Source organism: Saccostrea echinata, unplaced genomic scaffold (assembly GCF_033153115.1).
Source record: "Saccostrea echinata isolate AGI-Se365-2 ecotype Australia unplaced genomic scaffold, CSIRO_AGI_Sech_v1 ptg000012l, whole genome shotgun sequence".
Classification (NCBI taxonomy): Eukaryota; Metazoa; Mollusca; class Bivalvia; order Ostreida; family Ostreidae; genus Saccostrea; species Saccostrea echinata.
In genome coordinates this window covers 15,358,681-15,414,350 of record NW_026889761.1, presented here as the reverse complement: position 1 = coordinate 15,414,350, position 55,670 = coordinate 15,358,681, and the positions used below count along the sequence as shown (strand labels likewise).

Genomic DNA, 55,670 nt, shown 5'->3' with positions numbered 1-55,670 from the left:
AACCTGACATCGACCGTTTCAAATTTCAAATCAGTTTGAAAATTTGATATTTTGGATATTTGAAGTAAAATTCTAAAAACTCAAAATGTAAAGAGTGTTTTTTTTTGGTTATTTATTAATTATCTCGTGTGGGGTGGGGGGAGGGGGTTGATGAAGGGCCATATAGTTTACATGTAAACAGATGATTATCATGTAAAAAATTGTTGCAAAACACGTGTACTTACCATAAGTATAAACGACCCATATTACTCGACCTGATTCTATTTTTGAAAACGGGAGAAACTTTTCTATTTTTAGAAAGATATACCAATTTACTTACATAGAGTGTTTACGGATAAAGGTTCTCGTTAAGAAGCATTCATTAACAATGTGAATATGAATAAATAAGCAATGTTAAGTTGGTATTTTATTTCAAATCTATAAAGGATTGGTATGAATATAAAGGGAAAGTTTTAAAGAAAGCTGAAATTATTTGTCCAATGCTAGTATTGTAAGTAATTGAATTCTCAAGCGTGGCGGTGTACTGACCTTTTTTACGAGCTAGAAAGCTGACTGCATGTATAATATACCATCAAATCTATTAAGGAAATGATGAAATGATGACCAAGATGATCTTAAAGCTAAAAAAAAAATAGCCACTTTGTTTGAAATAAAGTTAAACTAAAACGTCTAAAATTATTAAATAGTAATATTCATGTTTCAGCTATTATATGCTAGATCATTCATGCAGACAACAATTGATTTCAGTTGATCATATTTGATTTCCCTTTAACAAAATTTTCCAGTCCCACTACACCCCCCCCCCAATATATATATATATATATATATATATAGAGAGAGAGAGAGAGAGAGAGAGAGAGAGCTCTGTTTATGACAGCAGACTCTGATAACAGCATACCTCCCAGTAACCTAAACTTTCCATTGCGTATTATAAATAGAAATCTACAAAAAGGTGGCTTTCCCCACATTTATTTCTGTCATGGCTGTGTAGTTCCACTCCTTTTTTTTAATTACCCTGGTATAAGAATGATATTCGTGAACGTCAATTTTTACTGAGAAATTGTTAATTCGCAAGATTCGAATCTTTCAAATATTTTAAGACAACCCAAATCACTAAACACTTTAATGCAAATCAAGCCGATTCCATGAGGATAAAGTCCTTAGACTTGTTACATGTATAGTAGACCTACTCCAGCATGATCATGATGATAGATGTTCACTGCAAGATACTTTTGACTTAGCGGCGCGTATTAAGCTAGGAGCGGTCACAGGTACTTGTGGACAGGACCCCCCCCCCCCCCCAATGTACCCCCTGGATCAAAAAATATTTTTATGTCTTTTTTCCATAAATTATTCTTCTAGTACACATTTACAATGTATTCCATAAGAAAAATTAAAAAAAAATAACACAGAATTAACGTTTTACTAAAAAAAAAAATCATACCCGTTGTATTATAAAATAGAGTATGATTTTTTAGTAAAACATTAATGTCCACAAGAAGCTGTGGGAGCGGTAGGAACGTTAACCGAGACTAGGAGTAGTGGTTTTTATCATGCATAAAGATATTAGATCTGGTATACTTTTTTGTGAGCAAAGATAATTATGGATATATATATATATATATATATATATATATATATATATATATATATATATATATATATATATATATATCAGTCTTTATTTTTATATATATACAACCTGACATCGACCGTTTCAAATTTCAAATCAGTTTGAAAATTTGATATTTTGGATATTTGAAGTAAAATTCTAAAAACTCAAAATGTAAAGAGTGTTTTTTTGGTTATTTATTAATTATCTCGTGTGGGGTGGGGGGAGGGGGTTGATGAAGGGCCATATAGTTTACATGTAAACAGATGATTATCATGTAAAAAATTGTTGCAAAACACGTGTACTTACCATAAGTATAAACGACCCATATTACTCGACCTGATTCTATTTTTGAAAACGGGAGAAACTTTTCTATTTTTAGAAAGATATACCAATTTACTTACATAGAGTGTTTACGGATAAAGGTTCTCGTTAAGAAGCATTCATTAACAATGTGAATATGAATAAATAAGCAATGTTAAGTTGGTATTTTATTTCAAATCTATAAAGGATTGGTATGAATATAAAGGGAAAGTTTTAAAGAAAGCTGAAATTATTTGTCCAATGCTAGTATTGTAAGTAATTGAATTCTCAAGCGTGGCGGTGTACTGACTTTTTTACGAGCTAGAAAGCTGACTGCATGTATAATATACCATCAAATCTATTAAGGAAATGATGAAATGATGACCAAGATGATCTTAAAGCTAAAAAAAAAATAGCCACTTTGTTTGAAATAAAGTTAAACTAAAACGTCTAAAATTATTAAATAGTAATATTCATGTTTCAGCTATTATATGCTAGATCATTCATGCAGACAACAATTGATTTCAGTTGATCATATTTGATTTCCCTTTAACAAAATTTTCCAGTCCCACTACACCCCCCCCCCCCCAATATATATATATATATAGAGAGAGAGAGAGAGAGAGAGAGAGAGAGAGAGAGAGAGCTCTGTTTATGACAGCAGACTCTGATAACAGCATACCTCCCAGTAACCTAAACTTTCCATTGCGTATTATAAATAGAAATCTACAAAAAGGTGGCTTTCCCCACATTTATTTCTGTCATGGCTGTGTAGTTCCACTCCTTTTTTTTAATTACCCTGGTATAAGAATGATATTCGTGAACGTCAATTTTTACTGAGAAATTGTTAATTCGCAAGATTCGAATCTTTCAAATATTTTAAGACAACCCAAATCACTAAACACTTTAATGCAAATCAAGCCGATTCCATGAGGATAAAGTCCTTAGACTTGTTACATGTATAGTAGACCTACTCCAGCATGATCATGATGATAGATGTTCACTGCAAGATACTTTTGACTTAGCGGCGCGTATTAAGCTAGGAGCGGTCACAGGTACTTGTGGACAGGACCCCCCCCCCCCCAATGTACCCCCTGGATCAAAAAATATTTTTATGTCTTTTTTCCATAAATTATTCTTCTAGTACACATTTACAATGTATTCCATAAGAAAAATTAAAAAAAAATAACACAGAATTAACGTTTTACTAAAAAAAAAAAATCATACCCGTTGTATTATAAAATAGAGTATGATTTTTTAGTAAAACATTAATGTCCACAAGAAGCTGTGGGAGCGGTAGGAACGTTAACCGAGACTAGGAGTAGTGGTTTTTATCATGCATAAAGATATTAGATCTGGTATACTTTTTTGTGAGCAAAGATAATTATGGATATATATATATATATATATATATATATATATATATATATATATATATATATATATATATATATATCAGTCTTTATTTTTATATATATACAACCTGACATCGACCGTTTCAAATTTCAAATCAGTTTGAAAATTTGATATTTTGGATATTTGAAGTAAAATTCTAAAAACTCAAAATGTAAAGAGTGTTTTTTTGGTTATTTATTAATTATCTCGTGTGGGGTGGGGGGAGGGGGTTGATGAAGGGCCATATAGTTTACATGTAAACAGATGATTATCATGTAAAAAATTGTTGCAAAACACGTGTACTTACCATAAGTATAAACGACCCATATTACTCGACCTGATTCTATTTTTGAAAACGGGAGAAACTTTTCTATTTTTAGAAAGATATACCAATTTACTTACATAGAGTGTTTACGGATAAAGGTTCTCGTTAAGAAGCATTCATTAACAATGTGAATATGAATAAATAAGCAATGTTAAGTTGGTATTTTATTTCAAATCTATAAAGGATTGGTATGAATATAAAGGGAAAGTTTTAAAGAAAGCTGAAATTATTTGTCCAATGCTAGTATTGTAAGTAATTGAATTCTCAAGCGTGGCGGTGTACTGACTTTTTTACGAGCTAGAAAGCTGACTGCATGTATAATATACCATCAAATCTATTAAGGAAATGATGAAATGATGACCAAGATGATCTTAAAGCTAAAAAAAAAATAGCCACTTTGTTTGAAATAAAGTTAAACTAAAACGTCTAAAATTATTAAATAGTAATATTCATGTTTCAGCTATTATATGCTAGATCATTCATGCAGACAACAATTGATTTCAGTTGATCATATTTGATTTCCCTTTAACAAAATTTTCCAGTCCCACTACACCCCCCCCCCAATATATATATATATATATATATATATATATAGAGAGAGAGAGAGAGAGAGAGAGAGAGAGAGAGAGAGAGAGCTCTGTTTATGACAGCAGACTCTGATAACAGCATACCTCCCAGTAACCTAAACTTTCCATTGCGTATTATAAATAGAAATCTACAAAAAGGTGGCTTTCCCCACATTTATTTCTGTCATGGCTGTGTAGTTCCACTCCTTTTTTTTAATTACCCTGGTATAAGAATGATATTCGTGAACGTCAATTTTTACTGAGAAATTGTTAATTCGCAAGATTCGAATCTTTCAAATATTTTAAGACAACCCAAATCACTAAACACTTTAATGCAAATCAAGCCGATTCCATGAGGATAAAGTCCTTAGACTTGTTACATGTATAGTAGACCTACTCCAGCATGATCATGATGATAGATGTTCACTGCAAGATACTTTTGACTTAGCGGCGCGTATTAAGCTAGGAGCGGTCACAGGTACTTGTGGACAGGACCCCCCCCCCCCCCAATGTACCCCCTGGATCAAAAAATATTTTTATGTCTTTTTTCCATAAATTATTCTTCTAGTACACATTTACAATGTATTCCATAAGAAAAATTAAAAAAAAATAACACAGAATTAACGTTTTACTAAAAAAAAAAAATCATACCCGTTGTATTATAAAATAGAGTATGATTTTTTAGTAAAACATTAATGTCCACAAGAAGCTGTGGGAGCGGTAGGAACGTTAACCGAGACTAGGAGTAGTGGTTTTTATCATGCATAAAGATATTAGATCTGGTATACTTTTTTGTGAGCAAAGATAATTATGGATATATATATATATATATATATATATATATATATATATATATATATATATATATATATATATATATATATATATATATATATTACTTTAATATGTCTAAATAACTCAAATAAATAAATACCTGAAACCCGAGAGCTCAGTTACAGGGACTTCGCGCCCTAAATCCCCACTATGGTTTTGCCCTGGACCCGAGGGGCTAGGTCCCCCAGATGCTGGGTCTTCTATAAAGGAAGAGTGAATAAAAAGACAACTTCTGAATAGTAATTAATATGCATGGGTACAATTAAACATGCATTTTAGCACATCAATGCATACATTATACGTAACGTACAACATCCCTGCTATTCAAAATTCATGATTAAAAATATTCACTTTCCTTAATGAGATTCTTTTTAAGTGACCTCTTCGTACTTATACATGTGTGACCTGGTTTTACGGCAGTCATATCGCAAGTGCCTACCACGAAGCAGGGACAATTATTTATTGCAGCTTTGTAGATGGGTCGATCTGGCTGGGGTTTTCCTCAAGTGTTCGCTATAAATATAAATCTTGACAGAGCAAGGTGGAATTAACTTCGCATTGAAATCGACAATTTTGGTAAGTTTTCCTCTCTCTCTCTCTCTCTCTCTCTCTCTCTCTTGATTTCTGCTCCTGCTGCTTGCTCCAGATGAGACTAAGCAATGCTTCATCAGGCTTGCGCCATTGTTGTACAACATGGGTAAGGGAGCTGAAGGTTTTGCCCAGATCGACACCCTGTGTCTGCAAAACTTCATCATGATGTGATGTGGTTTAATTCAATGCATGTAAAATGCTATACTTGGGTATGTTAATGCTGAAAGAGGGTGGATGGGGTTACACCTGTTTTAAAGGAAGAAGGGATCTTCTCCGTATACAGGTATAGAGCTCTGAACAGAATTTACACGTCAGAAAACACATTTTTTAAAAAAAAAAAAACCTCATTTGACTCTGAAAGTAGATATTTATCTTCTATAATCAATATATACCTAAGATATAAGTAATATATATATATATATATATATATATATATATATATATATATATATATATATATATATATATATATATATATATATATATATATATATATAATGGAACTTTTAGTTTTTATTAACTATCATGCAAAATTTTGTTTACGATTGAAGAGTATATTTTCTGGTATGTCAGATCACATCTGTAGACTAGTAAAAATCTTGGTAATGGATTTTAAGTAATACATGTATTCATAACCAGTAGCAAATTTAGACCAGGACAAGGCTCCACGCCCTTTTGTCATAAAAAAGAGTCATGATTTAAAAGCAAACCTGTATAAAGTATTGATGTAGATAATTACAATAGCTTACCTTAAATAATGTACTTTCTTTGTTAATAAGGAAAATTTTCCTGTAATAAATATCAACTGTCATATAAAAGTTTCGGTAGTCGTGAATGCTACTATACTAGCACGTACAGCTGTTCAGCTGTTCTTTTAAACACGCAAAGGTGTATACACAATACTAGACTTCGTTGGTGTTCCTCTCTTTGTTACATAATAAATCATTCATCTTTATGTTAACCTCAACAGAAAAGTCACATCTAGATGTAGTGCATTTTTCGATTATCAACTAACTGGTACCCTATCTTCGTTTTCATTTAGATACATGTGAATTTATAAAGCGGGGTTCTTAGTTATATGAATCAGGATAAGAACACAACCGACAGCACTGTGCACAACAAACAGTTCCATGACAAAATAAACAGTATCTCACAATATAGTGTAATATATACAAATTCACATGCTTTTAAAATGAATGTTCCAAATCAGCCATGGGCTGATCCCTACTCCGGAATGAAGGTCAGAATCTAGTCCTAGTGTTCCAATCTTCTCTGAAGCGTCTGTGAAATGAGGGCATGTATCTCAAGGTTTTGGGGTCAATAAATGTAAGGACTGCACGTCCTCGCGAGTTATGTTTGGAAAGTGGTTATGCGATATTTATGGCTTGTCGCAGTGGAAAATAATTGTTCAAAGTATGAGTCCTGATTTATCGTAGGTAAAATTTTAAACAGTAAAATGTAGAAAAGAATTAAATATTTGATGCATGTAGTAAACGTCAAGAAGATGAGCACAAGAGAGGGCGTAAAGGCGACAATATGTACCTACCCTTACTGCACATATTGTTGTTCATTGTGTACATATTAACACCGGCGACAAGATATGCCGAGAATTTTTTCTTCCTGCAGAATGGGCGACAAAATGTATCTTACATATCGGCACATATTGTCGCCAGCGTCAATACGTTCTGCAAACATTTGCACATTTTGTTGCCAAAAACATCGTTTTGAAGAATATTTTATTGGAATTGGAGAGGGGGGGGGGGAAGAAAGGGAGCTTTTCTTTTTTTTTTTTTTTTTAAGTAAATTAATATCAATCATGTCAATCGCACTAATCTATTCATCTCCTCAGAGTAACTTGTATATATTAAATAAGCATATTTTAGCTGATTCACTGGACTTATTGTGCGTAACCAACCCACCCACCCCACCCACCCCAAAAAAATGATTTGTCGTTTACAAAACAATTTTATGAAAACTGAAGATATAATTTTCGATTTTATATATACACACGAATATTGTTATACTCCGAGAACAGCTGACTGTAAGTATTATAAGAATTGACTAGTTAGCGCGCTTCATAGGGCTACGTGAAAAATCTGAGTGATTAGAAAGTTTAGAGGGAAAAAGATAGCCTGCCCTGAAATAAATAATTGTGAGTAGACCAGATTGCTACTGCATATGTTATGCTTTTCATTGGTAGACATATCACCGTTCCTTGTTGCATTGTGACAAAATCTCATCTAATCCGATATAAGAGGAGCAACTCATTTTAGCTTAAAATTCTGAAATACATATAATACAACAACGTATACATATATTAGAACATGAGTCACAGATGTTGAAATTAGTGAAATGTAAGAAGAAAAACAGTACAATCTAGATAAATGTAGATACCATATGAACAAATGAACAGATGAATACTTAGTTTAAATATTATCTCACCATCCACGGTGCTTACAACTTAATTTAAGCAAATGAAAGTCAGAGAAATCATTTTATGTCATTGTAGCTCGGCTATTTTTAAATTTCTTCAAAGCTCTGATCATTAATGAGCACCTGTATTGCTGATTTCATTAACTGTATGACTTAAAACATTAACAATAATTCTAGTTGACTAGAGAGTGAGCATGGCAAAGGCAGCCAATGATATCAAAGATTCTGACGAGTTTAGAGGAAACCCTTCGCTGTGGAGGAATGATGGCAGTTTGAAAGTTACCAAGAAAAGGTAATCCTCCATGTCATTTCCTTCGAATAAATCTGCAAAATCAGAAGTAGATTTGAATGAATAATTTATGTAAAACTTTCATTTCAGTGGAACAGTTGGAAATATAAAGGTATGTACTGAATTTTATAGATTCAAAGTTCAAAGTTTTATTCTTATTTAGTTTTTATTTTAGCTCACCTGAGCCGTAAGCTTAAGTGAGCTTTTCTGATAACCTGGCGTCTAGCTGTCTGTTCGTCCGTTTGTCTGTAAGCCTTTCACATTTTCGGCATCTTCTCAAGAACCACTGGGCCAATTTTAACCAAAGTCAATACAATCCTTGGTTTAAGGCGATTTTACATTGGCCAAATGAAGGACCAACCCCCTTCCATGAGGAGATAATCGAGAAAAGGGCAAAAATAGGGTGGTGTCTTTGAAAAATCTTCTCAAGACCCGACGGGCCAGAAAAGATGATACTTTTGAGAAAACTTCTCGAGGTAGTATAAATTCTAAATTATTCAAACTATAGCCACAAGGAGAGTGGGGCAAAAATTGGCGATCAAAGTTTTACATTCAAATTATAGAGAAAATCTTTGAAAATCTTATGAACAACGGGACCAGAGAAGGCTAAACTTGTGTGAAAGCATCCCCTACATGTGTAATCACAGGCCCGTAGGAAGCAATTTCAGTTGGGGGGGGGGGGGCACAGCCATACATTTTTCAATTGACAGTTGAGGGGGCACTATTAAAAATTTCCTGACAAGCAAAAAAAAAAAAAGGTCATCAGACGTTTTTATTGAGGGGGCACAAGCATATAGTATCTATGTTTACTATAGTAATCTATATATCGGCAAAATTATTGGGGGGGGGGCACGGCCCCCCTGCCCCCCCCCCCCGGTTCCTACAGCCATGAATCATAAGGTTGTGTAGATTCTAAATGCTTCAAATCATAACCCGAGAGGTGGTGTGGAGCTAGTATAGAAGATCAAAGTTTTACACAGGAATATTTAGGAAAAGTCTTCTTCTCTTAAGCCACTAGACCAGAAAAGATGAAACTTAATGGGGCAGGGGGGGCCCATAGGACTCTTGTTTATCTAGTCATATCCATATATATTGAAAATCAAATGCTTGCAATCGATTTTTTTTTTCGATCAGGCAATGCTTATCCTCTTGACGAACCTCAAGTGGAAATAGTGTAAACTGTTTACAAGCATTGCATCTTGTTAAACGAAGCTAAATAGTAGATTGATGAATTCTTGTCTTTACTACTGCAAAAGATATTATTTCTTTAAAACACATTACCATATAACAGTAATTCAACAGTGCAGTTTTTGGCTCATCTGAGCCGAAGGTTGAAGTGAGCTCTTCTGATCACATTTTGTCCTAAGTCCCTCTCAAAACTTTTTACATTTTCGACTTGACATCCAGAACCACAGGGTCAATTTCAACCAAATTTGTCACAAAGCATCCTTGGGTGAAGGGAATTCAAGTTTACCAAATGAAAGGCCATGCCTGCCCTCTTTCAAGGTAGATTTAAAGTTAGTGAAAATTCGGTGGCACCAATCAAAATCTTCTCCTAAAGGAACCACATCAAAATCTACATAGGAATATATTGGAAAAAATCTTTAAAAACGTTCTTCTCAAGAACGGCAAAACCATGTTTAGTCATACTGATATGAAAGCATCCTCAGGTAGTGTAGATTCAAGTTTGTTCAAGGTAAGGTCCTCAGGGGGTAGGATGGGGCCACAACAGGGGATAAAAAATTACAATGGAATACATGGGGAAAAACCTTTAAAAATCTTCTTAAAGGTGCTTAGACACAGATTTGAACCTAATTTTTTTCTCAAATTTTCTGTATAATATCACGACTTATATATTGCTATAGCATTTCACACGAAAATATAATTAAAAACTTATTATATCTGGAAATTATTGGAACTACGAATTCCGGGACGCGTTTGATTAACACATCTTTGCACTTACACAAATTTTAACTTTATCCTTAATATTTAAGAAAAGAAGCGATTTTGTTACGTATTAATGAAAAATATTACATCTATAATCCAGAAAAATTCAGAGAAAAATGTTCGAAAGCAAAACCAGCTCACCAATATTGTCAGTCCGTGCTCTGTAATGTGTATAGAGTTTAACAAATTGAACACACCCGTGAAGCGTAAAACTGTTTTTGTAAACAGGGCACGAGCTCTGTTATTGTTAATGTTTACGATTCACCGGGTGAGTTCAATTGTTAAACTCTGCACTCACCACTGAGCACGGACTTACAATACTGTGAGTGGGTTTTGCTTTCGAACATTTCTACTCTGAATTTTTTGGGTTATACTTTTAATATTTTTCATTAACACACAACAAAATTGCCACTTTTCTTAAGTATTAAGAATAAAATTAAAATATGTGAAAGAGCAAGGATGTGTCAATCCAACGCGTCCAGAAATTCGAAGTTTTAATAACTTCGAGATGAAATAAGATTTGTATTATATTTTAGTATGAAATGCTATAGCAACATACAAGTCATGAAATTATACAGAAAATTTGAGAAAATATTAACTTCAAATCTGTGTCCAAGCACCTTTAAAGCTGAACACGACTCTTAAGCACCCAATTTTATGTTAACGCCCTCAAAATTTACCTACTTCAAGATCAATAATGAACCGCCTGTCAATCATTTAAAAAACAATAGCTTCTGATTTGATTGACGGGCCAGCTACGTGGGCTACCTGATAATCTGAGTTTGCATGTTTTGAAAACAATTACCTGGTCACGCGTCAAACGCTTTCATGTACCGCGTGAATGGTCGCTTTGTATACACTCTGGTTAAAAAAAATCATGTCGCTGTTATATTGGTTGATAATTTTATTGTTAAAAGTTATTGAGAGTAGATAATTAAACAATGACTGCGTGATTTTTTTTTCAATCTCCACTGCTGTTTTGTACTTGTCAGCGATATGACGTCCAAGATAACTGTAGATATTTTTAAAGAAAAATTAGCGGATATTCAAGCCCTCTCTTCCTTCAATAACTGAGATCCGGAGAGAGAAGTTTCCGTAGCCGCACAGACAGATAATTCTTCCGATCCCCTTACTCAACCTGTGCCTTGATTTTAAGAATGTAATGCCCTTGTCGACCTTGCACTTGGATACACACAAACTCAAATCGCCATAATTGGAAACAATCAACCCTCTCCCCCACCATTGAAAATTAAAACAAAATGCAATGGATTAAATAAGAAAAGATATTTATACTAATATAAATAAAGTATCTTGTATCTAGCGCCGTGAATTACGAAAGATTCCTTTTATATCGAAATCTGTAAACAGGGCATAAGAACACGGACCCTCGGAAATGGCGAATATTTGTTCACCATTGTTCGTCAGAAAAATAAATAATATTCCGATCGTGGTAAACATCCACACAATAAGTGGAATCTTTTTATTTCAATTTTCACACTTAATATTTTATAATTTCTTTTATTGGCGATTAAAATATTGATGATTGCTTTGTAGTTTTCACCCGTTTATTTTAATTTTACGATTTAAAAAAAAGAGATGTCTTTTTAATTTTTTCTTCTTCAAAAGATATCGACGAAAACGCTAAGTCTACAAATTTTATATTCAGTACATAATTTATTTTAAATATTTTCACTCAAAATTATGCACGAAACGCGTAATGTTGACCCTGATTACCAAAAGCCAGACTTCCTGTGTAATGCAGCGTGTATAGGGATTTTTGACATCTTGAGTATTGGGACTCTCCAGGTGAATAACACCAGTACTACCAAGACCACTCCCCCTCCTCAGGTAACCGTACGGTAAAAAAATTGGGTCTTTAAATAGGCAGAGCCATTTTCGTTATTACTATCTTCGATATCAGCACCGGGGTATACTCTTTGCATTCGTTACACCTGACTGCTATATTGTCAAGGGTCAGGCCCGTAGGAAGCAATTTCAGTTTGGGGAGAAAAAGAAAAAGGTCATCAGACGTTTTTATTGAGGGGGCATAAGCATATAGTATCTATGTTTTCTATAGTAATCTATATATCGGCAAAATTATTGGGGGGCACGGCCCCCCGTGCCCCCCCCCCTCGGTTCCTATGGCCATGCGGGTGTGGAATGGCGACCCGTGTTCGTGCTGGTTATCTTGCATGACCTTTGTTTACATTTTATTGCAGTCACGTGTATTTGTGTTTGCTTATACTGCATTGACCTGTGCAGCTGTTGTAAGTCTCTTTGGTATCTTACTCGCCTGCTTTAGAAGAAGAACACAGTTATTTTTTGTTGCTACGAGTACTGTATAGCACACCGTCTACACCGGTGACGATTGATTACACTGAACAGTGACTAAGTGAGCGGCTCTATATATAAGGGCACTCAGATATAGCGAGAGTCCAATCGAATATGGCGGACACATTCATTTTACGAATTGTGTTCAGCTTTAAGAAAAGCAAAGTTATGATTAGTCATATTAATATATATATATATATATATATATATATATATATATATATATATATATATATATATATATATATATATATATATATATATATATATATATATATATCCCCAGGTAATGTAGATTCAAATTTGTTCAAATCAGGACCCTAGGGGGTTTGGTAGGGTCTAAATAGGGAATCAAATTTTACATAAGAATATATATAGAAGGGAAAAAACTGCCGATGAAGAACAACAGGGCCATATCGAGCGTTGCGGCCCATGGATCTCTTTTTATCGTTATACTGCAATTTTTTTCGTTGTCTAAAGAAATTTATCATTTATCAACTTGACATTTAGGGAGATCAGAAAGTTGTGTGCACAATATGTTCAGAAATTGGAGAAGAGGCAGAGGCAATTATGGTTTGCAAGGAGCCCGATTGCAAGGAAAAGTTATGCAATGGTTGTGCCAAACGACACCAAAAGCAAAGGGCAACGAAAGATCATGAAGTTATCAAACTGGAGGATGACGTATCTAGTGAAGATGGTGTCTTCTGTGAGTTGTGCGAAGATGAAGATGTCCCTGGCTTTGGATATTGTACAGATTGCGATGACCCGGAAGTTCTTTGTAACAAATGCTGCAAGCGTCACACTGCATCCAGAAAATTCCAGAATCATAAAATTTCACAAGATTTGAAATTACTTCAAAATTTGTAAGGCGATTTTATTGAAATATTTTAGTGAAATTATGATTACTAGTACATGAAAGCTTAAGAAAACATAAATAAGTTAAATAAAAAGTTAATGAACCCAAAATACTCATTTTGTCTTTATAGGCGAAAACTACCGCAAAGTCTTTCATCGCAAGCAGTTGTAAATAAAAGTAACAATCCAGCCAGATCCCACCTAAGAAATGGCACCCAAACTAGAATTGCAGTACCAGAAATTTCATCTAGCTTTCAATGTGAACCTTGCCGTTTTGAAAAAAATACGGTTTCTGCAACTCAATTCTGTCTTGATTGTGCAGAACCAGAGCCAATGTGTACGCCTTGTGCTCAGCAACATCTAAGACAGAAGGTTGGTCGAGGTCATAACTTGTCAAAGGGTATGCTGCAATTTCGGACACGACAAGGAGCGTTTTCTTCCAGACAAGAAAATAGGTATGGATTTGATGAAAACAAAATACAAACATAGCTTTACCATTCGTATGATTGACAATTTAATCAAAAATAATTTTTTTTCTGAAAAGTGGAACAGTTTCATCCCAGGGACATATTGACAAAGAGGACTGCGTGAGTTTATCTAAATTATAAATTGCCAATGCCAATGAACAAAGTTAAAAAAACGAAATAAACATTGTCAATGATGTTGATATATCGGATTCTCATTTTTCAATGAGATTCTCGTTATTTTTCATTTGAGAGTTAACGGTAACTGTTAAGATTTTTACTACTCTGTTGAATGTTAAATCTCAAGTTTGAAATGATTTTTTTTTCTTTTTTCCCCTTTAATTACACAGTCACAAAAAGATATTAGTTAAATTTTTGTACAAGTACACAAAACATATCACATCAATTAAAAGTGACATAATTATCCAGAACCTATCATAATGACAGTAATTATTACTTTGAATATGTTGTTTTTTCTCATCACATTCTGAAGATGCCTGGAAAACCAGTGCCTGGCATTGTAAAATCGGATTCTGTCAAACTGCACTGGCGGAGATGCGATGGTGTGGACAGCTATCAAATACGATATAAAAGTAAATCTGGGAAGGAAAACTGGAAAATAATCCAGACTGATGATAACAAAAGTGAAATTACCATTGAAGGTCTAATGGCTGATACTACGTACATTTTCCAAGTCCGGGGAGTCAAGGGGGACATTGAAGGTTCCTACAGTCAGGCTAACGAAGAAATAAGAACACAAGCATCTCTAGCTTCTTATTTTCTGTCTTACTCAGTTCAGCTTAGCAACGGTAATCCTTCCAAGTTTGAGCTGCCATTCACGGAAAATTCTAGGGCAAGAAATCAGCACCACAAGATACGTCAAATATGCTTAGGTAAATCTCTTTTTGTCATTAATGCATGTATTTTTATCTATTGATATGTTGCTAAACAATGTCTTCATTTCGTGTAATTTGTTTTAATGAAGGTGACATGACAAACAGAGGAAATCGGGAGGTGGAGAAAACTATTATGTTGGTTGGTTCCACTGGATCAGGCAAGAGCACACTGGTGGATGGCATTGTAAACTATGTAATGGGTGTGAGTTTTGAAGATCCATTTCGATTTACGCTTGTGAAACTAGAGGATGAAGAACGACGTAAAACAGGAAATCAAGTAATTTTTTTTTATTTAATAAATAATGTGATTCAAATCTTGTCACCAAAGAGTTGCAAAATTCAATGATTATCGTCAATTTGATATAATATCTACATTAATATTTTATAGGCAGTTTCTCAGACAGAATGGATTACCGTTTACAAAATCGTTCCTCAAAGAGGAGGAAGACTGGACTACACCCTGAATATCATTGATACCCCAGGCTTTGGAGACACCAGGGGACCAGAGAGAGACGACGCCATAGTAGACCAAGTCCGATATCTTTTCTCTGCAAAGGGAGAAGAGGGTGTCCTTTTCCTAGATTCTGTTTGTTTCATTGTTAAGGCACCTGATGCTCGCCTCACTCCTGTTCAGAAATATATATTTCATGCAATCATGTCCCTTTTTGGAAAAGATATTGAATCAAACATTTGTACGTTGATAACTTTTGCTGATGGAGCAGATCCACCTGTTTTGGCATGTCTAAGAGAAGCCAAACTTCCTTTTGGAAATACATTTCAGTTCAACAACTCAGCACTGTTTGCCACGAACAAAAATCTTCAAAGCAACTCTCTCTCCCCGTTTTTCTGGGAAATGGGTTGCAAAAGTTTTGAAGCATTTTTCAGACATATGAAGAGATTCGAGACAAGAAGCTTGTCACAGACACAAGATGTCTTACACGAAAGAGAACAGTTGAAAACAATCATATGCAGCATTAGACCTCAGATAACAGCAGGGTTATCAAAACTGAGTGAGTTAAGAGAACAGTTGGAGCTTTTCAACCGGCACAAAAATGATATTGAAAGCAATAAAGATTTTACCTATGATGTGGAGGAGACGAGACAGATCAAAACAGATTTGCCTAGAGGACAGGCTGTTACAAACTGCCTACAGTGTCACGTGACCTGTCACGAAGACTGCCATATTAGAGATGATGACCAAAAGAGGAAATGCTCTTCCATGACCGATGGCTATTGTAGAGTCTGCTTTGACAATTGCTACTGGGATCAACATAAAAACACACCATACATATTTTCGTACGTAACGGAAACTGTCACTAAAACCTACCAAGAAATGAAGGATCGGTACGAGAAAGCAATTGGTGAAAAGCTAACACATGAGAAGTATATAAAAGAATTGACGATGGACGTTGACGACCTAATGGACAACATTATGGATATGATGAATGAAATGAATCGCTGCAAGACCAGACTGAAAGAGATTGCATTAAGGCCAGAGGCACTCACTACTGTTGAGCACATAGATCTGATGATCCAAGCAGAAGAATCTGAGAGACAGCCAGGGTATACAAAAAGGATCAAAATGCTTCAAGAAATGAAAAGAATGGCATTGGTTGATAAGGACTATCAAAATTTGGATGCCAACTTCCGTAACACTTGTAATGACATAACTAGCGCCGTCGGTAAAGAGTTTCGAGGAAGACGTAGAATTAAGACGCGTCGTCAGCCTAAAGGAAGAAACCAAGGTGTTGTTGCTCGAGGAATTAATATGGTGAAAAAGTTGTTCGGAGAAGTAGCCTGAAATTATCAGCCAATGTTGCTTGGATTAGAATAATCTTTATTTATCTTAGTTGCATTTTATATGAATTGCTATTATTGTGGTATTATTTGCAATAAAAAGTGTGCTGTACAGTCCTTTTTTTAACTTTTAAATGATTTTCAATGCAACGAAATTAATACATGGTATAAAAGTATTGCTTAAACACTCAGGTATTCTATTAAAGAAAGGAGTGATCAATATTTCTTCTAGAACTCTAAGCGAACATTTTATTGCTGGACATTCGAATTTTGTAATGGGAGGAAAAGGTTTTGTAGCGCTTGCCTTTAATCATGATTATTCTCCAACTTTACGTATTATTCTTATATGTCAAGAAACACTGGCAAGGCTCGTGTCTTTCGACAATAAAAAAAATTAAGGAAGTTGAATTGGAAAAGAAGAGAACCAGAAATTAAAGTCTTACGAGTTTGAAACCTGCAATTATGTATTATTAAATGTTCCTTTTAGTGTATTATTCATTATCTGTGAAAAAATATCTATGTAAGGTTTGTCATTCGTTAGATAGGCATGCGGCAACTTAAACACTTAAAAGGTAAAGAGAATTCTGATTACAAACTTCCATCATTTATCAGTTGACCATTTTACCGATGGTCAGTTAATAAAAATGGAATTGCTTCTCGTAAAAATACAAGAGAAGAATGAAAAAAGTGAAGGCAACGAGAGTTGATCGATCTTAACAAGAGGCCTATGGGTAGAAAATCAGAAATCAGTTTATTATTGAAAAAATTAAGTATATAAGTGGTCCCGATCTATTGCCCCAGGTGGGTGGAGGGGAGAGAGGGGAATGATTTGAACAAACTTGAATCTAACAGAAAATGTTTCCATATTTCTTTGACAAATGGCTTTAGAATAAACATTTTTCCCTATCAGTTTTATCTTTTATTGTGGCCCGACCCTACTACATTGTACCTTTAATTTTAACAACTTGAATCTAAACTTCCTGCGGATGCTTCTTTATTAATATGACATCATGGCGTAGCTGTTCTTGAGAAGAATATTTTAAGGTGTTTTCCTATGTACGTGTGTATTTCTATGTTAAACTTTGATTGCCTATTGAGGCCCCATCCTAGTCCTGGGGTCATGATTTGAACAATTTAAAATAACATTACCTGAGGATGCTTAAATATAGATATATGACCAATCGTGGCTTTGCTGTTCTTGAGAAGATTTTCCCATGTATTCCTATGTAAAACTTTGATCATCCATTATGGCCCACCATATCCCAGACCGACACGCAAGAAAAAAAAAAGATCGGAGAAACTCACTTGAGCATTCGGCTCAGGTGAGCTAAAAATCAACAAATAAAAAAATACCTATTTGTAAACAAGGATAACACATGGACCCCAAGAAATTCCAAAGGGTGAGGTCAGGTGCCTAGAAGGAGTGAACATCCCCCGTTAACCGGACACACCGGCCGTGTGCCCTATGTATTGATCGGGTAGACGGAGCTTTAATCCGTAGTTATATTCAGTATAAAACAAAGGCTTAACAATTTGTATGAAATAAGTCAGCCAAAATATGATAGGCTATATTTGCTAACAAGGTCATTATAACGACCAAAGACATTACGAAATACCGACTTTTAACGAGGTTGATGAAATCTCCGTAACATCAACTTATCTGTCAGTAGCGTGTCTGGGTTTAAAAATTGATCGTAATCGAAGCATGTTATTGAGTTTAAAAGAAATGGAAGATGTAAATACCATATGCAGGTTAAATGCAGGGATATTACTAAATAACTAAATAAGAAAATTGACGATGGAAAAGCTTAAGTCATCTCGAATGCAATTCAATACATTTAGTTGTTAGTTGGCCCTTATCGTCTATAGTCAGTAAAACATGTGATAGACTATATGGCTTTTTTTTTTATTTTAAGTTCACTGAGATAATTGCAGTAACTATTAACAATTGACAAAAAGAAGCGATGATAAGAGAATGACGTCAAGATAGACGGAGATGACATAAATGTTCGACTTTCTTTAGAAAATGCGGGTATTTAAAGGGAAATAAATAAAACTGTATTATTGGTTTATTATAGAAGCGATTGCTTTATATACGCCCCCTGCTCCTCCTATATACTCTACTGCATGGTTAGTTATGCAATGCATTATTGATCTCGCTCTGCAGAAAGTTCTTTCAAATAAGATCCTGTAAAGCCTTTAAATTCAAATTTTGCAGTTTTATAAAGCTTAAAAGGCTTGAGAACAGATCGATAAAATTATGAATAAATGGGTTTGCAAAGGTCTGTTGCAGCATCCTTATTTCATAACTTTATGTGTCTAATTCCTTAGTTTATAAACTTATGGATTGAATCCAACATAAATCGACGTTTTTCTCATTTATCTGATGATTATTATCTGACTCTATTTTACCACTTTCGTTTTTTATGAAGTGTATTCTATTAATAGTAATACCTATTCGTTGTTGTGTCGGTAACCTGTTGGGATATGGCGTGTTTAACACAAAGGAATAGGAATTTTGAAAGTTCTTCCATTTTTGGATTCCAGTCCTCATCTTTGTTTAACTTATGTAAATGAGTAAACATGTAAGTATATAATTATGTAAATGAATAAAAAAAAAGACATTTATTTTTTTTTTATGTAAAATTAATCGTATCATTCAAAATTTTGGTAATTTTATACAAAATAAATATGAATCTGAAAAGCAAGTAAAATAGAGAATACCTTGATAATTATATACTAGTATAATAGAACTACTAATTTACAATCAAATTTGCACGTCTCAGGGTACACACCTGAAGACAATGGCTTGATGTAAATTGTTGATGATGGTGGCTTTTAGACGGAGACTCAAATGATACAAGGGGTCGAGTACTTTGTGTCAATTACAAGCCTTTCAATCTGTCATTTAAACTAACGACATAAAATAATTCCATTTTAAGTGTCTGAATGAATATCATAAACATGTTGATAAAAATAAAGAAAAGACACGACGAAACAGAATGGTTGGAATGAGAAAATGGCGAAGTCATGACCAGAATATGTCGAAAATGGAGCAGCCCCTACCTTTGCTTTTGATATCATTTTTTTCTCATAGTAAACAAAATAATTGTAAATAAACATCTTGTCCCAAAACAGTCCTAGACAATGTTTACAATCTTCCATAGTAATTGTATTTTGATGATTTATAAGCCGATATACTTTGTCGGCGCACGCTGATAATCGGGGGTTATTTACGGTATGTTACAACTGTAGTTTCATCTGTTTCTCTTATAAAAATGTAAACATCAAATTCTTGTTTATGTCAATTAAAATCAAAAACAAACCTTTATATTATGTTTAATTTTCAAGTAAATGACATCGGAAACAGGGGTTTGGAAAAGGAATTTTCAAAGCGTACTCTGAATTGAGTTTGCTGCAAATGACATCGTCAAACGCAATTTTACCCCGGCGCACAGGAATTTGGTAAAATTTTGTTTTAATAGATACCCTCCAAACACAAAAAGATAAGAAGTAGTATAACACACTATAACGTTAGCATTAAAATTATTGCATAAGAAATTCAGGACAATTTCACTTCAGAACTGAAAATAGGAAGTTCTACAATGCAGACAAATGAACTCAGTGGATGAAGAATTTATAGATCAAGGTTGACGTAAACCTCTCTACAGAATTCTTCGCCTCTTATGGATTCCTTGCAAGGAATTAAATTTGAATCTGATCAAGAAATAAAAAAAAAGATAGTCGTGACTTTTAATACATCTTTCACTCAAGAATTGTTTTCCAGTGTATTTGAAAATTCAATAAGATGCCATGAGATACATGTAGCGTACAAAGGCAAGTATTTTGAAAAAGATGGCCATGACGTTGCAAGAGGCAAAATTAACTTTTGCTTTCGTGCAGCGACGTTCATTATTATGTTCTCTTTATTTTTACATTATTTTCTTATTATATAAATAGGTTATTCATCTGAAGGTTGAAATTCAAAATCATTTAATTTTACTTTTTTACTATGACATTAAAAGAAAGTCACGTAAGTGAAGAGAAACTAAATTATTTAAACCTATCAACGACTTTTTGGTACAAACCTCGTAGTTTTAAAGAAATATTTAGGGAGGATTCTTCCAGTAATATTTTTTCTACTGTTTTACTTCCAAAGGGGGAGGGGGTTCTTTGTACCCGGCTAGGCCAGAAAGGTCAAATATTATTATGTTGTCAAATTTTCCCATTAAAAAACGTTTATCAGAATTAAACCTGTTATAGAACCTAGATGAGGACAGTACTAAATATTTTCTCAGGTATTTTTATTTATTTACAATTGCTATAAAAAAATTAACAATGAAGAACATTTGAAATTTTTGCATTTCATCTAGCAAAAAGACGATATGATCAATTTTAGATGTACGTATTTCAGATAAAACTGATGCTACATCAAAGGATTTTAAACAGGAAGCCTTTTAAATAATACATGTATATACTCTATGAATTCTTTTCTTTTTTTGAAAAATAATACATATACGCTTAATATTTCATATAAATCTTACATTTTTCCAGCAATTATGGAAAAAGGAGCCAGTGGTGTAAAGGACTCAGATGAATACTTTTCCATTCTCTCGCTAGATGAAGTATATACTATTATTTAATTCCAATAAATGAATTTGTTCAGTGAGGACTGGCATGGTTAAATAGCAATGCAAAATATGCATACGTTCTAGATCTGAATGTATGTTAAAGAATCCATACAAACCCGTCTTTTTATCTTTTAATGGATTGCGATTGTAAGAAATTTATCTTTATACATGTATATATGTTACAATTATCAAAAACTAATGCTTTAATCCTTTCTTCCTATATTACAAATAGGGAAGACAAAATACTTTGTGCACAATATGTTCTGAAGTAGGAGAAAATGAAAAGGCTGTTATGGTTTGCAAGGAACCCGACTGCGGAGAAATGTTATGTGAAGCGTGCTGTAAAAGACATCGGAAACAAAGAGCCACAAGGGATCATAACGTCATCAAACTGGAGGATGATGTATCAGGTGTTGACGTCTTCTACTGCGAGCTTTGCACAGATGAAGCCGTCCCTGGTTATGGATACTGTATTGAATGTATTGATCCAGAGATACTCTGTGAGAAATGCTGCAGGCGACATACTGCATCTAGAAGATTTCAATACCACCACCTTTCCCAAGATCTCCAATTGCTTAAAAAGATGTAAGACATTAACATTTTAAGATAAAAGATCATTTATCTTTGTCCATTTTTTTTTAATTTCGCCACATTACATTTTCCTTTATATATTGGGTCAAGTCGCCGTCGTGTAGCATTTGTTAGAGCTTTTTTTCTTTGAGTCGCGGAGTTAGGAGTTGATCCTTACGTAGCTGGTTCGAATCCCACTGTAGAGACCGCTCTTTCGGAGGAGATAGTATAAACGGATGTCCCGTGTCGCACCATGTGCTGGCACCAAAAAGATCCCTTACTGCTCAATGGCCCTAAGTAACGAGTAAATGTCTAAATTTTGCAGCCCTCCACCGATGGCGTCTCGATATGAGTTAAAACATCTGGAAAGGGACGTTAAGCAAACAAACAAACAAACAATTTCTAATGAGTCCTTTTTATAATTTTTTTTTTTGACCTCGTTTCAATGAATTCCGCATTTCAAATTTCATCGATGTTAAATCCTTCATTGCCATTGAGACATGTACACAGTGAGAAAAATAGTTATTGTATGCGATTGCTATCCCAGGAGAAAAAAGGTTTCTAAAAACATAACATTTACTGCACCGGTCAGTCCAATAAAAATAACAAAGATGCATGTAAAATACAATGAATATAAAGAAAGAAAACTAAACATAAACCAATGTAGGATAACCCATTTAACTATACGTTGTGCATTCTGGGCCAATAATATGGGGGTTTGTAAAACGTGTTTTGTATAAAACATTTGAATTTGAATGTTTCATTTTATTTGACCAAACCTTTTAACTAATTGATATTCTTTTTAAAAAGTGCACATAGTGGAAAAATATGCATTTTTCTACAGAAATTTTGAGTCCAAATAATAAAACGAGTAAATTGTTTTGAAGATTTACATGTGCATGAAAATCATAGGGGAATATTATTACTGGGGGCTACCTTATATCGTCTTTGACAAGCACCTGTCAAAAAGCAATGAGGTGTAACAAATGCAAATGACATACCTAATGCTGGTTATGGAGAGATGTATGGCGTCTGACTATTAACAAGTCATATTTAGCTTAACCATTTTTTTGAAGTTTAACTTCTTAAGGGGATGAAAGACACATGGTCACATGACTGTTTAACTACGTCATAGTCTCTGTTTATATAAGTGCAAAACATGTAAACCATAAGTTCTTGTATAAATTTTTGACAATTTGTTTTTACATGTACTTTAATTACCAACCTATGTAGAAAAATTTAAAAAAATAGCATTCTTGTAAACATTAACAAATTATGAAATAGATTGATCCACTCCTCTATTTCTCTACACTGTGCGTCCAACACGTCGGTGACGTCATACACGATCTGTTAGTACAGCTAGATCATACTCGATGAATATAGGGGCGGTATTATTATGTAAAAATAGGTCATAATTAGTATATGATGAAATCTTTTGAGAAACGGGGAACACAATAATTATTTTTGCATGGCTGGTGACGGAAATCTTAAGTACGTATACCTTATTTCGCTTATTCAGCTTACGTGTGACGTCATAGTTGGTTTTTCCCTTACTCAAGAAATGTAAACATGACACGTTTTTGTCATGCTTATGTCTTCTTTAACGATGTCCTGTGCAATATTGAGGTCAGCTTCACCATTTGATATTTTTACAGTTAATCAATAATGCGAAGGACTTGCATTTCAACGTAAATTTAGAAATATTAAATGATAGAATTTTTTGCAAATTTATTTATTTATTTTTATTTTTTTTTTTATTTTTTTTTTTATTTTTTATTTTTTGTTGTTGTTTAAGTTGTCTTAAAAAGTACGTAATTTTCCCTATCCAGATGCAGTGAGACAGAAGAAATTTGCTTTTTCGAATTTTAAACCCTATCCATACACTGAAATACATGTATTTTAAAAGATACAAGTCCCCTTAAATATTTTTTATCTATGCTTAAAAAATCCAATTGTGGACGGAGTAATGGACTCGAAAACATGGAGAATTAAAACTCCACTTAGATACTGTAAGGCATAGTATTTGTCAATCAATATCTCTAAAATAAGGTAAGAAAACTAATGATTTAACTGCTTTAAGATATGTGGGACATACTTAATAAGAAATATAAAAAATATTTAAAAAAAATTGAATAACGGGATTTTTTTTAGCCCAAGGTCCTTCACCTCCTCAAATAAATAAATGGTGTGCTATCCTACACACAAATAAATAAGGAACGCTGATATAAGAAATATTGCAGTTAGTTTTTACTTTGTTAATCTTTTAAAGGCGTTTAGATGAATCCTTCAAAACTGGAAAAGATTTCGTGGATAATCCACAATTGAAATCTTGCAAGGAAAATATTACCCAAGAGACGACAGACATAACAACTAACTATCTCTGTGAACCTTGCCAGTTTGAAGGTAAACAAGTGCCGGCAACCCAGTTTTGTCTTGATTGTGAAGAACCAGAGCCATTTTGTTATCCTTGTGGTCAACAACATTTACGTCAAAGGGTTGGAAGGGGTCATAGACTGTCACAGAGCATGCAATTATTTAAGTCAAAGCAAGAAGCAGTGCCTGCTAAACCTACTCTAAGGTATGATTAAGTAACAAATTGTACACAATTGAACGATGATACAATGATACTTCATAGTAAAGATATCCTTTAACTTTTAAAATTTTCTATTTCCTAGTTTGGATAGTGGAACAAATGTAGAAAAGCCCATCACTTCAAATGACGTGAGTTAAACAAATAATTGATCCAAAAATTACAATGGAAGTAGTAATTAAGATGATTCTTATTTAAGGTAACATCTGTGTGCTAGCAGTAAAGGAAGCATATATATGACCAATTTTATCCTCATTTTCTTTCATATTCTCATTTATTGTTTTAATTTCAAGGGCTAATGTTTGTAATATTTCTATGGTAATTTAAACTTGGTGTAGATATTAGCTGATAATGTAGAAATAATAAATTAAATACTGCCTGATGCTTATTTGTCAAACTCTTCTTACAGACACCTGGTAAACCATTAGCGGACATCATCAAATCAGATTCTGTTAAGCTGCATTGGCGAAAATGCAATGATGTAGACTGCTATCAAATACGATACAAAAGTAAAGACGGAAAAGAAAACTGGAAACTAATTCAGACTGACAGCAACAAAAATGAAATTACCATTGAAGGTCTAATGGCTGACACAACATACATTTTCCAAGTCCGAGGTGTCAGGGGTGACATTGAAGGTTCCTACAGTCAGGCTAACGAAGAAATAAGAACACAGGAATCTCTGGCTTCGTATCTCCTTAACTTCTCAATTCAGATGAGCAAAGGGAACCCTTCAAAATTCGAGTTACCCTTTCATGAAAACCCAAAGGCTAGAAACAAACATTATAAAATACGTCAAATATGCCTAGGTATAAAAAGTGCTTTTATTAATATACTAGTACCTTAATGTCCTTCTAAATAATTTAAAAAATACCTCTTATTCTGACTTACAATTCCAATTTATAGGAGAAAGGAAAAATTTAAATCAGGACGAAGAGAAAACCATAATGTTAGTTGGTGCAACTGGATCGGGCAAAAGCACGCTTGTAGATGGCATCGTTAATTATGTGACAGGCGTAAGCTTTGAAGATCCTTTCCGATTTACTCTTGTGAAACTAGAAGATGAAGAGCGACGCAAAACAGGAAATCAGGTGAGCATTCGCTGCCTCTGAAAGAAAAATACGACATCATAAAATCTAAACTTTAAAACTCAAACCTAGATTTAACAGTTGCTTGAGTTGTCATACTATAATAGTAATAATAAACTGAAAAAAAGTTCATCTAAGAAACATACCATAGGACCTCCGACAAAATTGACGAATTTGATTACTGTATACAGGATAACACTTGAGGACGATTGCGCCCTATTCGATTAGGATTGTCGAATTTGTTCGAGATTCTTTAGTGTGGTTCTTAGATGACATTTTCATTTTCAAAACGTTTGTCACTTGATAATACCTATGAGATAAAAATTAAGAAGGGACAATTGCCGTTACGTTTATCTCATTTTTTTCCCAATGTTATCTTGCATGTACTTTTCTTTGCAAAAGTTGTAAAGAGTTTTGACATGATTTTCAAGTTCAAGTCAAATAACCCAATTGCCTTCGTAATATTATTAGAATGGAAAAAAAAAACGAATAACAATGAGTATACAATGTATTAGGACTATTGTTGTAAATATTTATTTTTTAGGCAGTTTCTCAGACAGAATGGATAACGGTTTACAAAATTCCACCACATAAAGGAGGACGGCTGGACTTCACATTGAACATTATAGATACCCCAGGCTTCGGAGACACCAGAGGAATTGACAGAGACAACAATATTGTAGACCAAGTCAGATATCTTTTCTCTGCAAAGGGAGATGAGGGTGTCCTTTTCTTGGATTCTGTTTGTTTTATTGTTAAGGCACCTGATGCTCGCCTCACTCCTGTTCAGAAATATATATTTCATGCAATCATGTCCCTTTTTGGAAAAGATATCGAATCAAACATCTGCACATTGATAACATTTGCTGATGGCGCAGATCCTCCTGTTTTGGCATGTTTAAAAGAAGCTAAACTTCCTTATGGAAATACATTTCAATTCAACAACTCTGCACTATTTGCAACGAACAAGAATCTCCAGAGTAGCTCTCTGTCCCCGTTTTTCTGGGAAATGGGTTGCAAAAGTTTCGAAGCATTCTTTATCAATCTAAAGAAATTTGAAACAAGGAGCTTGTCGCAGACAAAAGATGTCTTGCACGAAAGAGAACAACTGAAAACCATTATATCTAATTTAAGACCTCAAATTACAGCCGGATTATCGAAACTGAGTGAGGTGAGAGAAGAATTAGACCTTTTCAACAGGCACAAAAATGATATTGAAAGCAATAAAGATTTTACTTATGAGGTTGAAGAAACGAGGCAGATCAAATCAGACTTGCCTGCAGGCCAGCATGTTACAAATTGTCTGCAATGTCACGTAACTTGCCATGAAGGCTGCCGCATAGCTGACGATGACGAAAAGATGAAGTGTTGGGCAATGACTGATGGCTATTGCAGAATATGCTCAGGAAATTGTTATTGGGATCAGCACAAAAACACCCCATACATATTTTCATACAGGACAGAGACAGTCACTAAAACCTATCAAGAAATGAAGAATAGATACGAGAAAGCAATTGGTGAAAAACTAACTCACGAAAAGTATCTTACAGAATTGGCTGTTACTGTTGATGAGCTCATGGACGATATAATAGATAAGGTGGACGAAATGAACTCCTGCAAGACAAGACTGAAAGAGATTGCATTAAGACCAGACCCACTTTCTACTGTTGACCATATAGATCAGATGATTCAAGCAGAAGAGTCTGAGAGGCAGCCTGGATATACCAAGAGGATCAAAATGCTTCAAGAAATGAGAAAAATGGCATTAGTTGACAAAGAATATCAAAATTTAGACCAACATTTTCGCAGCACACGCAATGACATAACCAGTGCCGTCGGCAAAGATATTCAACCTAAGCGTACTCGTCGACAAGTAAGAAGAAAGGAAAAACAAGGAGCTTTTGCAAATATATTTACAAAATTATTTGGATAATTTACTGATATTACAATTTGTCACCAAATGTTTCATTGGTGTTTAAATGAAACATGACGTGGCAATACGAAAATTCAATTTAAGAAATCAGAACCATATTTTTATTGGGGAAAAGTGCTATTGCATATTATTTTCTGGGCTCACGCTATCGGTGTTTTTATAATGTACACCGATTATACAATGCGATATAAAGGACATTTTAAAAAATCTTAATTAATTAATTTTTAAGATATGTTGTTTTCTTCTTAGGGTTCCCTCACTGTAGTTTCATGATCTACTGTGTGTTGTAGAAAAAAAAATCTAGTGATTATTTATTCTTTGGCAAAGTTTGAGTAACATGTAGATGAATTTTGTAGTGGCACAGTTTGAAGTATATGCAAGTAAGGTTGTTACTTTAATAAATATTCATTTTGTATTTGCCAATTATGCGCTATCTTTATATTTCATTGTTAGATTCCTTAGAACTTTAGACAAATGTAATGATTTTTATATAAATGTACGATAAGTGTTTTTGCTAGACATATCTATTAAAAATAATTATTCTAAAGAATAAGAAAGACATCTTATTTACTTAAGGAGGTTCGATCCTGAGCTTTTGAGCAGATTTTGGTCTGGACCTTTATTTATAAAATTCTGCATCATTTTTAAGTTCAAACATTAAATCTGAATTCTACAATGCAAATTAAACTATATCCAATGAAAAAACCGCGATTAAATTCCATTCAAAGAGGATTAAGCCAGGAACTATATTTTGTGGCGGAAGGTTTTTAGGAGAAAATGTTCATTTTGTCCTCTTTTGAAATATATACAGTACTGTGAAGTTTAGATTCCGATTTTTCCACGCTGGTTGCACACAGAGCTGTTTTTTGCAGTGAAATGTTTTATGCTGGTTCTGAAATATCTATTAAATTATTTCTTATGAATTCTTTCATTATATTGTGACAAATTTAGTAAATATATTCTGAAACTCCAGGAAAAAATTTAGCCAATTTTAACATAAAATTAACACTTTTTTAGTAATATCTAAAAATTTACATCATAGACCCCCACTTTTGTTTTTATTTTCTGAATATATAAGATAACTTTGACCAATCTGCCTAAATTCAGAAAAAGTTTAAGACCTTAAAAACATTTTCTTGCTTGTTAAATTTTTAATGCCAGAAAAATCACATTTTTTGAGTGCAGAAAGGTCAAATAATTGATTATGCGAAGCAATTTGAAACTTTTTCTTAGTCACAATTTTGAAGTGTCTTTTTTTAAATAGACTAATAGTTTAATTTGTCGCATGATTTATTTGGATAAAAACACTGGAGGGAAAACGTCGAATATGTGATTTTTGATTAAGACACAAATTTCAGTGCAAAAAGGTCATATTAAATGAACTCTAGCGCCAAAAGAAGCGTATTGACCCCCATTTTTTGTTTGATTTTTAATTAAGCTATGTGTGTAGAAACTAAAAATATACTTGACCAAAAAAGTTTAAGACTTTAAATATCAGGATCCAACCTCGTTAAATGCTTTTATTTTTAGGCAGATGTCTAATGATTGCATACATTTAGCGAAAAGAGAAGTAATTTTAGGATTAGAAGACTGAAGAATCAATACTTTCTCACACATCTTCATAGCATATTTTTTTTAATGCAGCCCGCAAATAGTTACTGTCTTGGGCATCATACAAGTTATACAAGTTAATATGCATACAAGATAATCGAGCTATTTTTTTTATTCTGTTCATAAGAGATTACATTAAAGCTGAACACTATTCGTATAAGAAAGAGTGCTATCTTTTGACCGGAATTACAACCAAAGTACACACAAAGAGAATTAAAATGCTAAAAGAAGTGTAGGGAATAGTACTTTTGGTAAAGAACTATGGAACCTGGATGCTAACTTCTGTAATATTTGAAATGGCACTCATGAATTTATCTCCGTGGACTACGAATTCCATGGAAAGATGTAGAATTGAGTCTCGTCTTGCACACAAAAGAGGGAATTAAAGTTTTATTTCTCTTGGAACTAACATACTAAAAAAGTGGCATAAAACTATCAGCAAGTGTTGCAGTTTCACTGGTTTAAAAAAGTTATATTATTTGGTTTTTGGATCATTCTGCTTTTTACTTGATCCATATCATTCTCAACATTATATTGTTCCTTTAGAATATTAATTAATTAATGCTATTCATCATCTGAACCACTAAATTACTGAGAAACGTTATGAGGAATTTTTTTATTGTTTTAATGATAATCAACAATGTGTTATTTAAAAATTGTGGAGTCTGTAAAAAGTGTATGCGATTCATTATTACAGCTTAGGCAAGAGACTCTCCAGAACTAGAAAAAATGGTCTGATAGGTTTTTTTTTTCTACCAAATATACAAGTACTCTGGAAATAATTCATAAATGCATGTCTAGGGTTATGACTTTATTTGTCTACTATCTTTAATTGGATTAAACTGGTTGTACGCTTTGCTCGTGATCAGAAAATAATTTAAACTTTTATTTCCTTGTTCTAGCAGGTGTAATAAATTTTTGAAATTCACCTTAATTTCTATCAAGTATGAAGATAATGAACATTTATCAAGCACAAAGGTCCTTGAAACTATACAGATTGAGGCAGAGCAAACATGGACCTCCAAATACATCAGAGGTGTGATCTATATATTCATTATATAAATGTTTTGAAGAAAAAAGTGCTGAAACGATTTAAGCTAAATATTAAATTATACTTAACAGGGATAATTCTCAAAAGACGATTTAAACAATAAAAATAACGAGCAGAGCCGACATGGACCTTTAAAAACAGAGGTGGGATCAGATGTCATGGAGGAGTAAGCATCCCCTGTCGACCCTTATACCTGCTGTGTTTCGTACACAATTCAGTGTGAAAGAAATGGCCTAATAAATAAATGATTTCTATATTTCATAAAAATAAACCTGAGCAAGTCAACTTCTTTTGTTTTGGAGATACATTTATAATTTGGAATTTTCCTTTCATGAGTTTCAGAACTTTCTGAAATGTTGAACTCTGATATTCGCACATATGTTATTTCATGTTCAATGTACTTATGTATTCCTGATTGAGTACCAGATTACAGAACTTAATAATCAAATTTCAGATTTATTTTATTATGGGTATTGAAACCTGTTCCCCTGACAACAAAAGTTGTGGAAAACAAGAAGAAGCGTTGTATCGTGGTAAAAATTATGTAGGAGTTTTCTTAATACCCAGAATCCGTCACTGCACTGTTTAGTTCACAAATTTAAGAGGTGATAATATTGTGAACAGTAGTTCGCACGTTAGACGTAGAATAGCATTATATTCCGAGGGACTTTTCCATCAGAATGCATTCAACCCTAGTCTGAATTCATTTATATTTTGGATAGGTAATTGAAAAGAAAATTAAATTAAGAACTTTATTTTAAATATCACAACAGCACTTTGTAGATGATGACCAGCGGTTTATTTCAGCAACAAAATTACATTGTTAAAAATCACTCTTGATTCTAAACACAATTACTCTGAAGTTTATATCACAAGGATGCTGGAATTCCTCATTGACAAAATCTCTGTAGTCTTTGAAGACCAGGTCTTCCAACATACTGTTGGAATTCTGCTTGTAACTAATTGTGCTCCTTTTTTAGCCGACCTGCTTTTATATTACTTTGAAGCAGAATTTATGCAAAAACTTCTACATGAGAAGAAAACACTTGCTTTTTGCCTTCAACTCGACATTTAGATTTATCGACGATGTTTTAAAATTATCAATTAACAAGTTATTTTTGAATGACATATTATGTAAGGCTTTTGTTTTCATATAATTTGACTACAGAATTTTCCATCTATCTGGTCAATACATATGGCTTCCGACGGTTGTGGCCGGTCGATAGAGAATGTTTACTCCTCCTAAGCACCTAATGCCACCTCTGGAATTTTCGAAGGTTTGTGATTTTGTGCCCTGTCGACAGATTAGTATTGTCTGTATTTCTTTTCTTTTCTTTTTTCTTTCTTTTTATCTTTCTTTCTTTTTTTTTTTTGTTTTGTTTTGTTTTTTGGGTTTTTTTTGTTTGTTTGTTTGTTTGTTTGTTTGTTTGTTTGTTTTTTTGATCGATCCCTGATTGTTTTTTCTTCACCTTTTTCACTCAGCTCTAGGGTTCAATTTTTTTTTTAAATTGAAAGAATAAATTTTTTTCACAAATCTTTTTTCTTATAGAAGCTTTATTAAAGTACAGTAATCAAACAGTAACATTTAAACTCACACTATGTACGACTTCAGTATCTGAAAAACAGGCACTTAAAAATGCCTAAGAATATTTTTTTCGCTCAGATCAAGAGACCGAAAAAATAACTTTAAAAATGAATACAGTAAGGTAAAAAGTAAATTTACAAACATCAGATATTTGATTTAAACTTTGAATGTTATTTTTTTAAACCTTAGAAAGTAACACATAACTCTTAAATCATTCCCCCCTTCCGACCATTCAATTACAGAGTGCTAGTCCGCCACGTACAACAATTGCAGCTCGATTTCTACGATGCATTAGGTTTATCAGTCTCTTGATCTGAGCGAAAGAAATATTCTTGGGCATTTTTAGGTGCCTGTTTTTCAGATACTGAGGTCGAATTTTCTCTAACTAGGCGTAGTGTTGTAACCCTTGGACTTCTGGAAACGCATGAGCCTGATGAGTCGTTATGTAGTGCATATTTGCATCTGCAACTCTCCTTTGCCTTTATTTTGAGAATTTCCAGCAAGAACAATGAAAATGCGTGTTTTCATTCATTTTGAGGAAATACTGGCATCACATCGGGAAAAGAAAGAAGGATTTTTTATTCGAAATATTAGTGCAATACTTATGATTAACAGCTACACACCCTTGAAAACCCAAATTATTGTTAAATGTTTTCTTAATCATGCATTTTTGATTTCTGTTAAGAGGGGTCAAAATCAACTTCCGGTAATGGAATGAAAATCAATCAACCGTGAAATTACTGACAAGGCAAAGTTGAAGATGTTCTAACTTTTTAAGTAGAAAGTTATAACCTGTATATATCTTCCCCTAAAAATAACCTGTATATATCTTCCCCTAAAATTAGGATGTTGCGTTTCTTTTGCGTTTCAGTATATATATATATATATATATATATATATATATATATATATATATATATATATATATATATATATATATATATATATATATATATACTGTTGACCAACTTTTATTCGTGTGCGAGAAAAATCCGCGAGTTTCGCGACCTACTTTTAACTCGCGAATATTAATCGACACGAATATTTTGCCTTGTATTTGTAGAGAATGTTTCCTCAAACGCGAAAATTATTTGTCGCGGATTGATTTGAAACGAAATGATCGCAAATGAAAGATGACGCGAATAATAGTTGGTTTACAGTATATATATATATATATATATATATATATATATATATATATATATATATATATATATATATATATATATATATATATATATATATATATATGTTTGAGAGTGTATTCTATATAAAAGTTTTAAAACAAAAATTTGAAAATAAAAACTATGAACTATATACAACAGTATACAACAGTATACAACTAGAAAGCAGCTCTGGTGTAATAGTGCGTAATCTTCCTATTTCTTTCAAAGTGCTAGTTTTCAAATAAATTCACTGGATTTTAAAAGCATTATATAAAATCTATTTGAGACTGGATTCTTTATAAAAGTTTTAAAACAAAGTTTGAAAATAAAAACTCTGAACTATATACAGTATACAACTAGAAAGCAGCTGTGGTGTAAAAGTGTGGGATCCTCATATTTCTTAGATTTTTTCAAAACATATTATCCTTAATTCTACAAACTCTCAAAAGAGAAGCGAAATACATTTCAATTCAACATTTCTTATACAGAATATTTTTTTCGTACTCTCTATAGGGACTTTTTTTCCCACGAAATCGTTTCTTGGTTTTCACAAATGGAAACCTCTCAGCTTGATACGATAGTAGTTATCAGAACATTTTTCTAAATATATGTCTTCAATAAATTCTAACATCGATTTAATGATTGTATTAACTACATCTCTGACGGAGAAAAATGTTAATCTTGAAAAAGTTTATTTTCTGTGCATTGAAGACCGCGACTGAGAGCGTTCCCCTTCCTGTCAGACTGCATTCGTCTTCTCCTCAAAGATTTTCCTGTCGCGTCTTGGATACTTTTATCAGTCATATTAAGTTTGTCATCAAATTTCTCGACATATTCATCTATACGAGCCATTTTCTTAAGATCTTGAAGGCTTTTATTTCTGTTTTCAAAACCTGGTTGTTTATCAATTTCCTCCGCCCGCTAGTATGAGCAAGTCAATGTGCTCAACTGTAGAATCAGGATCAGGTTCAAGAGCTATTTCTTTCAGACGATCTTCGCAGCCGTTCATTTCAATAATCAAATTGAAAATATCAACATTCTTTTCATCTATGTCGTCTGATAGCTCTTGGACGTACTTTTCGTGCGAAAGTGTTTGTCCGATGGCTTTTTCATACTTTTCCTTCATATCAGCATAAGTTTTCGTGACGGTTTCCGTCACATGCTTTAATCTATAGGAAGCATTCTTATGATCCGACCAGTGGCAAGCACCTGTACAGACATTGCAATATCCATCTTCATCCATTACTTTGCATTTTCGTTTTCTCTCGTTATCCTAGACACGACACCTTTTGTGACACGTGACACTGCAATTTATGCAATTTGTAACATTCTCGTCCCATGGTAGGTCAATCTTTTTTTTGCCTTGTTTCCGTGACCCGATACGTAAAGTTCTGGTTATCCTTTAAGATACTTGATGTATGATGTTAGAAACGACAGATTTTGTACTTTCTAAGTATATCTAGCTGTTCTTTTAACTCTGATAATTTTGATAATCCAGCAGAAATTTTTGGACGGATGTTAGAGACGACAGATTTTAACCGTTCTCCTTCTTCTAGAACGTCTTTTGTTTGATGTAGACTCTTAGTTTCGAATTGGTTAATATGCAAAAAGTTTTCAAAATTACAACGTCCCATGTCCCAGAATGATTGAGATAAAGACGAATCAAGCATGTGCTTGTTTTCTGCAAAGAAGGCCGAGTTATTGAACTGATAGATAAAACCAAATGGAAGCTTAGATTCTTTTAAAGACGCCAGTACCCACGGTTCTGCGCCATCAGCAAATGTGACTAAAAGCAAATGTTTGATTCAATGTCTTTTCCAAACAGTGACATAATGGAACTAAAGATGTACTTTTGTGCTGCTGTGAGACGTACATCTGGCGCTTTGACTATAAAACAGACAGCATCGATGTGCAGGACACCCTGTTCACCTTGCGCTGAAAATAAATGACGTTTTTGGTCGATGATACCATGATCTCTTCCAAGTCCCCTAGTGTCTCCAAAACCCCGTGTGTCGATAATATTGAGAGTATATATAAGCCTGCTTTCCTCTGAAGGCGTGATTTTATATACGGTAATCCATTCCGTCTGAGAGACAGCCTGAGCAAGAAAAAACTTTAAAATATTAAATAGCAATTCAGGAAAATAATTTCCTTTTTACTAAGATTCAATATAAGAATTCATCATTCAATTTAATCCACTGGACTTCATCATGTTATTAACAAGACATAGAGAGACAAAATATAGATTATTGCTACATGCTTAATGTGTTACAGTTAAGCAAAAAAATATGTTCTCTGATGTAGTATTTTCCCTGGTGTAGATGTCACACCATAATATCAGCTAGTTTTTTTTTCAATTTGTATATTTTCTTTCGAATTCTATGAAAATTAACTTTTTAAGTTGTGATTTCACACTTTATTCACACATTCAAAAAATGTCTTTTAAAACTTTATATAACCTCATTATGTAACCTCATTGCTATGTCATCTACCTATGTACTTTTTCCAAAGCCGGTTACACCGACTAACATAATTGTTCTTTCGTCATCATAAACCCGTTCTCGGTTTTCCTGCAATGATAATTTTATATTCTTTGTATTATGGCCTAAAATATAATTAAGATTAAAATGTTTTATATTTAAAATTTTAATAATTCGAAATATTGAATATTTTATTACCATTATATACATACTTAGTACCAATTGCCTAGTTCTTGCAGCTGTGTTCCTAGCTCTTAAATTTTCCCGCACAGGAAGTTGATATTTGTTGGGGATATCGGTGCTGAGAAGGGTTGAATTTTTAATAGGAGTTGTTGCCAAAAATTCTGTCGTCACAATGGAATCATTGGCCGATCCATATGGTCCTTCCTGATCTCCAAACACTCCGCGCACTTGGAATATATGTGCCGTTTTTGATATCAATCCTGTCAGGTTATTCGATTTTCATTTTTTTTTTTCAGTTTCCTAAAATTTCCATTTTTCCATTCCTTCCTTGCTTTTAGAACGAATTTGGAAATGATTGGTCGTATGCAAAGGCTTTCCCCAAAACAGGGCCACAGAATTAGATTTGACACTACATGTAGATGCATAGGGTTTTCCAGGAGTCTGAAAAATGAATTTATACACAACGTGATAAAAATCATATAGTTATTCCTCTTGTGTACAAGAGGAATAACTTATATGATCTATATCCCTCTGTAGAGGGATACAGACAAATATTTTATACCTTATTTCTAGAAAGTAATTATACCCTTTTCTCATCTCTAGAATCAAATAATGAGTAGAAATTAAAATTAGGTATGAAATGTATTTTTAGACAGAATTCAATCCATTTAAAAACTACTGATGCAAGATGTTATTTTAAAATAATCATATGCATTTATTTTTACCCTTGCTTCCGTACAAATCAAAACATGTCTGCTTACGGTAACTTTGTTTTTTGTTTTTTTTTTTTTGGGGGGGGGGGTGTTTTTTTTGGTTTTTGTTTTTGTTTTTTTTTTTTTTTTGAAAATCTTATTCCACAGAGAGGAAAACTTTCTAATATTGACTCTTTAATATGGAAACCCTGCTTTAACGACAGACTCATTAATGTTTGATTTTTTTGGATATGAGGATAATTGGATATACTAGTAATTGAGGATTAAAATATGAAGTCCCAAAAAACATGTAAATAAAATTATTACTTTTTGATACTGAGAAATGTGTGCTGACTCAGAAGTGAATCTGACACATAATCTGTATGTACACGCGTACGTAGGCATGTACATATCCACTCACATGAGATTTTGGTGACCCGAGACTTATCAGTCGGTAAGTCCTCCTGTGCAGGTATATTCGTCCAGGGTATGACCACGCTTAAATCACTGTCGAAGATGTTGCGCACATCTCGCACAATGGTTCATGATCTTTGCATGTTTCACATGCAGAAGTGTGTAGCAACATTTTGCAAATTTTCGAAGGAACAATTAAGGGCCGCAGGTACGTTCCTTTTCTTTCTTTTGTGCCTTGTGCACTCTAAAGAAGAGGATAATGTATAGCACAAGAATATAATTTTGACATAGAAACTAATTTCATCGTAATCTGTGTTAATTATAGTATATCGGAAAAACACAAATTACTTTAAAATTGGAAAGAATTGATTGTGAGTAAAATCATAAAGGGAAGTGATAAATTCATGAACATTTTATCATGAACAAATAAAACAAATGTGCAAAATTTCTACTGAATAGGTTAATAAGAGAATTACTGGTGAAATGATCTGGAGCAGCATCACTTCGTCATTTTAACACCACACCAGCTGAATATCTCTTTTTTCATGTTGAAACGATTGGGAAGCGTTAACTCTTCTTTCTGTGTCATCACATATAATATTCTAAAAATCAAACTCACTCTTTTCTTAAACGGTTCTGTAAAAGATAAAATAAACTGTGTGTTGTTGTTACCTAGTAGTGTTCCAATCATCGATTATAATCGAAAATCAGTTGATTGCTGGCATAACTTAAGCGCTCAATTAAAAAATTTTTATTCTGATTAATTGGTTTATTTTTTTAAACAGGCGTAATAGTTTTTAAGTCAAATATTCCTGCTGCAACTTATCTGTTAACTTATTTGGGTATCGTAATGCCCAAACAAACAGAATTGTATCCATACCCGGGTAACAAAGCACGTTCCGGGGTATAGATGTAAGTTTTATATCTGTATAGTGTATGACGAAAAATTAAAGAAAAAACAGATACACACTCAATAAAACACTCAGATGATATCTACTTATTCATTTTCAGCAAATAAACAACAAATAAATATGCAGAAAGTAGTCATTTACCCATTCTTACCATTAAATTAACTAAATTGATAGACTTTGTAAATGTCCGATTATAATCGATAATTGGTTAGATAGAGTTACCCAATCATCGATTATAAAATTCTTACCGATTCCCCCCACTATTGTTACCCCAATGCAAAAATATATGTCATGATTGTACAGGTTGACTTAGCATCTAGCAGTACCAATTTTTGCATCGCGTATAATGGCATGTTTTCATTATTATCAACAGAAATATGTTGTAAAATAAACACACATCAAGAACAGAATTAAGATTAAAGACAGTACATTATTTACAATGAAAAGTAAAGAAAAGCAACAAATAACATTTGGAGATAATCTCAAAATTATGAAAAGGTTCCTCCTATGTCGACATACTGAAATAAAATAATTTATGAAAAACAAAGTAGTACGTGTAGATGGCCTAAAGTAATTGACCAGAATGGAAATCGACACGCTTTTTGAAAAGACTAAACCAATCCGGCGGCCTCTAGATCTTCGCTCCATTTTTAACGAAGTGTTCCTTCAATGTGCTTTGATCGACACTTCAGACTAAAACTATCCAAACCTAATATATGTAGCTTGTATTAGACTTTAAAAAACGTGCTGTGGAATACAATGCCTACCTACGTTCAGACTAGAAAACGATTAGAATATATGCCACACATGGGGAATTACCGATAATAATTAATAAATTCATGTGTCAGATTACCACAGAGAAACTTGCCTTTTTTTTAACTGTAGAGTTAAGTTTTGGAAATCCAAAAGTAAAAAAGACGGAAAGAAAGGGTGACAGAAAAGAACAAAACGATGCTACAATCGCCAAACAGATTTCCAAAAGCCAATTTCTGACCATATACAAAAAGCCAGAAATAGCAATGGCTCCAAAGCCGGTATTTCATCCATAGTTGTTGAACGACAAAGTGCAACAGTTATACTGCAGTGTAATTGAAGCTATTATGAGCTATGAAATAAACCACAAGGAGGAAGCTTCATTGGTGTTATAGAGGTAGGACAATCAATCAATTTGATTCTTTGAATCAAAACGGATTCCAATGATAGAAATTAGTCATAGTTGTATAGCCAAAATCTTGGTTTATCAAGTGACAGAAAAGAGAAATGTATAAACTGAATTTCTTTTCGTTAGTTCAGAAGATAAACTCTGATGTCCAAATTATGTACAGCAAAACATTAAACAATGGGGACTCAAACAAACAAGCACAAAGATTATCTTTACCAACTTTTCTTGTACAATTTTTATAGCCTTATTGAAACGTTGCTTACACAGTAGAAAATGAGATGATTACCATTTAATTGGACGACACGTTCTAGGTCCTGGTGGAAGAAGCTGTTATAAGTGTATCACCTATTGGCAAATGGAAGAATTTTCTCTGTAACAATTCGGCAGAATTTCTCAGACACATAATCTCCTAGAAAAAAAAAAAATAAAACAGATTCACGAAAAAAGATAAAAATCATTATGAAAATGACAGTACGAGTCAACTTTAGTAGGCTGTGCCCATTTTCCGGATATGTTGCTTCTACAGGACAAAAATAAAGCATTTATCAACCCTAGATTCTTTTTGATTTTAGGACGACATTGTACACATATTTCTTCTTCATCCATGCAAAGCAAATTCATTTATACTGGATAAGGACACAAATAACTTTATAATGAATGTCGTGATATCAAATTCATGAAGGTCGAAAAAGAATCACTGCATATTTACAAAAACTGATGATAATGTTTAAAGAGAAGGCGATAATCGGGGCAGTACATTACTTCCAACTGTCAATTGTTGGATATAGAAGAAAAAAAAGAAAGAAACTTTCCCTAAGAAAAGTACCCAGAGTGATTTGTTTCAGTCATTATGGACCCAGGCAAGTACACATAATCATAGTTTATTGCAGAGCCTTGACCCAGGGGACCCAGAGGGCGAATTCCGGGTTCTTAATGTGTCTTTAACTTTAAGTAGACACATTCTAAAGGAACACACTTTTTGTCACCCGTGAATAATAAAACAAAACGATTACACAAATTAGAGGTAGATCTAGATTCTATTAAGACTGATCAAAGTTCATAGATATATGTGCTGAAGTTGATCACCGTTCGCTAGTCATAGAGTGCCAATATTAACGATTCAGAATTGCTTCAGTGTGAACATGCTTTATTTGCTGGACTGAATTAATTCTAATGCCGAACATTGAATAAAGCACAAGAAACGTTTCCTCTGACCTCTTACATTCGTATTGCGAAAGACAATATACAACATTATCAAGAATGTATTGACTCAAGGCAGCGATTTTGACCTCATTTAAATTCCTTCTTTATAAAAAACGTAGACCTAAAGCAAATGCTTTAGGTCTATGTAAAAAATAAAACGATATCCGATTTTTAAAAAATGAATTCCAGTGACTTCTCAGTTTCGCTTTAATTACGTGGAAGTACACGATTGCGTGCGCATACAATGATTACGTGGAAGTAAAGGGTTGCTATACAATAAAAAAAAAAACTGTTGACAGCACTTTGTTGAGTAGGCCTACATGTAAATGCAATCTATGAGAATACATTTTTAATCTCGATGGTACATAGAAACTGTAGGGTAAGAGTTAATTTTTCTTTTCATTGTAATTGTTTGGTCTGAAAACTTTCTATCTTATATTCAGATACTTGATCATAAAAGTCATACTTTTTAGAAACTAGGCCTAAATACCAGAAATTGTAGTTACCAGATAAGCATGACTTGAAATTCTATTCGACATGAAATTTTTAAACAAAATACGAAAATTAAACATTTACATTGTTTTCTTAATCTATAGTGGTCAAAAGTTCCAATTTTTATATCAACAAGAGATTTTTTGGCAGGTTTATCATTGTTTCGGAAAAAGGAATTGCCCTATTTCATAAGAGAAGACTATACAAACTGCATAGAATATATTTTGTATCTCAAACAGTGCTATCATAAATTTGAATTTACTTTCATTTTTCCTGCAAAAAAGATAAAGAAATTATTTTCGGTTGACATTAATATATCTGCTTTAGTTTGCATGGATTTTTATGCCCCCGTAATCGAAGTTATACTTTTTGCCCTGCCTGTCCGGCTATCTGTTTGTCTTTTTTGTCCGCAAAATCTTTAACCTTGCCCATAACTTTTGATTGGTTGGAGCTGTTGTTTTCATATTTTATATGTGTATTCCTTTTGATAAGACCTTTCTTTGGGTACCAGCATATTTTACTCTTGACCTTGGAGTTTGACCCACTTTTCCAAAATTTTCCCAACCTTTAACCTTGGCCATAACTTTTGAACGGTAGGTGCTAGGGCTTTCAAACTTTACATTTATATTCCTTGTGACAAGACTTTCCTTTAGATACCAACGATTTTGACTCTTAATACTTGACCTCGGAGTTTGTCCTACTTATGAAAAACTTTAACTTCATAACTTTTGCACATAACTTTTCTTCGTAACTTTTGAACAGTTGGTGCTAGGGCTTTCATGTTTCACATGTGTATTCTTTTTCACAAGATTTTCCCTTGGGTACCAACACATTTTGACCATGATCTCGGATTTTGACCTACGTTTGGAAAACTTCAAGCTTGGTCGTAACTTTTGAACAATTGGTGCTAGGGCTTTTACGTGAATTTCTTGTGACAAGACCTTCCCTAAGGTACCAATAGTTTTGACAGTTTTTCCTTGACCTTGCAGTGTGACCTTCTTCTGAAAAACTTTAACCTTTGCCATAACTTTTGAATGGTTGGAGCTAGGGATTTCATACTTCAGTTTGGAGAAATTGTGTATCTTTTTGTTTTTGCTCGTCAATAAATCAGAGTTCTGAGTGTTGGAAATAATTTTTCATATGCCAAACTTTTTAACCTATTGTCTCCTTACAACATTAGGTGACCTATGGTCTCTCTAATGATGTACAACATGAGGTTACCTCTGGTCTCCGTATTCATATACAACTTAATGTGAACCCTACCCCCCTCCCCCCAATGATGTTCAATATAATGTGAACTCCGGCTCCGGGTCCATAAAACTTAGACCAGCTCACTTTTGATCTCAGTCTCACTTTTACCAAAGAAATTAATAGTGGAACAGTGAGAATGAGATCAAAAGTGAGCTCGTCTAAGTTTTATGGGACTGGTCTCTGTATTTATATACAACTGGTCTCCCTGATGATGTTCAATATAGGGTGACCTCTAGTCTCCGTATTTGTATACCTTTTGTTACCTTTGGTACCCTAATGACGTACAATATAAGGTGGCCTCTGGACTCTGCATTCATATTAAACTTTACATGTATGTGACCTCTGGTCTCCCCAATGATGTACAATATAAAGGGACCTCTGGTCAGCATATTCATATAAAATTTTACGTTACCTCTGGTCCCCCTAATGATTAAAAGTGTAAGGTTACCTCTGGTCTCCCTAATAATATACAGCAACTTTATGTGACCCCTGATTCCCCTAATAATTTACAATAAAAGGTGTTCTTTGGTCTCCATATTCATTTACAACTTATGTGACCTCTGATCCCCCTAATGATGTATAATATAAAGTGAACTCTGGTCTCCGTATTCATATAAAAGCATCGTAAGCATTGGTCTCCCTATGGATATTCCACTTAAGATGACCTTAACTGGTCTCTTTACAGTGGCTGACGTTTTGTAAAGGTATCTTCATAGTGATATATGACATAGGGTGACCTCTGGCCTCCTTAACAATATGTAACTATGGGTAACCTTTTGTCTCCGCATAGATATAACACACTACGTGACCTCTGGTAAATATATTGATAAACCAAAATAGAACTCCTGTATCCATTTAAGAAAATAAACAACGTTATTCAGTGAACATGGCGTTATGAATAGCAATTGCTCTGCTAGCTTATTCCATGATGCGCGCTAGTGCATCTTGGAAAATATGCCAGCAGAGCTATTGCTATTCATAATGCCATTTTCACTGAATAATCGTTGTTTATTACTTATGTTTGCATTCTGTGATGTTGTCAAGAATATCAGAGGAAATTCTGGCTTACATAAGGGTACCTCTGCTTGTCTCCAGTAAAGAAAAAAAATTGACAATAAAATGAGTAGACCTGATTAATCAACCCTTTATCAATAAATTACAAATAGTATATATGGTATTTGCTTCTCAACCACAGTTATCTGGATACACACCACGTCGTCTTCATACCTCGTAATTTTTTTTTTTTTTTTTTTTTTTTTTTTTTGGTTTTAATCCAGTTGTGACGTCATCGGAACCCTCTGAGAAAAATTAACAATTTAACAGTATCATGTAAAAAAGAGAATGCTTTTATATTGATTTTAACTTAAGAATGTTTTTATTCTGGTTTTTAAGTTCTTAAAATTCATTTTATGAGCTGAAATCGTTCTTAAAATAGATGTACTATTACAGAAATTTCGTTTTATTTGTACGTGAAACACCCTAGCGTGAAGAGTTATGGGTTTTTTGCAAAAATATGCGTAAATATGAACAGAAAAAATAAAGATATAGCAGTTCTTTTCAATTTGTAAAAAGTTTTATTATACATTTAAATACATTGACTAAAATTTATTTTTTAAAGATATAAATCAGCAATTTTCATCATTTTGAATTTCTTTTTTTTCCCCCTGAGAATATTATTAAAAGCTAATATTTATTCCTTTTGCAGAACATTTGGTATATATACTTCTGAACGCGATATATAAGTGCATTAGCTTGTACTGTGCAAGTGAGAGAAACGAAAATTGCACTCATAGCAGAACAAGTTGCGACTAAAGTCCTATGAACGCAACTGTTGAGTGCAGGTTCATAGTGGGAGGAAACAGACAGAATGCAAATATATTGATATAATATTCCATGTGACCTCTGGTCATTGTACTGATACACATTGGTCATGGTATTGACTTACAATTTCCGTATGACTGACTTCTGGTTTATATGGTTTATAACAAATTATAAAAGGGTGACAAAGGGGCTCTTTGTCTACCTAATTTTCAAGTACCTTAATATTATACATTTATTGACTGTGTTCTCGGGCAAAATGCGTTTTGTCAACCCCTCGAACCAAACTGTTTACCTTCGGCCTAACGGCCTCAGGCAAACAGTTTGGTTCTTGGGTCCGACAAAACGCATGTTGCCCTCGAACCCAGTCAATAAATGTATAATATTAAGGTACTTGAAAATTGAAAGGGCACAGGAAAAGAATTTTCTATGTTTTCTATAGTTAAGCACATACTGGAAAAATTATTGGGGGGGGGGGGGGCAATTGGGGAATTTTTACAGACACGATAACTTAGCAAAATTAATATACATAAATTCCTAGTCTATCATACCAGTACTTCGATATTTCATACTAGTATCATTTTCCGTTTTTGTCAAGTTTTATAGATTGCCCGTTTAAGGTATATAAAATACTATAAAGAGGCAATCTCTAAAACTTGACAAAAACGGAAAATGATATGAAATCTCGAAGTATTGTTATGATAGACTAGGAATTCATGTATTATCGTGTCTAAAAAATCATTCTCAGTAGGGTTTGGGGGTGTTACACCAACCATTCGTCATGTGACTGTGGTCCGACACCGCTCTTATGAGCCTGACCTGACATATCAACCAACTTATCGTCGTGTGTTTCAATGTTAAACAAATTACTTTCAAGTCTCCGCTAATCTATTAGAAAGTAGAACTATGTAAAGTTACTAACATGATTGTATTTGAATAAAATTTTTAAACTTTGATAAATAAAATTCAATTTCTTCTGTTTTATTTAATTTCATGATATACAATATAAGGTGACATGTGGTCACCGTATTGATGTAGATGAATTTACTTTTGTGCCTTTAATGCCTGAAGAGTTCATATAATATTGTATTACTACCCAAAATGACGAACTATTTGAGGGTGACCTGAGGTCCTAGTCGATCATACGTTTTATCCTCCTGTAAAACTCAAATTGATATGGAAGCATCCTCGATCAGTTGGGTAATGAAGATTCAATTTTGTTAAAATCATGACCCCCCGAGGCATTATACGTTAAATTGTTTGCTAAACGTCCCAATTAAGGAGTTGAAGGGCCGGCCCCTAAATACTTCTTTGGCAAATATCTCGGAAACGAAGAAGAATTTCTGAATAGTTGTTGAACAAAAAGTGTTCAAAATCATGAGAGCTTTAAAGTGATATGAAGAAAAAGGGGCTGGACCCTCACAATAGGGGATGAGAGGGGCCAAAAGTCTTTAATCAATAACTCTTTAATGATCAATATTTTTGTAATGCACTACGGAAGCGAAATTGTTTATCTCAACAACTATATATTATGATATTTTTATCATATGTTGCATAATTCGGGACCATAAGGGGCCAGAATGCAAAATCTTTGACGCTTTATAACTCAAAAGTGGGAAATATTTTGATAAGCAGTATTGAACAAAAGATGTTCAAAAAATTGTTCTAAACCATATGCAACCTTTCATTTTTTGCTAAACGTTCCCATTAAAGAGTTGTAGGGCCAGCCCCTAAATACTTCTTTTGCATATATCTCGGAAACGAAAAAGAACTCCTGAATATTTTTTTTAAACAAAAAGTATTCAAAGTCATGGGAGCTTTATTGTGATATGAAGAAAAAGAGACTGACCCCTCAAAAAAGGGGCCAAGAGGGACAAAAAGTATTCAATCAATATCATTTTAATGATGAGTATTTTGTAACACAATACTGAAGCAAAATACTTATTCTTTATTGCTATAACTATATAACATGTTGGCATCATATGTTACGCAATAAGGGATCATTAGGGACCAGATTGCCGAATCTTTGGCCCAATATATCTCCAAAAGGAGGAATATTTTGGTAAGTAATATTGAACAAAAGATGTTCAAAATATGTTCTCAACAATATGCAATCTTTCTATTTTTTGCTAAACATCCCCATAAAGGAGTTGAAGGGCCGGCCTCTAAATATTTCGTTTGCATATATCTCGAAAACGAAAAAGAATTTCTAAATAGCTTTTGAACAAAAACTATTCAAAATCAGGAGAGCTTTAAGATGATTTCAAAAAGGGGCTGACCCCTCATAATAGGGGCCAAGACGGGACGAAAGTCTTTCAGCAATAACTCTTTAATTATCAATATTTTGTAATACATTACTGAAGTAAAATTGTTCGTTTTAACAATTTATTCATATCAATATATCTGAACGAAAAGTCTCAGTCAAAATCTTATCTCATCTGATTAAAAATCGGACGGAAGACCCACTCGTTGCTCGCAACGAGATCGGATCTAGTTATTATTATTATTTTATTATTATTATTATTATTATTTTTGGATGATTTGAAGTCATTTTTAAGGGTAATCGTCTTATTTTCTAACACAAAATGAATGAAAATTAAATTATAAGCAATTGATTTATTAGCTGCGCAGTTTTATACAGTATACACTGGGTTGGAACAGTTTACAATTTTTTTTTTTTTTTTTTATAAATTTCGTCGCGGTTTATAAATCGTAAACTGCCCCAACTCAGTTTATATCTTATAAAACTGGGTAGCTATTAAATCCATTCCTTAATTTTATTTTTAATCTTCTCAAGGACCACCGGGCTAGAGATATGCAAGGATCCTCGGCTTGTGTAGATTCAAATTTGTTCAAATCATCACTCCAGCGAGTGGGGTAGGGTGGGGCTGATCAAAATCCAAAATGTTCACAAAGGAATATATATATATATATATATATATATATATATATATATATATATATATATATATATATATATATATATATATATATATATAGGTATTTCTATTTTTAAAATTTTCTCAATAACTGCGAAGATGATTAGTATACTGAAGCACTCATAGGTAGTGTAGATTCAATGTTTTTTTCCCCTCCTTTTTCTTCAAATTATGACTCCCGGGGTCTGTTGGGGTCACAATAGGTGATCAAAGTTTACATATAAATATATAGGAAGAAAATCTTCTGATGCAGAACTATCGGGCCATAGTGACTCATGTAAGCGATTTGACCCAAGGACCTCTTGTTATTATTAAACATGGCTCTGCTATTAATTCTCCGGAAAAAGATTTTTAAAGATTTTTTTCCTATAAATTTCTCTGTTAAACTTTGATCCATTATTTTGGTCCCAGCCTTACCCATGTACCTATGATTCTGTGCTACATGTACCTTAATATGCCCGTATAGTAATTTGATTAGTTACGGCCCATGTTCTTGAAAAAAAGACTATATTAAAGTTAAATCCCCGTATAAGAATTTGATCACCTTAATTCGAATGGTGGTCCTCGCGAAATTTCACTATTACAAATTTTTCGCGCACATTTGTGAATCTACAGAATTTCTTAATTATTTCCCCTTAGAAGAGGATGTGGACCTTTTTATAGCAAGTCTGATCCCCCTCCTTCACTAAAGGGTGCTTTATGGCAAGCTTGCTGAAAATTGGTTCAGCAATTCTGGCAAAAGGAGAAAAATAGAAAATGTGTAAAGTTTACAGACGGACAAAAGCCGGACAAATGGTGATCAGAAAGGGTCAAATAGACAAACAAAGAAGGAAGAATTCTGTATAGTCCTTTTTACGCATATGTAGACAGCCAATCAGTAAAATCTTACTGTACTATATATTGTTCTCCAGTCCCAAGCGCTTCAGCACATATAATTTGAATGAAAAAATACATAATCATTCTTTTGTTGCTATACTTACTAAATACAGCTTTGTACTTTTTATGCCCCCGGATCGAAAGATCCCAGGGGTATATTGTTTTTGTCCTGTCTGTCTGTTTGTCTGTTTATCTGTTTGTCTGTTTGTCCGTTTGTCTGTTTGTTTGTCTGTCGTCAACTTGCCCATAACTTTTCATTGGTGCTATGACTTTCATATTTCACATGTGTATTCCTTGTGACAAGACCTTTCTTTGGGTACCATCATATTTGACATTTTGACCTTGACCTTGGAGTTTGACCCACTTTTGCAAAATTTTATGAGACTTTAACCTTGGCCATAACTTCGGAACATTTGGTGCTTGGGGTTTCAAACTTCACATGTGTATTCTTTGTGACAAGACCTTCCTTTAGATACCAACAACTTTGACCTTTTGACCTTGACCTAGGAGTTTGACCTACTTTTGAAAAACTTTAACCTTGGCCATAACTTTTGAATGGTTGATGCTAGGGCTTTCATTCTTCACATATTTAATCCTTGTGACAAGACCTTCCTTTGGATACCAACCATTTTGACCCTTTTGACCTTGACCTAGGAGTTTGACCTACTTTTGAAAAACTTTAACCTTGGCCATAACTTTTGAATGGTTGGTGCTAGGGCTTTCATACTTCACATATGTAATCCTTGTGACAAGATCTTCCTTTGGATACCAACCACTTTGACCTTGACCTTGACGTTTGACTTTTATTTAAAAAACTTTAACCTTCGCCATAACTTTTGAACAGTTGTATCTAGGTCTTTCAAATTTCACAGGTGTATTCCTCGAGACAAGACCTTTCTTTGGGTATCAACATTTTTTATCTTTTGGCCTGGATTTTGACTTGCATTTGAAGAAACTTTAACCTTCGCCATAAGCTGCCATACGGGGGCATCAGTGTTTCACAAACACATCTTGTTCATTTTAAAATGACTTGATATTGACCACATATGCATAAAAATACAGGTCTTTGCTTTCAACTCAAACAATACAGGGAAAATATTTTCAAGGGAGACAATATAATTTTTATAGTAATATAAATTGAGCATTATAAATGTAGTTGTATTAATTGAGCGATCATGCATTCATTTGTGGTTTAGTCACATAACAATTGATACAGAACGGAAATTATTTACCTTAAGGAAGGATTCTTCTCTTATTCTACTTATATTTCTTGTATTTAAAAATTAATGAAATTTTCATAGATTCAAGAAGACAATATCACTAAGCGATGGTATCAATTAGATTAAATTTGACCGTTTTACTTTAGAAACAAGGTCAGGTCAAGGTCATTATCTTTTTCCTTGACATTTAGAGTGTAAAAATACTGTTGCTAATCATGTGAGGCCTACTTCTATTTTAAAAGATAAAATGTTTTTCTTTTTGCACAAAAAGATGTTACCATATCGGGTCTATCAGATGATTCTGCCAAATTAATTGACATTATTTAACTTAAATAGATATTGGCTAATCCAGATTTCCTTTAACTTAAATAGATATTGGCTAATCCGGATTTCCTCTGTTTTTTCTTAATTTTTTTAGGATATATTAGTTATTTTTATATACTTCTTATATCTAAATATTTCTTATTTTTACATATGGTTAAGTAGTCATATAAATATACAAAATGATACAAAAACAAAAAGCTTTGACCGTTTAGTAAGAGAGAAAAAACACTTTTTACTGATTTTTTGCTCAAATATGTTTTAAGGTTGGAGGCTCTCAAATGCTAACAAGATTGTAGTTTGTTTAGAAAATCATTTTTATTTGCTATGTTTTAAAACTTTAGGGCATTGTTATTAATTTGTTACATATCAAAATTTCTTCAAGTCTTTGATTGTTTAAAAATATTAACCACATGTTATGTTCTGTAAGTGATTTTGATAGGCGGAAAAGGAGATATTTTCAAGAAAAATATGATCTTTTAAATACATTACAGCTAAGTCTATAAGACATACATGCAAATATACTTGGAATATTTCGTCTGGTCAGAAACCAGACAAGAATCCCTCCTTAAAAGAGATCATGTAAAATTTCTGTTGGCATTCAATGCCTGTTTTGTCTATCGTGCTTCAGGAGATCGAATATAATTTTAAAATAGTTTATTCCCGTTCTGCCATTACCTTAAGCTCATTCAACATAATCAGTACTGACTCAACAGGATATCAAATAGCCCAAGGTGGTTACGATTAAAATATTCACCAGTGCGCTTTTGCATATACATTTATTAAGAATGATTTTCAAACTCCTTCACAGGACTAATTTACCGACTTTTTTTCCATTAGTGAATCCAAATAGCTCGATAACTTTACTGAATAGATTCTTCGAAGATTTCAGGGTATCAAAAATGTCCATTTCTGATATATTTTTCTTTTTCTTCTTAGGATTTTCAAAATGTCGCAAACTCAAATCAAAGACTACGACGAGGACAGTTCAACGCATCTTTTGTCATCGGATGAAGGGTACTATATTTAAATATTTGAACAAGCATGCTAATAGTTTTGCTAAAGCAATCCATGCCCCCACCAGCTACAACAAATCTTGACAATGCACCCATTTCTGAAGACATTCTTGATACTACAAATTTAAGAATTGTACTGGAGCTACATATAGTTGTCTCACTGTGCGTTGCAGGATAAAATGTCACCCTTTCTTTTTAAATATGCTGAAGCTATCCCCATAGATGGCCATAAAGCAAGTCCTGTGAAAAAAATATAGATTATCATTGCAAACTCTCTTTACATTCAACAAACTTTTGTTTATTTACAACAATTTTCCAAATTTCAATACACAGTATTAATTAAATTAAGAATCTCAAAAGAATTCTTGAAAGTTTCATTGTTTTTAAGTAATAATAGACCATAATTCAGCCAGATTGACCAAGAATTGATTGATGGATGGATTGTTTGTTGTTTTACGTCCCTTGCTTCACGATTTCACTCATATGAGACGTCCCTGTATGCTGGTGAAGGGCTTCAAACCTTTATTCGGCACGAACGCCCACTGAGCATTGAGGGATCTTTGCCAATGCCTGCCTTGATACGGGGACTCGGTATTTAACGTCTCTTTTGAAAGACTCGCAACTTTCACTTCAAAGTGCCGACCTCTTGGCAAAGGAACAGTTTGTTCATATTTTTTCATCGACTTATAGGTTTATTGTTGCCGGAGCTTAATTGAACCCAGGACACAATCATAAGCTTTTTGGATATACAGGTCGATTAGAGGTGCACAAATTTTTTAATGTAATATTGGAAGTTTCAAGTTGAAAAATGTTCCATTTTCAGTCAAAAAAGGTCCCCCCCCCCTTAAAAAAAATCAGATCCTAAGAAACTACAACGTGAGATAAAACCCTTATATGCATAATTTCAATCAAATAACACAAAGTTATTTCTGGAACAATTTTTGTTAAATTGTTTTTTTAAGTCGGAGATGGGCTTTAAGACTGAAAAAGATGAATTTCATAAAATTCAAAATTTCATCTCAAAATGCCTAATATGGCAAAGTTTGATTTAGAAAAAAATGGAAGTAAGAATTTTGATGTATGTTCTGTCAATTAAGGGCCATATGACAATTTTTAGTCACCTACCGGTGAAATTGGATGGGACTCTAGGTTCTAAACGCTTGTAGATATTGAGCTGATTTTTGGCATGTGAGTGCACAGTACGGGTAGTTAGAATAATCTAACTGTGTCTCGGGACAAGCCCTCACCACAGTTAGAATACGTCCCATATACTTGCAATGTAGCAAATCGGAGTGGATCCACTCCGAAATGATTTTGAAGAATACAAAAGGAGTTGCACTGAAAATAACTACCAAATTAATCATAACAAACCTTTTTGAGATTGTATATGCCTTATAACCTAAAAAATAATCCATATATATACGAAAATTCAACTCATTTTCTCAACGTTTTTTCCTAGCTTCAAATTTAACGCCATGTTGACATTCGGAACTCTCTGGATTGTTCATAGAAAATGCACAGAGTTCGAGTTATCGCCCGTATTTATTTTGCTACATTGCGAATACACGGAACGAATTCTATCGTTAAACCGGGTCCGTAGGACAATATCATTTTAACGATAGAACGTTCTATCTACAGTACGGGCAACGCGGATTCCGTATTAGACTGCATCCCCTCCGCGTTTTGTTAATCCTTTCTGCGTCACAACGTCGCAGGTTTTTATCGCAGTACCAACGGCGTGCTTACACCACAACAGCTATGTTACAACGCACTTTGAAAAATTACACACATTATTTTTTTAAAGTGCGTAGATTTGTCCCAAATTTAACGCACTTTAATTTTTTTTTCTAAGTGCGTTGATTTTGTCACCGTTTTAACTCAATTTAAGAAAAAAAATTATTTTTATTTATTTATTTTTTTTTTAATATTTTATTTTTATTTTTTTTATTTATCTATTATTCTTGATCTCTCGAAGTTTTTCCTCGGTCCCGCGGACTTCGAGGTATTAAGAGTTATCTGTATTAATTTTGTTTTTGTCTTACAAGGAATTTCGGTAATTTCTGTTCGGGGAGGTCACTACAGTTTGTTTTCGAAACTAGCATCAATGATTTAACGAGGACAGATGGATGATGAGTTTCCCGCGGAGGGAACGCAGTTTACCTGTCTCACCTGGCCAAATTCCGCGTTGTGTTTATACTGCGACGGGGTGCGGGAAATACAGGATCAGCGTTTCCTGTACTGTACCTTGTTGAGTAACTGATCAACTTTGCATTTCTATCGAACCAGATTTCCCGCTTTTTTGTTTTGTTTTGTTTTGTTTTATTTTATTTTTTCCTTTTTTTTTTGGTATGTGAGTCTCCTTCAAACAGTTATAGATCAAGTTTGCATTTTGTTCCTCTTCAATTTTTGTTTTCTTTTTCTTTCTTTCTTTCTTTTTTCTTTTCTTTTTTTTTGAAGAAATTATGGCCTTTTTAATTTTTAAGAAAAACCATTTTACACTTGCCGGTAAGGGACTAGAATTACTTATGTAATACTCTCAGAATGATTGTTACATTTGACAAAAAATCAATTAAGCTTAAGGTCAAGATCTAGTAAATGAAAGGTGCCTACAGATTTCTCAAATTTGAGAAATAAATTCCTTTTATGATGCTTTATAACTTTAGCTTAGTCAAATAAGGTGTTTCGGGACATAATTTGTAAATAAACAAGACGAAAAATCAAATTTTAAACTCATTTTCAATGAAAAATTAAGAAAAGCAGTCATCTTTCCATATCAGACAAAGGAAATGTATCCAGATTGCCTAGAGTCTCTCAGAAATTGGTAATTTGTATGTTCTTGGCCTCTTCCTTAAAATAATATTAAATTGAATATAGGTATCGGGATTACTTTTCACATGATTTCAAATTGAATTCCATGAAAATACTTTATTTTCTACATAATTATATTAGAGCCGTAAAGTACGGGAAAAAGAAAGTTGAAATTGATTATGACGTCATAATGGATCTAGCACCAAACAGTTAGTCTAAAGTTATTTACTAGATCTTGACCTAGGCTTGGACCTGGTCTGATTCTTCAAAGTGTTGATTTACTTCCCAGAAAATCGAACTAAACTAATTTACTTCTACGTACCAAATTCAAACTAATTTTCAAAATGTAACCTAGAAAACAAAAATATCGGATGGACAGACAGACAGGTATACAGATATAAAAATCTATATCCCTTCTAGTTTCATATAATAGTACATTTAACTATCATAATAAAGTCAACTGTCATTTTAAAATTTTGAATTAACTTTTTTTAATATCATGCAGACGTGAAGGTGACATTTTATTTTTGATATTACTGTCCACAACAAATTGGTCGAGTAATAACATAATTGGTTTCTACAAAATAGAACTTCCTTTTACACTAGTTTTTGATGAAAATATTTCAATTATTTTTTTAGCAACACAACCGATACAGTTACTTCTGCGTCAAACGGTAAAGATGAAGGTGAATCTCAACCTTCCAATAGTGAAGTTGTGTTATGTGAAAAGTACTCATCTAGTTTAAACAGAGAGTTTCCAAAAATGGCCACCTCTGATGACGTCAAAACGGAATGTAATGATGCTAACTCAACCGACAGCAGTGTCAGGAATGCGACAAGCGACACTATCCAAGATGGTCAAATACCAGATGATAAAAAAACACTGAGTTTATACTGTGTGCCCTGCAAATACGAAAACATGGACAAGACAGCAACATGCTTCTGTTTAACTTGTGATGAACCAGAACCAATGTGTCAAGAATGCACTTCGCAACATTTGAAACAAAAACAATCCAGAAATCATAAAGTAAGTCATGAGTTAGAAAAGTATGGCACAATAAAAAATACTATAATGTGTGAATCTTGCTCATATAATAAAGAGGACAATTTGGCGGAAGCATTTTGTCTAAGCTGCCGAGAACCGGACCCGATGTGTAATCAATGTGCACATCAACATAAAAAGCAGAAGTTATCTCGGGGGCACAAAATATGTCGAGATTTAAGAAAACTACCTATAATAGAAAAAATTAAGGAGAAAACAATGTGTGTACCTTGCTTATTTGACCAGGCTGAAAATGCTGCATCTGCTTTATGTCTTAGCTGTGAGGATCCAGAACCAATGTGCGATGTATGTGCCAGATGTCATATCAAACAAAAAGACACTCGAGGACATGAAATTCATTCAAATATGCATACCCAACTGGACAAAAGTTCTGCACTAGTTCAAGACTTAACGAGTTTAACTGATTTATTCCAACGGATGCCAGACCATTCATCTACAAATTTGTAAGTATATGCACATTATGTTTTGTACATCTCTTATAAAAACATACGACGTATAAATGAAGTATGCCGTCTATCACTGATAATTCTTACTTGAAATTATTTCACAGGATCATCTGGGAACAATTATCAAAGAGTTCAAAGGTATGTTATTCTGTTTTTTTCTTTGCACGTTAACAGTTTTTATAGTCTTAATATCATTTCGTTTGTCTTTATTTATAAAAATATTATATTAGAGATGTTCACAATATTAAAGTTGCGCATAATACGTAATTAAAAAAATCAATGTATGTTCTCTTTTTATTTCGCAATAGAAGTTTTGCAGTTTAGTTTTATGTGAAGAAATATTTAGCCTAAATTTTAAAAAGTGAGCACTTTTAACAAAATATAAATTATATTCTAAAAGATTTCAGGGGTTCGGCCGCAGATTAAGCAGTACAAGACAGACTTTGCGGTAATCTTTTGGGAAGAAATAAAGCATGCTGAGTACTATCAAATCCGATTCAAACCTTTTGTTTATGGAGACGAGTATGAATGGATGCCGATAGACTCTCAAATCCAGGAAACAGAGTTTAGAGTTGATGGGCTTAAAGCCGAAACAACATACATTTTCCAAGTACGTGGCGTAAAAAATGGAATACCATGCGATTATGGACCTCCAAGTTTTCCTATCCAAACATATCCTTCATTGGCAAGCACTATTCTACCATACTGTAAACAAGTAAAAAATGATGCTCTTCCTACCTTTCAACTACCATATCATTTAGACAACATGACAAGGAAACCAGAAACTAAAATCAAGGAAATAAAACTAGGATTTGGTAGATGTTACTTTTATCATCTCTAAAACTTTTGCATTTTCTTGTAATTAATTAGTTACTTTTTAAAAGTAACTTGAAAAAGTAGTATTTGGAATGCAAAATGTTCGAATGGTTTGATTATGTTTCGAAAGTTTTCAGATTGAGTTTTTATGTAGGGAATCCCAAAATCGGTGCACTCAGCATAGACGAAAAAACTATCATTCTGGTTGGAGCAACAGGATGTGGAAAAAGTACAATGGTTGATGGAATCATAAATTATATCATGGGCGTCAACTTTCAAGATGAATTCCGTTTCACTCTTTTAGAACTAGAGGAAGAAGAGAAAAGAACAGAGAACCAGGTTGTTATTAATGTTTTGAAATTTAAAACAGTCTTTTTTTTTAAATAAATCAAAGAGCAGGAGCCACTCAGGGCCTTCTTTGGCCCTGAGAATTTCTGAAAAATCGAAACTGCTCAGTTTTGGTTGAAAATGCAATATTCATAACTTGGACCCTTGGTGACGGTGTATCTATTGAATATGACGTAATTTTCTCTCTAGTCAATGTATGATGACGTCATAAATGCGTCATTTTTCCCTTATCCTGTAAATTTCCTTAAAAATGGCCAAAAGTTGAGGTGTTTTTCAATATTTCATATATAGAGCACAACCTCTGATCCAAAATATGTAATTACATAATGAAAGATCTGTTTCTGAAGA

At 33.4% G+C, this 55,670-nt stretch overlaps 2 protein-coding genes across 2 annotated transcripts in view; both read left to right on the top strand.

The window, feature by feature from the left end:
- The first annotated feature begins 5,529 nt into the window (after positions 1-5,529).
- Positions 5,530-27,700, top strand: LOC133185062 (uncharacterized). Its single transcript, XM_061320123.1, has 15 exons — positions 5,530-5,611; positions 8,237-8,351; positions 8,439-8,460; positions 13,137-13,489; positions 13,613-13,936; positions 14,026-14,068; positions 14,439-14,838; positions 14,931-15,118; positions 15,230-16,633; positions 21,502-21,854; positions 24,109-24,417; positions 24,515-24,560; positions 24,839-25,238; positions 25,336-25,520; positions 26,062-27,700. The coding sequence occupies exons 2-15, from the start codon at positions 8,254-8,256 to the stop codon at positions 27,448-27,450; spliced, it is 5,514 nt and encodes a 1,837-aa protein (XP_061176107.1). The 5' UTR covers positions 5,530-5,611; positions 8,237-8,253; the 3' UTR covers positions 27,451-27,700.
- A 22,074-nt stretch (positions 27,701-49,774) lies between these two features.
- LOC133185061 (uncharacterized) overlaps positions 49,775-55,670 on the top strand; it is a 10,916-nt gene continuing 5,020 nt past the window's right edge. The window contains exons 1-5 of the mRNA XM_061320122.1: positions 49,775-49,842; positions 53,289-54,155; positions 54,263-54,296; positions 54,559-54,973; positions 55,129-55,313. Coding sequence (XP_061176106.1) covers positions 49,775-49,842; positions 53,289-54,155; positions 54,263-54,296; positions 54,559-54,973; positions 55,129-55,313 — 1,569 coding nt within the window. The remainder of the gene's footprint in view (positions 49,843-53,288; positions 54,156-54,262; positions 54,297-54,558; positions 54,974-55,128; positions 55,314-55,670) is intronic.

What these genes read in the sequence shown, in the direction of transcription:
- LOC133185062 (XM_061320123.1), top strand. Translation starts at nt 8,254, where the DNA reads ATGGCAAAGGCAGCCAATGATATCAAAGATTCTGACGAGTTTAGAGGA. An exon ending in GACGTAAAACAGGAAATCAA is followed by an intron (nt 15,119 to 15,229) that starts GTAATTTTTTTT and finishes AATATTTTATAG; the next exon opens with GCAGTTTCTCAGACAGAATG. An exon ending in CTCCAATTGCTTAAAAAGAT is followed by an intron (nt 21,855 to 24,108) that starts GTAAGACATTAA and finishes AATCTTTTAAAG; the next exon opens with GCGTTTAGATGAATCCTTCA.